The sequence below is a fragment of the Musca domestica genome, unplaced genomic scaffold (genome assembly GCF_030504385.1).
Source record: "Musca domestica strain aabys unplaced genomic scaffold, Musca_domestica.polishedcontigs.V.1.1 4, whole genome shotgun sequence".
NCBI lineage: Eukaryota > Metazoa > Arthropoda > Insecta > Diptera > Muscidae > Musca > Musca domestica.
The window spans coordinates 20285712-20357800 of NW_026712328.1; positions in this window are offsets into that span (position 1 = coordinate 20285712).

The following is a 72089-nucleotide window of genomic DNA, read 5'->3' on the forward strand; positions in this document are numbered from 1 at the left end:
TCTTTAAAAGTATAAATGCGCTTAAATTTTATCAATTTAATTTCATAAATTGACAAGTAATGATAATTTACTCGCCCTTTTTCTTTTCACTATTGACATTGTCAGTATATTTTAATATTCTCTCTACTCTACAGAAGAGAGACATGTCAAGAATTGTTATTGATACAGGCATTCGAAAAATGCATGGCAGAAGAATACAGGTAGATGCATCAACGCTTGGGAGGATTGGTATGTCAAAAAAATTTAAATGTTTTTTCATATATAAGTAGATCTTTAAATGTTTTCTTATACCCCGTCATTCGGAGGTTATTATAATTCGCGTATTTCAACAATTTTTACAAATTTAAATAATTTTTCATTCAACATTTTCAATTCCAAAATTGGTTTGACAGTTCATTGTCCCAGCAGCTGTGTCGACGCGTCTACCTATATTCTTCTACCATGCGAAAATTGTATTAATTTTTGTTTCTAGAATTGTGCGCATTAGTCCTGATTCGTATGGACAATATGCATACCATGGTAGAAAAATGCAGGTAGATGCATCAACGCTTGGGAACATTGATAGCTTAAAATTCTTTAAATGTTTTATCAAAAATGGTTATATTTTTAAATGTTTTCTTATACGACACAAATCGGTGGTAGTTATAATATGAATTTTTCAACAATTTTTACGTTACGTTACGTTACGTTACGTTTATGTTCGCTCAGGAAATATTTTGTGTACAATTAAGTCGTTGTTTCCATAGTTCATGGAGTTCGACCATTAATTAAGAAAAAAGTTCGACCTATCCGTTCCTCAAACCTGATCTTGCGTTGGTAGAGATATGAAGATGTGCGAAATTTGAAGACGAAAGGAATCACATTTTATAATAGTTATTATTTTTCAAATTGTGTTCGGACAAATACTGGAATGTGCAAAGATTGAAAATAATTGGATGCTTATTTCGCATTTTATCAGCGTTTTGGTTATACAAAGTGTTGACCCTTTGTGGGCGAGGTACCAGAAGGAGAGGTCCGCTATATCTAATCTTTACGCAAATTTTTATAATGATAAAAATATTTGTATGCGTGAAATTGGAAGAGAATCCGATGTATATTTCGCATTTTATAAGCGTTTTAGATATTCCAAATTTGTACCCTCTCTGACGGAGGTACTAAAAGGATGAATCCGCTATGTCCCATCTTCACGCCAGGTGTTGTTTCTGCAAAAATATTGTAACGTGTGAAGTTTGGAATAATTCGGATGTTAATTTCTCATTTTATGAGCGTTTTGGTTATTCAAAATTTGCGCCTTTGTGTGGGAGGTACCAGAAGGAGTGGTCAGCTATACTTCATCTTTATACCAGATTTTATAGTGCTAATGGTAATATGTATTTAAAGAGAATTCGATGTATATTTCGCATTTTATTAGCGTTTTAGATATTCAAAATTCGAACCCTTTGTAGGGGAGGTACCAGAAGGAGTAGTCCGGTCTTGTCCATTCTCACACTTGATCTTACAGTAACATATATAAACCGATTTGCAAAGTTTGAACAAAATCAGATAATCCGTTCTCTTTCAATGCGGTGAATTATTTTTTAGAGAGTTATCGTGCCCACCAGCCAGACAGACAGACGGACATCGTTGGATCGACTCAAAATGCCCTGCACTTTTGACCGTATCAAATGATATATACCCTCTCCAGCCATATGGTTATAAAAAATGTTATGGCCTGCATATTGTGTCAGTTGGGTATTTAAATGAACTCCTTGGCTTGATTCGATCATACGTGCAAACTTTCATTTCATTTGGACTAATGTTACACATTAAACCTGAAATCAGAACAAGATATATATGGGAGCTATATCTAAATTCGTACGCGTATAAGTACGCATATAAATCATTGTACAAAAAATCATAGTAGGGTAGTATTGTTTTGTGTCTATGTGTGTATTCATTGCAATTATTGGCCCGTTCCAGAACCTGCAAGAATCTACTAGTTTTGCAATTTTTTCGATATCATAAAGGGAAAATCGGTTATCGTTGAAGTTCAGGAACGGACCATATATTAAAATTTTTTTCCAAACATTCAAGTTCAGTCAAACATTTGCTCCGTCAAATAAATGTTTGACCAAAAAAGAGGAAACTAATTGGTCATATGTGTTCACATATTGGACACACTGGTCAAAGTTTTGTTTCCTGGCAAATAATTTTAAAACAACTCTAGTTTAGTAAAAACTCTTCGATTTTTTCGAAATTTTTTCCAGAGGTAGTTATTTTTACCCTGATTCTGGGAAAATACCTATCCAACAAGTGGTCACATGATGGAGAGTGGAGTGGAGAGTGGTCATGGTTCGGAAGTTATAGTCAAATTATTGATTTTTTTGGACCCGGATTTTTTTTATAAAACCCCCCTTTATGGATGTCAACAAAATTGATGCCAAATTATAGCTGACACTTTTACCTTTCCAATGTGCTACAATTTGTGCTAATATCTTTTTCGGGTCCAGAGATATGGGACTTACCATCCATATAACCCGATTCTAACCAGTTCATTAAAATTATTTTTTCAATAAAAAAATGTTTATTTCGTGTAGCCGTCGTTGGAATTACAAAAGTTTTCTAAATTTGAAACTTTATTTTAATAGCCGGCCTTTGGCCGGGGCTTGAGATTTTCTTCTCTGGGTATGTCCTACACCGGCTAACGCGAAGCAAAGATTTCTAAATTTGACACTTTTTGTAAATAGCCGTGCTTCGGCCGGGGCTTGAGATTTTCTCCTCTGGGTATGTCCCACATCGGCTAACGCGAGCCAAAGTTTTCTAAATTTTATGTTTTCATAATCCAACGCAGCTACGCGAAGTACACCCTTTCTTTGTTATTGAAAACTGTGCACCCAGACCGGGTCTTGAACCCGGACTTTTGAGTCAAATATCTGGGGTCCCAGGTCCGTCCCCCAAGAACAAATAGTTTCCCGGGATCAGGGTAAAAATACCTACCTTTTTTACTAAACTTGAGTTAATCCATAATTTTGTTTCCCAAAATTAGCTTTTTTGTATTTGCCGTCAAATAATATTTGTTGGTCAGATTGTGACAAAGAAAAATATTTAACAGTTTTCGCCAAATATTTACCCAATGTGACCTCACCTTTAAACATACTGTGTTTTGCATTTTTCCAAAACATAAATAAACGAAGGCGAGCCCGTTTAATTTTGACGGCGTCAATTTAACTCAAGACAAAAATTATAAAATATAACATTGTGGTGGCAACCCATATTGCTGTATATTAGGAGGGTGTTCCAGGTACATTGGCCGAAATGATTCGCTATATAAGAGATGACCTCAAACAAATCTTAAGGAACATAAAACGTGATAGAATGTAATTTATTAATTATATTACCCAGATATCGGGTGGTATGTGCTAATTTAATCAAAATTTAATTAAAAATTAGCATTTTTTTATTTTTCCTTACTGTCCCCTGACACATATATATATATATATATATATATATATATATATATATATATATATATATATATATATATATATATATATATATATATATATATATATATATATATATTTGACAAGCATAAAGTTCTATGTTCATTTAGCGAACTCCATCCGGCTATCTACCCCTCGGGGAATATATCTAGCTTCCGAACGAAATCAAGTAGGTTGATAACATTTTACTCAGATGTGTGTTAGTTCTGCGGGACTTTGGGAAGTTTGTAATGGGTACTAACTAACTCCTATGACAGTGAAAATCCTGTAGCTATCTCCACCTGCTAATAGCCCCCCATACAATGATACTTCCCAATATTCGGTATCTTGATGATTTTTGCTAAATTTTTTAACAGAACTATCTCAATCTTGATTTTTGGAGTTTGTAACAGGCACAACCTTCTCTGGCAGATAATTGAATGTAAAGGCCAAAGTTTTCGTATGTCCCATATAACTGTTACACCAAACATTCGGAATTCCATAAAATTTTAGGGGCATTTTTCAAAGGTTCGACCCGGCCGAACTTAACTGCTTTTTTACTTATTTGAATAGATTGAGCAAACTATCGCTATGTGTGGCCATATGACAACAAAAATAAGATAATACTACCCTGTTGAGATACATATTTTATTATTAGTTTCAATGTATGGAAATAACAGAATTCTTCTCAATTCCGCCTTCTACTTCAAACAATAGCTCCGCGTGTAGTGCATAAATATTCATAAATCATAAATCCATATGTAACATTTTTTATTTACATTTCAATTCATTCGACAGGCACACTTATATTTCAAAAATCAATGTTTCAAGTAAAACGTTCGTTGTTGTTTCACCATTGTTTTTGGATCATATGCAAAGCAATTGTGATTGCACAACAAACTCACATGGTGAAATTTGCGTACGCCCGTCTTTGAACATGTTGTCGCACCTTTGTGTTAGAAAACATTATCGTATGTGGTACTTGACGAAAAAATACGGGCCGTGTAATTTTTGTTGTTTTTACATTACTCAACAGAGTTGTTGTCACAATTTGAAGTTGCATCACTCGACAATTCATATTTTTTATGATTTATGACTTTCTTTTCGGAAGAATAATTTTTTGTCTTCAGTATAAATAGGATGAATGAAACGATGCACGTAAGAATTCTTCTGCTTCATATTTTCACATTTGCTCTAATTTTCTCATTGTACGTCACATATGGTGTGTGTACACAATAATCGTGGGTGGTTTCTCCGTGAAATTCCATGTTACCCAAAAAAACTAGGTAGTTTGAACTGTTTTTTCAAAAAATATGAATTACTACGAGATTTACTGAAATAATCGGTAACGCCGATTCGCATTATTTTCATATTAAATATGACGATATCACTTATGTCAATAGTTAAGGTTTATAGGTAACTTGGCTTTTGCCACATTGTTAGCGACCATGTTACAGAGGCATTCAACAGATTCTGCATCATCCAAAGCCATCAAAAAGCAAATGAAAAACCAGTAATCGGCGGGGCCGACTTTATGATACCCTACACCACTTTGCTAATTTAGTAAATTAAAAGTTGTTATGGGAGAATTCAATCATACACGCTATGATTATAATTATAATTTAAATTCGGACATGTATTGCCCATTTGGTGCAAAATTAATTTGTAATCAGATAAAGATATATATGGGAGCTATATCCAAATCTGAACTGATCTCGGTAAAATTTGGCAAAGATATTTCTGAGCTGTATTTGATATATTTCCCTGAATATCGTTATTACGGAGTGCATATTACGGCTCTGGGTAAAAATACAACAAATTGGATGAACAATATATATGGGGGCTATAGCTAGTTCTGAACCGTTCTTCACCAAATTAGGCAAACTAGCTTCTAGACTCAATTCGGTCGTATGTGCCAAATTTCATCCTATTTGGACTAATACTAGACGTTTGGTGCACAATAAAATGTAAATCGGACGAAGTTAAATATGGGAGCTGTATCCAAATTTGAACCGATCTCGATGAAATTTAGCAAAGGTATTTTTGAGCGGCATTTGATATATTTCCCCGAGTTTGCTTTTACAGAGTGCATATTACGGCTGCGGAGCACAAAAATAACAAATCGGATGAACAATATATGTGGGAGCTATAGCTATGAACCGATTTCAATCAAAATTGGCACACTTATGGGATCAGGCCTAATTTGGTTGTATGTGCAAAATTCCGTACTATTCGGGCTTATATTAGATGTTTGGTCCACAATAAAAGCTATATCTACATTTTTACCGATTATCTCCAATTTCAATAGGGTTCGTCCTTCGGCCAATCAAATGTTGTTTGGAAAATTTCATCTCAATCGGATAATAAATGCGACCTGCATTTTGTTCACAAGAATACATGGACAGACGGACACAAATCAACTCAGAAAGTGATTCTATGCTGATCACCAAAAGTAACTATGGGTCTATCTCGCTTCCTTCTCCATGTTACAAACAAATACACAAAGACATAATACCCTTACCACTATGTGGTGTAGGGTATAAAAACATGTTTTTTGTTATCAGGACAAAATTTCCTAGATAATACTTAGGCTTATTTTATGGTTTTGACCCTAGTGTATATGTGGTCGAATTTGTTTATTTTCCCAAAATGTCTGCTGCGAATTCAAAACCCTGGAAAATGGTTCCTTTCTGTATTTCAAAACTTTATTCATCACAAATCTGTCTCGGTGCGATAAAATTCAAATAATGAAGTATGATGATGCAGAATATTAAATTCAATAATAATTGTAGTCGACAGCGTTATTATAGTTACAACATATTAAGGAGGGATCACACCAGATCTGGAGGATAACCATTGCTGTCAACCAATATGATCAATTTAGACCAATTTCGCTTGAGCTCGTCGCTAGTGATGCAGTCATGTGTGTGAACTATGTTATTGTCCGGATATTAGCCCACTTTTGGAATGCAAAAACTGCCATCACGAGTTGTAGCATTCTGTCCTAGGTAATGGCCAAAAGGGTTCAGCATCGATAGAGCAGATTGTCATACTTAATAATAGCGCCGCCATATGCAATTTGGGGTTCTTTCTCAAAATATTAAAAATACCGTCATCGGAAATTGTTGGTGTTATTTCTCAAAACATTAAAAATGCTGTCATCGGAAATTATGAAAATATAATTATCAGAATTCGGATGAGGACTTGATATTACTAAGGAGCGTTGACAGATGAGCTCGGCTTGCTTGGAATCCCATCATTTAACGTTTAATAAGTTTTGTTGTACAATATGTTGTGTTATCAATAAATCAGGGATAAACAAATTAATAGATATCAAAAATTATTGCCATGAAATGTTAAATTTGAATATTAATAACATATGTAATACACAAAGACTGGACTGTAAACAAATTTTAAAACATCCGTATTTTAAACAATTCACATCGGAATTAGAATAAATCCGGATTATTCTTAAAATGAGTGTATACGCGATTTATACACTCATTTTACAAACACATGCTCCACCACAATAATATAAGTTTGAGATATATTGTTTTTTTTAATAGCGCAGGCATTTTTTTTACTTTGGAATACAGTTCATTTAGCAGCACAACACTGCTTATTGTGTTTATTTACCTTGTATTTATTTATTTGGATTCTTGTTGTTTTGTGTTGTTTTAATTTATTTTTAAATGATCGAAATCAAAATATTTCTTAATTTACCCACCATTAAATAGCTAACAAAATAAATAAATGTTAAAGAATATTTTATGGTACACTTAAGTCGACAGGAAATTACCTTTCGAGTTCATAATTGTATTTTTATTTTATAGCTAGGAGGGGCATACATAATACAAAATATGGTATTCAATTAGACGGTATTTATTTTTATTTTATTTTTTTAAGTCTGAAGTCTTTATATAGTTTTATATTAATTAAAATAACATGACGTGCTGTAGAGTACACAAAATGAAATCAACATCTTCATACATCATCGTATTGTCTCAGGTATTTGAGTAGTACGTCGTATTGGAATTTACATACATACTCGTGTTGATTTTGTGTATAGCTATTGAAAATTAGGAATATCACAGCGGGCATGCACCACATATCAACAAACTAGCAGCCCGTTCTCCAATGCATTCATCCAATCATCCTGACTAGAAATGGTTGATATCGTTGGCAGCAGTACCGGTAGCGCTAACATCGGTAACAAAAACAAATCCGACAAACACTTCCAACTGTTTTTGGCCCGCAAGCAGGCAGTTTATGTGGAAGCTGGTATGACAGCCCACAGATGAGTGTTGAAATGAGGTGCGAAATTGTACATCATGAGAAGGCGCTCACTGGCGTTTGTTTATCCGAAGGGGGTCGTCGTAATGGCTACATGGAATACACGAAATAGATCAAGAGTTGCTGTAAAATGGAAGATATTTCGTAGCTATTAGTGTGAAGTTTATTTAAATATAAATAATTCGGTGAATAGTAATGAGGTAAAAATATTTCAGGTAAGTTTTTAACGTTAAAGTACTTCATTTCGTTCGTAAGGTAGAGTGATTTCCACAGACGAACAGACATCTCTAAATCGACATAGAATTTTATGCTGATCATTTTTTGTGGGGTCCAAAATGTATATTTCGAGGTGTTACAAACGGAATGACAAACCTTATATACCCTCCATACTATGGTGGAGGGTATAAAAATATAATTAAGAAAAGGAAATTAAGAAGTAAAACCCTTCACCACGAGGTGGAAAAATTTAAAAAAAATTAATTGGGATTGAATGTTGGGTCCACTTCTATCTCAATTTGTTCGAAAGATATCGTATTTAGTTTTAGTTATTTTAAGTGTTCCCAATAAGCAGATATTGAGATGTATTTAACTATATTTAACTTTTCAATATTGTATAATTTGAAAATACTTTCTTCGACAATCTGTTTCGATTGCCAGTAACAATATCCCAAAAGACGAATAATCCTGCAATATTTGATCTTACAAGCAAATGCATTTTCTACTATAAAGAACTTTTGTTTATCATGCTTAAAAATGAATTGCATATGTAAACAAGATTTTAACATTGTATGTATACAAATACGAATGTTTGTACTGAAGAATCATAGACATATGAGAAACACTGTTTCTCCTTATTTAAAAACCCCTAATGAAAATGAGAACATGCTTTCTAGACATTAAGTCTAACATGAAACTCCTCAAAGAGAAACAACAACATTTCACTTCCTTGTTAAGGATATGTATAATGACAGACATACAACACGAATAAAATGAAACAACCAACAACAATACAAACATTCCATTCAAATTGTAACGATTCTTAAGTGCACTGTGTATATTTGTGTGTACGAAATGAAAGATATGCAACTACATTCCATTGAATGTGAAATGTTACATAAGATCATACATGGAATATGTAAGATTATATATTATATATATATATAATATATGCTCTAAGTCTCCCAACTTCCAAAAACTCTCTTTTCCATGTCAAATATACGAAAATAGGAACTCACTACTACTTCCTGTGCTGAAAAAGAATTTATATTAAGTGAATTTGTGTGTGATTTTTTACCCCAAGTAGAATGTATTAAATAAAATTTATATTGCGGATTTCAATATAATATGGCAAATTTTTTTTTTTTGGTACCAAATTCCGTCACTTTTCCCGAATTTCATTGAAATCGGACATACATATCTCGTTTGGTGCATTAAATATATGAAATTTGCCGAAAATATATAAATGGAGGCTATATCCAAACCTGAACCGATTTCAATGTAATTTGACAACATAATTTTGCTTTAATCTCCGTTACGCACTCCATATTTGAAGACTATATCTGTAATGGCTTAAACATTTTTATATTCTACAACACTATGTGTTGGGGGTATTATAAGTCTGATTGGCCAAAAATTATGTAACACCTCGAAATATTGGTTTCCCACATAGGAAAGTATATATGGATCTTCCTATCTCGCTGAGCTGAGTCGATCTAGCTATGTATGTCCGTCCGTCCGTCTGTCCATGTTAATTTGTAATTACTCTACATGTCGCAATTATGGCCCGATCTTCATTAAATTTAGAATGGAGGTGGGGCTAGGGTCAGAATAGAATTTCTTTTGGAGATGATCGCACAATATTTAGGGGTTGAAATAGACCAAAAACTCCTGATTTTACAGTTGCTCTACAGGTCGCAATTATAGACCAATCAAAGCGGAAGTTAGTATGGGTCTAGAGCCTATGGCTGGGCAGAAGCCTTCCAATTTTGATGGTCATCGGGCAATATTTAGTGATTGAATAACATTTGTGCTAAATAAAAGTGAAATTTTCCATTAAAGCGCGAATATTTTTAGTCCCGGCGAAATCACAAATAGGCGAACAGGTCAATTCTGATCATTACGTAGATGCCGATAGTAAATATATCGGATATATATTGCGAAAATATACAATGTGTATATATAAAGGAAGGGGATGTTAGTTAGAATGCTTATATCTCATGAATGGCTGGACAGATTTTGACAAATTTTGTCAATTCAGAATGCCCTCTTGACATAAAAGCATAAGTTCTAAAAAAAATCGCAAAAAAATATAATAATATAAATATATAAATAATGACGTTAATATAGATTTTGTAGTATTTTGTGACATTTTTTTTATTTTTTTTTTCATATTTTTTATCGCATGCGATTTTTTAATTTGACTTATAATATTTTGTAATATTTTTTCATCTTACAACACATTTTGGGGTTATTATATAAGGATTGTAAATATCGTCCGATCCTCACGAAAATTTTCAAAAGGGGTAGGGTTGGGCTCAGAAGGGTAGGCCTATTGTTTTCAAAGATGTCGGCAATATATTTAGGGGTTGAAATGGACCATCAACTCAAAATGTTCCTGATTTTGCAGCCGTTATAAAGGTCACAAATAGAAACCAAAGGACTCGAAATCTCGCATAAAGTTAGAGTTTAGGACAGCGGGTACAATGGACCACTAATTTTGTGTGAAAAAATACCAGCATTACTTACAGGCGATATCCGAAATACACCAAAGACGAACTTCTGCCTTTTTTATGCTGATTTCGTTGACGAATATAGCCAAATATAGTAAACAAGCAAATCATAGGGGTTCAAATTAACCAAAAACAGACATGTTTTGCTGATCACACAATTGAAGCCAATCGACACGCCTGTGAAAAGAATTTAGGACAGGGACGAATTCTAGCATTTTCCAAAATTTCGGCCGACATCTATCAAATAAATGTAAGTCAATGTTGTCTTCCATTGCGTCAACATATATCCAAGTGTTAAGCGATTATCAACCATTTTAATTGTCTTCTTTCTTCCGCCAACACTATTTGCATAATTTTAAGGAACATGCACAAATCAGCATAAAAAGATCATCAATATTAACTCCAACCATAAGGATTGACAAGATTGAGACACTGATTCTTAATAGGGACCAATGGAATGAAGCCAACCTTCTTTTAAGATCGGTCAGCCAGTATATACAGAAGGCACGGGAGTCAGAGTCAACTGTAAGGAACTCCTACAAGTGGATGGAAAGTGCTGTGTTTTTCAAGCAGATATCTTTATGATCATGAAAGCGGCAGCATTACTAAAACTATGGAGATAAATAACTGTACCGGTGACTATTAATGTAGATAGTAACACAGCTTTTAATGCTAATGAATGTTCCAAAATCAATTCTGATGTAGTCCTAAGGTGTAGAAAAGCTCTAGGAGATCTACACACTACTATGTGGCTTTTTTAGGTACCGGGTCTTGTAATATTGAAAGAAATGAGAGAGCCTATGAATTGGCAAGAATGGGATTTAAGTCAACAGATCTTGTAGTCGCCAACATGTTTAAACCCCTTTGTCTTTGTCATTCCAACAGAGCATTAGAAGGGAGAAAGCCAAAAGGAGCTCGTATAACAAACCACGGTGCAAGGTATATAAACAACTCTGGCCAGATATCTCCTCGCGTAGAACTCAGTCTCTGTTAAGCATATATAAATCAACATTACGAATAATAATAGGGATACTAACAGGCCACTGTAAAATCCGATCCATCCAAATGGGATAACTCTTAAGTCGAATACTGCGCGTTGTGTGAGGATGAGGAAGAGATTTAAACGATCGAACGAGCTGCACCACTCTACGATCATTAAACTCTACACCACATTGTGTTTAGGGTATAATGTCTTTTTGCATTTGTTTGTAGCATAGAGAAGGAAGCGAGTTAGACCCATAGTTCCTTTTTTATGCTCTGCATAGAATCAAATTCTGAGTCGATTTATGTATATCCGTCCGTCCGTCTGTCCTTCCGTCTGTCTGTCCATGGATGTTTGTAAACAAAGAACAGGTCGCATTTATTGCCCGATCAAGATGAACATTTGTTTGGTCTAAGGACGAACCCTATTAAAATTGGAGATAATCGGTCAAAATTTAAATATAGCTCTCATATATATCTTCGCCTGATTTGTATTTTATTGTGCACCAAATGTGTAATGTTAGTCCAAATTGGATGGAATTTGGAATATAACACCAAATTGAGCCTAGAAATAAGAATGTCGTCGGTATATCGGTTCAGATACAGATATAGCTCCCATATATAATTTGACCTTCACAGCCGTAATAAGCCCTTCGTAACAACGATATTTGGAGAAATATATCAAATACAGCTCGGAAATACATTTGCCAAATTTTATCAATATCGATTCCGATAGCTTCCATGTACATCTTTACTCAATTTCAAGTTTATTGCGCACCAAATGGTTAATATAAGTCCGAATTGAATGGATTTTGACACAAACGAACGAATTTAGACTGGAAGAATGTGTACCAAATTTAGTGAAAAGATATAAGCTGTAGGTCCCACATGTATATTTCATCCGATTTTTTAATTTACTCCCTTACACCCGTAAAACACTCTCCACAATAAGGATATTTGGTATCAACTATCGGATATCGCTTAGAAATACATCTGCTTAATTTTATGGAGATCGGTTCTGAATTGGATATAGCTCTGATATATATCTTCATCCGATACCACGTTTTTTGTGCCTAAAAAGTGTAATATCAGCTCAAATAGGATGGATTTTGATGAATACCGGTTCAGACACATATGCCTTAGTAGAATCCGATCAGAGCCTGCCATATTTCAGTTCATTTCGATTTAAAATTATATCTAAATTCCCCAAGAAACGTTTATTTGTTAAATCTACTACTATACTTATATGCACAGTGGCGTAGGGTATCACAAAGTCGGTCCAGCCCGACTTTGGCCTTTCTTTACTGGTTCTTTACTCTCTAACCTAACCTTAATGTGCGTCCTATAATAAAAAATCCTGGAAATGATAACGAGTTTGTGTATTTATATAGGAGTTGTAGTTAAATAATTTCTGGGAAACCAAGGAACCCGACGAGGAGGATTGGTGGGTGTTTCCTCTGAATTCTCCCAGATTTTGTATTACATTAAAATTGCGTATAAGCCGTACTTTTAATTGAATTAAAATAATTTCAAATCATATCTCAAGTCATATCGTTTATTTTTCTAACTTTCAAAAAACGTTATAAATCGTATCTAGGCTATATCTCAAAAAATATTGATAATCATAATCGGCCAACCTTGTTCAAACATTATACTGTTCTAATTCAATAATTTAATGCTGTTATCCAACTTTTCATTGAAAGCACTTGAAGCAAAACAACAGTGTTCGATCAATTGCTTAAATTTGATTTGCTGTCGTTCCCTGCCTTATAGTTGTTCTCCTTGTCTTTTTTGTTGTAGTCAACGTCATTATTATTCAGACATGTGCACTCCATTTGTTGTTTGCTCTGTTTCTATTTCTATTTCCATTCCCAATTGTGATCCAGAAATAAGTCATTGTATTCTATGGAGGAAATGTTGCTGTTGTTTTTTTTTTTCATTCGGTCTGCTTGCATGTCATTCACGCAACACTTCTCAGCCTGGAAAAATGAAAATGTCCGATGACAAAATGGCAGAATGTACTTTCAATTGTGATTCTTAATGGACATACAGTCAGCCAATGCAACATTCAAACTCACATACTTATCATACTAGGGGCGGATCAAATCTAAATTTGTCGTTAGGATGACATGAGATACGATACGGTACCACACAACTGCTACAATAACATCCGATTGTAAATTTTGTTTTCTAGAAATCTGTTTTCTTGAATGCTTATCTTTCGGTTTGGAGGGGTTGAGTGAACGGAAATAATACCATCAAATCTATTTTGAATTGATATTTGAAAACAAATGTTTCTATTCCTTGTTGTATTGACAAACAGACATAAATCGTTCTGAACGTGACTGAGTAGAAATTTTATGTTATGTAAATGACAATAAATCATAAGCAATTATCTGAAGTGATTATATATTGAAATTCGTTCGATTTCGAAGCATTTCCATTACGTTAAAATTTTTTTTGAATTTGTGGATTACTTTATTCTTTGGGGCACGTATGAAGATTTAATACCGTCGAAATATTTTTAATTCAAACTTAAGCAAAAGTAGAAAGAACCAATTCTGTTGAGATAGGGGTATTATTCTTTTTATCATAGGCATTTAACTCTATGTTAAATAAGTCTTTTTTCAGACACTTAAAAGTGGAACTGAACTGCAATATCTAAATTTTTTCAAATACTTTCATATATTCTAAGGCGAACCTTAATTTTATAGTGGGTACATGTCCTAGCATTTTTCAACTGAATAGAATGCAATTCAATATTTAAGATACAATTCAAATTTTGAGTTTTCACATCCCCAATTTGTCTAAAAATTGGTATTTGTTGGTTAAAATGGGTTCTAGCTCGTATGACGAAACATTGTATGTATAGGTCTACGTTTTGGTATAGCCCCCACATAACGGTACCTCACGATATTAGATATTTTGATAAAAATTGGCATTTGCAGATCACAATGGGTTCTATCCCGGTGGCAAAACATTGAATATTTAGTTCCACGTTTTCCTAAAGCGCACATATAACTATACCCACCGATATTCGGTATATTGATAGTCCTAGTCACATTTGCCCACATAAGTGTTTTAAATTTGGTATTTAAGAAGATTTGATAAATGACAATCCTTAAAGTATAAAATTGTCTATAGAGTTTCCCGTTTTGGTATGGTCCCATATAACGGTCTCACTCATTTTATGGTTTTTTAATAAATTTAACTACATTAGGCAAACGGTCTTACTGGTATATGAAGTTTAAAGTGTAATACGCTTGAATTCATATGAATGGAGGGTATTGAAAGTTCGGCCGGGCCGAACTTAATGTTTTTATACCCTCTGCCATACTATATCTTCTCGAAATACTCATGTCAGACCCAATAAAGTATATATACTCTTGATCAGTGTAAAATTCTAAGTCGATTTAGCGATGTCCGTCTATTTTAATCACGCTTTCTTTCGAACGAGTTGAGATAGAAAGATACAATTTTGCACACACGTTTATTTTGCCAGTAGGCAGGTTAAGTTCGTAAGTGGGTCATGTCATGTCCCGATATTCGGTATTTTGGCGATTTTAGCGACATTATTCGCCGGAACTATTTCAAATATGGTATTCTAAGTTCAAAATGGATACGACAGCCTATGACAGAAAATTGTATGTTTACGTACAGGCTCCATATATCAGTACCTCCCTATATTCGGTATTATGACGATTTTAGGTACAATATTCATCGAAATTGTTTGAGATGTCCCCGAAATTGTTTGAAGTTCGTAATGGATGCTGCAGCCTGTGACAGAGAATTGTCTATGCAGATCCAGGCCTTCGTATAGCTCCGATATAACGGTACCTTCCTATAAACGGTACTTTGATGATTTTAGCTACATTATTCACCGTTTATTTCATATATAACTGTAATTATTGAAAAAATTCAATTTTGTGACAGTTTTATTTATAAATAAAATGTTTTAGTGGTCAACGAGATTTGTGATGTCTTTTCGAAAATAAGTGATTTGAACGCCAAATCAACTTTCTTTGAATGGCTTGATTCTTTATAAAATACAACTATTTCATATTTATTAAAAGATTCAACAGCGGCTCTCAAAAAATACCCCACTATGGCAGAAACACTAGAAAAGTTAATTCAGTTTTAATTTCAAATTGAATACAAATAAAAATATATTCTGGGATGCGAAAGTATCATTCTATTTCTAAACTAAAAAATATTTAATCTCAAATATCAATTTAGTAAAAATATATTGTTCGTTATAGTTTAAAAAAGTGGGTTATATTTTACTTACAAAATTAATTTCGCACAAAACCCCAATATTTGAAATAAAGCGTATCCAAAATTCAAGTTTAAATATCGTTAGTCCACTTTCGCCCCTAAGTTTATACATCATATATATTTTCAATAACTAAGTGTTGTCCTGATTCATTTAAGGTTGTCAGTAACCATGTCTGGATCTTTCTAAAGCCCTTTGTAATATAGAAATTGTGGTACCCAGTTGGATTGCTACTGCTTGTTTGGATTTAAATAATTACTTGGCAAAACACTTGGTTATGAAAATAAGTATATGTAATTTGGTAAGAAATTAAGGGTCTGTATCTGTATGACGATGCGAAAGTGAATTCGAAGGAAAACACCATTCCAAATAAGTTCTTTTAGTCGAATTTAAAATTTGAAATAATTCTTTTTGGTTCGCATTCGTCATGCAAAAACGGGCCCTTAATTTCTGACTAAATTATACCTACTTATTTTCATAACCAAGTGTTTTGCCACCTAATTATTTAAATCCAAACAAGCAGTAGCAAAACCATTCATTTTTCAATACAACTGCAATAATCACGTGGTCAATTCTTATTACCTTCAGACAATTGTAGAGCAAGACAAAAATCACTATGCCTTAGCAACAACTCAAGCAACAATCATAAAATGTGTGTGTGGTAACTTCAACAAAAGGATTAAAAGTGTCAAAATGTCATAAAGGCATCATAAATTAGCACTCTTTGAGTTTGGTTAGAAGGAGGGTTCTGTCCTCCTTTTGTGGCATAAGAACAATTCAAACTCCTCACCCCGCAAAACAATGGTGACCGACTTCAAAGTGTCATAATTAAGTCGTTTTATATGCAAAATCACCCACAATATATTTTGAAGTCAACTACCGTTGAGAGAAAAGACAAAACTCCGCAAGTCGGATCAACTCATCCGTTTATTGTGGTGAATATAAAAGATGCGAAGAAAAGGAGTGATGTGATGAGAAAAAATCATTATTACCTGAACAATGCACAACTGAGAAAAAGTAATCAAAAGACCAGAACTAAATTAAATTTCTACCCCTTCTGGTTGTTGTTATATGACTTTCTGTCGCTTGTGTTTTATGAGGAATATAATTGTGAATTTTTAAAATAGACAAGTTGCTTTCTATGCTTTGTTGTGTTGAAATCATATTCCCTCCATAAATTTGGATTTTTTTATGTAAACAGTGATTCGAAACGAGATAAAGTTAAGTTAGCAGGTTAAGTTCGTAAATGGGCCATGTAGGTCCACGTTTTCATATAGCCCCCATATAACGGTACCTCCCGATATTCGGTATTTTGATGATTTTAGCAACATTATTCACCGAAATTGTTTCAAATGTGGTATTTGAAGTTCGAAGTGGATACTAGAGCCTAAGACAGAAAATTATCTGTGCAGGTCCACGTCTTCGTATATCCTCATATAACGGTACCTCCCTATATTCGATATTTTGATGATTTTATCGACATTATTCACCGGAATTGTTTCTAATTTGTTATATGAAGTTCGTAATGGGAACTACAGTCTGTATGCAGGTCCAGGTCGTCGTACAGGCCCCATAAATCAGTATCTCCCTATATTCGGTATTTTGACGAGTTTGTTTGAGATGCCGCATTTGAAGTCCGTAATGGATGCTACAGCCTGTGACCGAAAATTGTCTATGTTGGTCCAGGTCTTCGCACAGCTCCGATATAACGGTACCTCCCTATATACGATATTTTTATAATTTTAGCTATATTATTCTCCGTTTATTTCAAATTTCAAATTTGAATATGGTAATGGCTTATTACAAACAATGCCTATGTAGGTCCACGTCGTATAGACCCCAATATAACGGCTATATTCGGTATTTTTAAAATTTTAAGGATTTTATTTTTTGAAAATTTTCAAATTCGCTCCAAATGGTGGAGGGTATTCAAAGTTCGGCCAGGCCGAACTTACTGCTTTTTAACTTGTTAGTTTTCACTTATTTTGCCGTATTCACTATAGACGAGATTTTTTTGATGTTTTTGTTTTAATTATATAGTTTTAAAAAAGGTTGTTAATTTCGCCAGGGACTGACTTTTAGAAACCTCGCCATGAGATGACGAAAACATTTTGAAATATGCAGGTAGTTTTTGAAATCGGAACATTACTTTAAATTCCACAAAATCTCCAACATCGGGTGACACCATAATACAAACACCTTAATGGAATACTTTGTGTAACAATGTTAAATAACTTTTGAGAATTGCAAACAAATATTTTAAAAATATACTCCTGAAAATGCGTTTCCTCTCGAAAATATTCAAATACATGAATTCATCGGACCAGTTAAATCAGCGCTATTTCAAAGCGTGGACCGATTTCGAAATGTCTAAATTTTGATGATATAGTTGTATAGTCGATACATCTGATTTTCATACCAAAATGGAATGGATGCGCTAATTTGAATATTTTTTTACAAATGTTAGAAATAATAAAAGTTGACCACGCCTGCTTTTACGCTCACTTTTTCGATTGATGTAAGTTCCTTATATTTGCCATAATAATGATGATATGGATTAGAAAATTGACAAACGGGATCCTGTTGACTCTCCTTACAACCATGATCCTACATTTTAATATATATAAGAATACATAAACACCGACAGGACTGATTGCAACATTTCACTACATATTGACAACAAAAACCGAAAATTATCATGTAAAAATACAAATATAAATGTGAATAATTGTGTTACATTTTGTCATTAATTTTTATTTACTGTTTTATACCCTCAGCCATATGGCTAGAGAGGGTATATATCATTTTATACGGGCAAAACGTGCCTAGTAGAAATAACGGGTTTAGACCCTAGGTCTCCTTGGACCAAATCCGTTTCAGGTAATTTGGAGTCGATCTAGCGATGTCCGTCCGTTCGTCTGGCTGGTGCGCACCATAACTCTTGAAGGGAATATCCGATGTGCTCCAAACTTAGTGCATCGTAATATTTTTGTCAACCTTGGATCGAGTTCGGAAATGGGCAATATCGGTCCACTTCTTGTGGTTCCTTTCCTACAAAATGTCGAAATTTTCAAAAAAATATATTTTCTGCACAGAAAGAGAAATGATTTTGCTCCAACTTTACAATATATTTGCGTCAGTGCTAGGTCAGGTAAGACAATCTACAGAGCAATAAATATTTTTGTAATCAATTATCTATTTCCGCTACTGGTCGTCGTAAGCTAGGTCTTTTCACTTCTTTCCTCATTCGGGAATCGATTATTGAAAACTGCAGCATTTGAAACATTCAACTCTTTCAAAATTAAGTCAGCATATTCCTGTCATCTCAGAAGTTTGATGTTCAGAAAATAAAAGTGCAATTTGGTTGTTTAAAAAATCATGACCACGTCTTTGTTGAGTCATACATCGAGATTTTTTCAAAACTTATGATCTGCCTCTCAAACTATTTTTTTTTTTCAGGAATCCATACGTTTCTGTTCCTAAATATTTTTCAATACTTTTTTTGAATTCTGTTTGAATGAGTGAAAATACTCGAATTGGTGCAGAATTCGCTGGTAGTTGTGACAAAGACCTAAAATGTCTCTGGTTGTGACTTCATTTTTAAATCGACCAAAACAGCTGTGTGAAACTCGTATCAGTACGTGTATCTTCATTTCCGTATGGCAAATTTCCTACAATAAGAACACAAAATTCTTAATTGCATCCCACCCGCTCATAAATTGAGAGAAGAGAAGTGCCTCATATAAAGACATTTGGTATATGGAGGCCATATGAAATAGTGAATTTATATGGCCTGACATGCTGAAAGGCGCAAATGCAGATTCGATTGGAAGTTCCCGCTCAAACTCTTGAAATATTTCACGCCGTTATAGGAGGGATATGCATAATAGGACCCCAACATTAGATAATAATTTCCTTAAAAGATTTTACTCAACTGAATATGAATGTGCACAGCTTATCTTAAATATATATATTAAAAAATGCGGCTGGACAGCATGATTAGGTCACTTAAAGCCATCAAAATAGTCCGGTAAAAGAAAAGTGTTGCTGTAGGTGTTTATATCTATTTAGGAATTAATAAACCTTGTAAAAAAACCTTAAACCTTAAACTATACAAAAATACATACTAATGCGAAAACTTTAAACCCGATTGTGGTTAGCAAAAATGTAATGTTTTTTATAACCTCCACCATAGTATGGAGGGTATATTAAGTTTGTCATTCCGTTTTTAAAATGGAAAACCCATCGGTAGTTTGAAATTTGGTATTTGAAGTTAATAATGGGTACTACAGCCTATAACAGAAATTTATCTGCGCAGGTACAGGTTTTGGTATAGACCCCATATAATGGTACCTGCTTGTATTCGGTATTTTGATGATTTTAGCTCATTATTCGCAGATTTTTTTCGAGTTTCGCGTTTGAATATCGTAGTGGCTTATGACATAAGTTGCCTTTGCATGCCTATGTTGTCGTATAGACCTTAATATAACGGCTATATTCGTTATTTTTTTGTATAAATAAATATTTAAATATTTAAAGTTCGTAATGCTCCCAGTAGATTATGAAAGTAGTAGATTGTAAATACAAGGCATATATCGTAAGAGTCAAAACATGTTATGTCAACAATATTATTTAAAATAAATTACAATAGGTTTAGAATGCACTCAAAAACGTTGTAATTCATATAACTTTTAACAAAATTCACCTACTGAACATGACTTTAAAAGAATGACGTCACAAAAAAATATTTCTATAATATGTATTAAGAATTCTTTTTCTTCATTTTTTTTTTTTTCAAAAACGCAAACACATTTTTCCCCTTTTTTCTAGGATTTCGAAATTTTGTGAAGTTGCTGGGTAAAAGAAACATAAAAGTTGCTTCAGGCAGAAAGAAAAAATATTCTACACCAAATTTCACTACGTCTGAAACTTCTTAGACATCACTCGTAGTTGAATTGGAACACTGTTTCTTATGAAAGTTTTATGACGTTGAAATGACACTTAAATAAAGTTGGGCTGGTTTCTTTAGTTCCTGTGTCATAGAATAGTCATAGAAATGTCACATAAATAGTATGACTGTTGCAAAACAAAGTCGGTACAAAATACAACTTCTTTTAATCACAACGAAACTAAAGAGAAACTATAATAAAAATGGGTTACTTTTTGACGACAAACCAGCACAATTGGGATTTTCTCGAATAAACGCAGACCGAGAATTTCGAATGAATGCTGACTGTCTTTCTTCTGTTATTATTTGTTAGCCTTTAGTTCCGTTTTCCGGTGTATCAACTTTGTCGTTTGTCCTTTCGTTCATACTAAAGCTCTTAGAAAACATACAGATGTACTTAACGTATACATATAGATGTGTATGGGTATATGTTTGGCTTCTCTGTTTGTTTTTAATCCTAGTCACCCCTTCAAAGTTAGTCACAATATTTGTTCTTTTTTTTAAGTTTATATAACGTTAGCCTGTTCGTTTGTTTGCCATCTTCAAAGTTCTGCCAAATGTAGTATGTGTTGATGTACATGCGTTGGTTTGTGTGAGTGTGTGTGTTTGTTTTCCCACAATAAGTTCAGTTCAATTACAATTATGGCAAATTACTTTATTACATCCGTAATTGTGTGACCATGGAAGCGTGCACTTCTTTTCTATTTGTTCTCCATCTACACTGTTGTTCCCACTTCTGTTAGAGAAGTAGTTGTTGGTAATGTTGTTATTGTTAGGAGTAGTACTGCTTTTCATGTAGTTAAATTAAATAACGCCACAAGTGGTTTCTGCTCCCCAAATGCCATGAAGCGTCAAGCCAACAACGGAACAACAAAAACACAACAATCCAGCGAAACTTTCCTTGATTACCGGCGGCAATTGTAAATGTTTTATGTAAACTCAAATTGAAGTTTGTTCGGGGTTTCTTCCTAAGGTGCTATAAACGAATTAGAGAAAGACCTTACACATAGTGTTTACAATACACTTACAAACATACACATTTCTGTAGAAGTTTTAATTAATTTTCCATTTTGGTTTAAATGTTTGTTATCTATATACAGATCCTCCAGATTAAAATTCAGATTTAAAGCTAAAATTCATGCGTTATGGGTTGATTTCAGTTTTCTTAAAACTTAAAACATAAACAATGTCATGATACTTTGTATTGAATTTGGAAATATTAAAAAATATTTAGGGGCAAAAACAACAAAAACTTATGGATTCCTGAAAAAAAATAGTCTGAGAGGCAGATTATAGATTTTGAAAAAATCTCCATATATATTTCATCAAAGACGTGGTCATGATTTTTTAAGAAACCAGATTTGCACTTTTATTTTCTGAAAAACATACTTCGCAAGTGAAAGGAATATGCTGACTTAATTTTGAAAGACTTGAAAAACGGCAGAAACTTATAGATTCCTGAAAAAATAGACTGAAAGATGTAGTCATGATTTTTTAAGAAACCAAATTTCACTTTTATTTTCTGAAGATCAATCTTCTGAAATGACAGGAATATGCTGACTTAATTAGCTTATTAATACAAAAATAGCTAATTAATTACAAAAGTGTTTATTGATCTGTGGATTGTCTTATTTTTTATGTCTGTTTCGTTTGTTGCGTCGTTCACTTTTTTATCTAAAATTAAAAAAAAAGTTAGAAAAGTAGCAGTTTAAGAGGAGCTGAGACTAACATACCCTTGCTGTAATATTTTTACCCTGAGAAGAACCTTATTGATATAGATTAAGATGTAGCTAATGCACAAAATCCAAATTCAGCCTACAATGAAGGGTGTGGAAATTGGTTAAAATCGACTCTAATATAGCTATAGCACCGATCCGATTCAATTTTTTAAGATATATTATAAAAAATAAAGTGTATCGAATACTCAGTTTCTTCTAATTATAAAAAGTTGTGCCATATCATATCATATCAATAGGAAATAGATGGCTGTAAATCTTAATTATTGAATTAATTCTATGTCACAAAAACGAAACCGAATATAGTTTTCTTTGGTGTTGTATACAATTCAAAAGTCTGAATGAAAAAAGTCTAATTCTATATGTGTACGTTTTAAAACATCATCGGACCATAACTCACAGGTGTAGAAACTAAATAAATCGTAAAAATTAGTTAAATTAATTCAAAAAAAAAAAAAATATTAATAATTTGAAAATAAAAACCAAAAAATGGACGTATTTATATTTTTTATTTTATTTATAAAAAATAACGACAAAATATAAAAAAAATAGATTCAAAACGGTCATGTCTTCAATTAATTAACAATATACAAGCACCACAAAACTATTCCTGTTTTAATACTTTATGCCACATTATATGCCACTAAACGAAAATATTTTTATCCGACCATATACAATAACGGATTTTTGCTTATATTCAATTTTTCTATTGTTTCAAGTCATTTGGACACAATATTTCAATATTTGGAAAATTTAAATAATTATCTAATTAAAATTTTGCAAAATTAAACAACAGTAAAAGCAATATCCTTTTGAAAATCTATTTTCGTATGTACTCGTATTAGGGCAAATTCATTATTTTTATACCTACCTAATTCTGAAAATTTTGCCGACGGTAAATACCTACTCCAAATAAAACATGTTCACAAATTTTGAGTAATTTATGTGTTTACTGATTGTAATCATCCCAGCTGAACCATGTCGGTGCATTTCTCGCCTCTCTGACACTCGACAAGCAATATGATTATGAGTTACCGCCTATATTGCTTCTACGCTTAAGCAAAGCGAAACGAATCCCAAGACACCTAACACTGACACTCCAAAATGAAGTTACTTCAATGTGGCCGAAGGCTCCAACAAACAAGTTCAATTTCTCTCTACCAGACCACGAGAAATAATCAAGCTTTTTACGCTTTGTCAAAGCTTGTTTTTCACCGTCTGTTCGTTGCAATAACGAGCACCTAAATTTACGCTCAAAACATCTTAGGCATCTTAGGTACAAGCTTGTGGCATGTGATGACTATAAATCAAGTCTCAGCATAAACGCGCCAAAATTTTCCCATTTCATTGTACGCAAACTCAGTCAAATACAAAAGAAATGTTCCAGGCAATATTATTTTACAAAGTGAGTGAGCGTAGACACATTTTCAGTTCATATCTTTCGGCCATATTTATTTACGATGTAAACAAACAATTAAGGAGAAAAATTACGACCTCTGCGGCAGAGCAACACATTTCTGCCGCAGCGCTGCTTCAACGAAATTTATATTGCTGAATTTCACGACGTCGACGACTGTACGGCAGCACTGCCACCAAACTCAAGTTCACTCAACAAATAAATCTCATTTGAACATCCTTGATGTTGTTTATGGGCTATTGTGTACTCTGTCCCACCTTTGTTGGTAAATCAACAGCTGTTGCATTCACACAATGTTTTATGGCTGCCACGAATGCTTTATTGCCCATGTGCGTGCCATAATACATTGTTTGTTTTGTTGTTGTCACACAGTTGTGTTGTTGTACTGTTGAATGCGTGTTGGCTAAGTTTATCTCTCCCTTATATGTATGATTCCACAGATGAGAGCCGCAGACAACGAGTTGTTCTCTTTTCTGGTTTTCTCTTGGTATTATTTTTGAGACAATTTACTATTCACAAACAATGTAGAGAAAAGAGAGAACGGAGCAGCTGTTTTTGGAAGACCATATGTTGGTATATGTGTTGTTGTTATTCGCAATCGTCTGTTTGTCGAAGCAAGAAAAAGGAAAAAAACAACAATTGTTTTACGTAGAGCAGTTGTTTAGCCCACATCCCCTCATACACACAACCAACAGTAGAAAATAAAATAAATACTCGGGGCAAGAGAATTTATGGAGACGTTTAACTCCGCCCCTTCAGTGTTGGTAAACGTAAATTTTTCACCAAGCAATTTTCGTTTTTTTTGTGCGTGTGCAGCTGCTCTTTTGGCTTAGTGCGTGCATGCATTACGTACAAATTTTATTAACTTGTATTTGTGGGGAAGACCTGTTAGAGCTAGAATACTTCAAGCAGTAGCACGTGTTTAGAGAATTTATGATCAAACACTTTATTTAAATTATTTTTTATTTATTTTATAATATATAGGTATACATTTAGGTGATAGAAAACCAAAACAAAGTTGGAGTCTCCAAATTCCTGATTTACATTCTCAGATCAGGTTGTAGCTCTATTTATCAAGTAAAGAGGACCTAAATATTTTTTGGTACGATTGATTTTAGTGTTTAATGTGAGCACAATCAAGCCGACTTTATACCAATCACGATTAGTGGAGGAGCTTCAAAGGTTGACATGTCCCAGTAATTGGCATTTTTTATATTTAAACTCAAATAAACTAGAATTGTTGACTATTTGTGATAATAAGTATATATTAGCTTCCAAAGTGTTGTCCGTTATCTTGGTGTTTAGCATGGATGGGCCGATTGGCAGTTTGTAAGATGTGTGACTGTCAAAAAGTTGTAAACGCCTGAAACCTCATATTCCTGTATATAACGCCGAAAAAGTAGAAATCGCCATAAACTTTTAAATTACTGTAATATCCCAAGTTGGTTGTTTTAAAAACTCACTAATCACAATATTATGATGGGTTCCTTGTCTACATTTCCCAAATAGAGCCACATTTTTTCTCTCTGTGAAATAATTTTTTTCTTTGAAGTTTGTCGCCTTTAAAAGAGTTTTAATTTTAAATATTTATGGAACAAAAAATTAAACCCTTTGCTTTGTCATTGCATAATGATCCCTTTGTTGTTTAAGAAAACAACTTGTATTTATTAGTGGCTGTTCTAGATTAAAAATCTGCAACCAAACTACTGTGGTTAAATCAATTCAGTATCAGAAGGCTGCTGTGCTGCTGTAAAATGTGTGGACCGATTTCTCGGATGATAGACATGCGAGTATTAAAAATCCTTACGATATTCAATCACCGTGTACATGCTTTCTTATTTCTGTCAAAAACTATAGTTATTCGTCGAGGCTTACGATTTTTTTTGCTTGAATGGTGCGCAGTACAATTAAAATCAGATGAAGGTATACATGATAGCACCGATTTCCTTTCTAGGCTATATGATATCGTATACTGAATATCATCGTAATAGAGTGCAAATCACGTCTTTGGAGGACTTAAATATCGAATCGGATATCTGAACCGAATTTCACCTGGAAATATATGTCAAAACTCATTTAGTTTGGTCACATTTTGCATGGGGGTCAGAATTGAAGCTAATTGTTTTTGGAGATAATGGCAAAATAAAATAATTTTAGGCCTAACGGGCTTCCAACATATTGTTGTGTTATAGGGTATCACATGGTCGACCCGGCACTACTATAGCCATTGCTTACTTATTTATTTATTATACCCTACGTCACACTGTGGTATTTGTTTGTAATATACAGAGGGAAACGAAATAGACCTGTAGTTCCTTTTGTTGATCTTCATAGAATCACATTCTGAGTCCATCTATGCATCTCCGTTTTGTCCATGTATTATTGTAAACATACACATTTAATGTCCGATTTAGATGACATTTTCCACAAATCATTTTTTTGTTCCAAAGACGAACCCGTTATTTAATAAGTATTGTGAGTGTAAGTAAGTAGGTGAATTTTAACAGACACGGTTCAGTCCAGAAGTATGTTTGGCAAGTTTGGTGAATATCGGTTCATATTTAGATATAGCTCGGTATTTAAAGTTTATAATGGATTTCACCTTCTGTGGCAGAGCATTGTCTATGTAGGTCCACGTTTCGTATAGCTCCAATATTATTGTACCTCCCCTCTAAAAGCATCTGTGTAAAAATTTATATCTTTAAAATCGTTATTAACAGTTCGCAATAGTCTTTACCTACTGCGGCAGAACATTGTATTTACACTGAAAGAAAAATGCTTCATTGTATCAATGAACCGGTTTCGTTAATTTTTTCATTGATGCAATGAGAAGCTACGTTAATATAATAAATTTTTTGTTCATGCAATGAAAACTTACGTTGCTTTTAAATTCAATGATTTTTTTGTTTATGAAATATATGAAACTGATTTCATTAATGTTACGAAACTACTTACTTTTACAAAATTCAGTAAAAAATGTGAATATAGAAATTATACATAATAGGGCTGTCTTATACAAACAAATACGCAACCAAAGTATTTACAATTAGTGGGGAAATTGTGATATTTGTTATATTTAAATCTGTGCTCTAATTTTATGAAGCAGTCTCATGAAATGGATGAAACGTTACGTAATGGAGTTAGTTCTTAGACCAAACAGATGATACATGGAAAATTATATCAATTGGACAATAAAGGCATAAAAATACAGGGGCTGACGGCCAGACTTACTAACATGCATAAACCGACTCAGAACGTGATTTTATAAAGAACATCCAAAAAGTAGGGGTTAAAAACAAATGCACAACAAATTTCACTGAATCAAGGAAGAATTTTCATTATATTAATGAACAATTTCGTTAATTTTACATTAATGAAACTCAATGAAACTTTTTTCATTTATTCAATGATCCTCTACGTTGGTTCAAAATCAATAACAAATTTCGTTGACGGAACGTAGGATTTCATTTATGGTATAAAGCTTTTTCTTTCAGTGTAGAGTTCATAATTCATTATATTTGCTATAGTAGAATATGATCAATAAAAGTCAATGTTTTCGAATAGGTCATATATAATTATACATCCCGATATTCGAGATTTTGTTTACATGTCACAGTTTGTAGCGGAATATCCTGTATTCTCTATTTTGATTTCTTAAATGGTTTTACTCCTTTAGCAGAACAGTTTTTTATAGGTCAAGTTTTCTATAGCTCCCATCCTCCCAATGGTTTTTAATCACACGCCATAATCTGACAGTTCGAACCACATCGATCCAAGCTATAGATCTCACGAATATATTTCATCCAATTCTATATTCATTCTACAAATCTATAAAAATTATATTTGTTACGGTTGGTCACATATAGCAGTTTTTTGCCCAATATTTAGCAGTTTTTGTGCGGGTTTGACATAGTCGACAAAGACTCCAAATATAAAATAATGTGGTTAGAATACAGACAGATGCATTCAACACTTCTTGGAATATACCTTTATGGATCGATCAATGTGATGTTAGGTTGGGAGAACAATGTTTTGTTTCTAGCCACTCTTATCTCGGTAATCATAATATTTGCCTTCATTCAACATTCTTTTTGAAGACTATATATTGAGAAATAATAGCTCATTTAAATCATATATACCTAACTGTTTTAAAACATTTTATTTGCGTGATTAGGAAAATACAACTTTGGGCATTACAATAATACATTATTTTAGCATTCTATCACTTTCAATAACAATCAATATTGGTGAAGTTCAAAGTTCTTGGAACTCTTATCGATCAATAACAATATTGTTCAAATTTTATTTTTTAATATATATATTTTCCGTACCCTTAAAATAAGTAGTTCAGAAAACGGTGTCATATTTCACTTATCTACACAAAGGATGCCCTTATTCATTGGTCAATAACAGTTCTACCTTTCCGTACCCTAATAATGAGCCTGGAGCGAGTTGTTTGTAGGTAATGGTAATTTTCGTACTCAGCTCGTTTTCAAAATCTGAAAGTTATAGCTACGACAATTCGCTCAAAAATAATGGTATAAAATTTTCCTATCTTGGTAGTTTTTGTAGCCTCCATGAATAAAGTTAAAGTATTATTCACCAAAAGCGACCACCATGCAAAATTCCCATCATTAAGCTTTTTCAAATCGTTAATAACGGTGTTGTGTCATTTATTAATTTTCGTACCTTCTTCTCTTTGCTCCCTACACCAAAAAAAAAAAAAAAATAAATAAATAAATAAATAAATAAATAAAGTACTCTTTAATTACGAGTTTACAAAAATCCCACATTATTTGGCACTAAAATCGTATGAATTTGATTTAATAATAATGACAACAAATAAATAATAAAATAAGAATTGTGCTATATTAGGAAAGCTTGCAGTTTTTCTGAACAAGAATCGGATATAAGTAAAATAGAAAATGAAAAATAAAAATATCAATTCCTTGTCTTTGGATAAACATATCTATAATGTCGAAATATTGCATATTGTGACGCTTTTATTATGGTTAAAAAAATAATAAATAAATAAATAAAAGACGATAACGAAATACTAGACACGAAATCTTTCTCAAAACTGTTTCTCATTCGATTCAACTTCCAATGCGTTATCTCAAAAATTGGTTTCAATAACATCAAACAGAGAAATCGTGTTAATTAATTAAAATCGGCTGGAAACATTTTCTTTAGCCCAATGACAAACGTTATGGAAATTGATGCCATCAGTAACACTCATTCCAAATTTCAAAGCTCTAGCTTAAAGCGTTTCGCCTGATCATTAATATTAATAATTAGTGAGTCAATCACTTACTGTTTCATTAATACAGATTAATTCAAATTTGCACCATTATTAGCTGTATTTTGAAAATGTTACACATACTTCTTAAGCTCAACATTAACCAAAATTCAGTGACACGATTTTCGCATAGCAACTCTTTTAATAAATGATTTCCTTTTAAGTACATGTACCCACATTGTCCCAAAGGATTTGAAATCAACAACATTTATACAAAATTTAATCAGAAAGTTCTTCATTTTAAGTAGGTTTCATTTCATTTTTGGAAACATGTAAAATTACTTTAGCACACCCAAGAAGAGGAGGCCGAAAGCAATGCTCACTCATAGCAGCCAAATGAAATGATAGCCGTAGCAACGGCACAGCGAAACCACCAAAAGTCAGGTCAACAAAATTAATTACACACTCGTACCGGTATTCATGTAGGAAAACACCGTCAGAAGTAACACATACGTATTAGTACGAGTTTAGGCAAACACATCACTAGAGCATTAAATTAAAAAACTACAGCGTCAGGTTAATGGATTATGACATCTGTTAGTTGAATTTATGTAATTTGAATAATATAATTTAATATTTGAAGATTATTTCATGCGTATGTTGACCGTAACTGCGCCTCTGGTGATCCATCTGTTTAGTCCGGTCAGTATTTCACGAGGAAATAATTCAATGTGGTTTTACATAGGGTCAATTGAACCAAGCTCGTCTGTATTGATATGAGCTTCAACAAAGCCCAACCAAAATAGTCTGAAATTGACGCCCGCAGACATAAGACTGGTTTGTGAAAAATTTTAGCATATCTTAATTTATTTTGACTTTGGCGTGATTATCACAGACGGACAGGACTAAATCGTTTTAGAATTTTATGCTGATCTTATTATATTATTATTAGTATATTCTCACTATGTTGGGTCTACAATTATTATTTCGATGAGTTATAAACGGAATTACTTTCAGTTCGTAATTACCTAATTAATACTACGTATGGTGGAGGATATAACAAGTTGGATATAATCTCACGGTAGAACGCAATATTCATAGTTACGTTGCGATTCGCTGCATATTTGAAGAAGTACGACCCAATGATGTCACAAGCCGATATATGGTACCAAACTGTTACTTTTTCTGGATACAGTGGCATTCACTCCAAAGTCGTTACTTGAGCCAATTTTGGAACTTTGGAACTTTTCAGCATAGCATAAAGTAATCATATTTCAACAAAGCTGAATCAAAATGTTTCTGAACTTTCATTACATCTAAAATATCTTGATTCTATCCGATCCGAGGATAAGGAATGTCCCTGCTGCTCGCTATAGTTAAACGTGACACCACTCCCCAATTGTTAGTTCGTCTTCTCTCAACCATAGACTAGATTTGCCGAAATTGGAAGTATTAAAGATTTTGGAAGAGCTTCTGTGAATTTTTGTCTGATTTGTGTTTAATAATAGTTTTGTTTCATTCTATTTCTTATCATGAGATTATTCATTCGGCAGGGAGCCACAACGTATTAGGTAAAGGTGATCGAACTATAAAAACTATTTTTAAACCAGTAATTTCTAAATAGGCAGTTTAAGTTTGTAAATGGGCCAAGTTTTCCCTCGTTTTCGTGTAGCCCCCATGTAACAGTATTTTCCGATATTTGTTATTTCGACGATTTAAGCTTCATTTTCTATCGGTTTTATCTCTATGGTATATCGGTGTATACATAGGTCCTTGTTTCCTTACATCCCCCATTGAACAGTACCTCATGATATTTGGTGACTTTAGCCACATTTTCTAATGTAATAGTTTGAAATTTGGCACATTGAGTTCATAACGACAGGCGACTGGAACATGCCCATTATCTCCTACTTGATGAACATTAACTCCACCAGTCAAGTATGTGTGTTGAAGTAAGTGTGTTGAAATTAGGTACAAATTCAACGCTGGTGTACTAGAAATAGGACGACTGCTTTCTTGGTGGCAGTTTAGTGCGTATTTATTTCGTATGATATGTGCAAGTTAAGAAAGATTACGATGATGTTTTGTAAGTAGCTTCTGTTGCTTGTATAGAATAAACCCATTATTTGGTAATGTTATTTGTCTCTGCGAAAATCTTTTCAATGCCAACATACTCGTACATGCAACGCCGTTGTATACATAAAATGCGATTATAACAGCCATAACTATGCAACGGCCGACCATCATCAAAACATCTAGGCATTTGCAGCAAAATATTCATGAATACGAACAACACACATTTGAAATTCGATCATGAAAAATGATGCAAGCTCATAAGACAAGAAGAAACAACCGCAAATAACACCTATCCGTAGAGTATCAAGCAACAACTACGACGCTGCAATGGACCCCAAAAAAAACCCAACCACCACCAACAACAATAAAGTAATAAAGTAGACTCCAACAGTGTTTCAGAGCATATCAATCTTCCGAATAAAAATGGTTGCATTGGTATGAGTTTAAGCTTACTACACAGCTTATTGAAATGAAAATCCCCTCCAAAGAAAAAAAGAAATACAACAAATAAGTGAGCTGCAGGCCAGAGAAGGGTGTGATAATTTTCAAGCTAAACAACAGCAACAACATGTAGAGAAACACAACACATCTTCAACACAGCCAAAAACAATAATAACAACAAATGACATACAGTCAGTCACTCGTACAATATAAATTACATAAATTCACAACATGAAACATACGCATCAAGTTGCCCGCACAATGTGGCCCTGAGAAAAGAAGAATGGCGACCAGCAAAAGCTTTTAGTCTTGCACCAGTAGTAGTAGCCTTTCCCTGGTCCATTCATTCGTCTGTCCATTCGCATTTTGTCCGTCTGTTTGTTTAAATGCTTGTGTGGGCATTAAAGATGAAGTTTTTGGCCATAACCAGTAGAATGTCGACCAAACCGCAAGTAAGAAATTGTTAAGGAGCAAAGTTTTCAAGCCACACACATGTTGAGGTTTCCGTCTTTCATTTTGAAAGGATAACAGCAACTGTTTTCCTTTTTAGAAATTACAATGCGATGCAAAAGAGCGATTATAGAGTTTTGCACTCTTCAAAACTGAATAATGTGAAGAAATATTGTGTAATTTGTAATTCTGTAGATTATAGGAATATATAATATTTATATCATATTAATATTTTGTAAATAACGATCTCGGGACTTAAAACCAGGAGAGGGTGTCAGTATTAGTTTTTAAAGAAATATAAATGAGCCATAACATCCCAGTGAAAGCACTCATTACACACATATTACTATTTGTCGACTAATTTTTGACGAGAAATTATTTATTTCGAGCGGTATGTTTGAATAAAGGATTAGTAATACGATTTGGATCCCAAAGTGGGATGATCATCGCCCTACAAAATAAAATCCAATTGAAATTTGTCGAAAAGGAGTAGAAGTGTCAGAAAGAAATATATAGTCTCCACATGTTACATACAGACGGAGATCAGAGAGTTTTCGAAACTACCTTAATTTAAGTCGTTCGGTCCAAATTATAGACAGGGACGATTTGCAGGCCTTCGATGGGCCAGTCTTTACAGAGATAGTTTTTGTACAGAAAAGGTCTCTTTTGGAGACATAGAATGGTGAGTTGGCCATCCATAATTCATTCCCTAGTTCATTCCAAATTTTGGATCTGAACCCCATTTTCACTTAACGTGGAGATCACTCCCTGCCTTCCTTCTCGGTGCAAAGCTTTTTCAGCACGATTGTTATTTACATTCAGAAATGAGTGTCTGCGGATCCGAATTGTCCCACCATAGTATATTTTCCTGAAATGTGGGGCATTCCGATATATATTTCAAAATTTTTGTTTGTCTGGATGTAGCAGCCATTCGATCAGGACTAATGGATGCGTCTTACGATGACTTCTTTCTTCTTCCCGGAATGGTTTTCCATGCCCAAATGTTCTTAAAATCACTAACCTGCTCGACCTCCTCCTCCACATATTTGGTGATCCTGATCGACGACTTCTCTGTATCCACAACCTCGACAAAATTGTAGAAGCCATTTTTCGCTGATTCGAAAACTACAGGTATAAAAATGACGACCAATTCGAAGATCTATGGCAATATTAAAAGAATGACCGATTTTGCCTCCTGAGATCGAATTCAAAGATCTATGGCAAGATCAAACGAATGACCGATCTTGCCTCCTGAGATCATGTCAATCTCCTCGCAGAAGCCACTGGTGCATGTAGGTCTAGGATTATGGGCGGACAAAGTGCAAGGTAGTTTTCGGCATTTTCGATGGAATTGTTTCAAACTTGGTATTTGTAGTTTGTAATGGATTGTAGTTGCGGCAGGAAAACAATTTGTATTTAGGGCCGCCTTTTGTTGTTATATGTTTTTATAATTTAGGCACATTCCTTAATGAAATATTTTTGAATTTGGTTTTTGGAGTTTGTAATGAATTCTACCTCCAGTAACATAAAATTCTCTTTAAAGGTCCAGGTTTTCCCCATATAATAATGCTTCCTGATATTCGGTATTTTTGAGATTTAGGACACATTTTCTATCGGTTTCTTTAAAATTCGGTATTTGTCGTTCATAATGGGTTCTAAAATCGGTGTCAAAATATTGTCCATATTGGTCCACAATTGAATGCAGATACATATATTCAAAAATGCTTTTTTAGCTAAGGGGGGTTCGATGCGGTCGAAGTTAAAGTTTTTTTACTTGCTTACCAACTCCTCCCTGCATTTACCGTATGTTGCGTACTTGCTGAGTTACCCTCTAGTATAGTTGTTAAGGTACCCATTACGACGATACATGATCCCCAAAAGTATGTTTGCCAATAAGTTAATTCAAATTTAGAATTTAAAACAGAGAAATTTGACCTTCCCTCTATCACCTACCTGGGCACAGCTTTTTCTGCAAGATTGTTATTTACATTCAGAAATGAGTGTCTGCGGATCCGAATTGTCCCGATATATATTTCAAAATTTTTGTTCGATGTTTGTTTATTCTTTGAAAACAACATTACCACTAAATCAGATAGGGTCAGGTTTCTAATATTCTTTATCTGATGTTAGACTATGTACTAAATTATAGCAACCGCATATGAAAAACGTATCCTGTGCAACAATATTTGAAGAACTTTTGGCAATCACTTCGATGCAACTCACTGTACTCATTTCTAGACGGTTATTTAAGTTTAAATTCATAAAAAAAAATTAGTAAATACAAATTTCTACCAACACCATTCTCTCTACTCACAGCCGGCTTCAAATTGCTGAAAACGCACACCTTCAATGGACAGGAGCAAAATTTCAGATTCACGTTTGTTAGCGTTTGTTTTGGCCTGTGTGACAAACTATCTTAATGGTTTTTCTCAGCTTGGTGGCTGTTAAATGTGATATTAATTAATTGGACACTTAAGTTAACGACATTTCTACTATGTCTGATAGCTCCCCTCACGGCCAAACAGTGATGGCAAGCTCCACCATCAGCTCTGTTCACTGGTTGCGCTAACACACATTTGCCTTAGAAGAGTATTGGTGTTGTTACTGCCGTTGCAGTCACTGGCTCCCTGTGCACTCTGTGGCAATTTTGATTAATTGTCAAAATGGAGGTGGTAAGTTGAACCTTCTGTGTACTGAGCGGGTGATTAATGTACTATGCATTGTAAGAGTGGAGAGCAGTATAAAAACCAACTTTTTTAAGACACATATTGACTTTAAATGGTATTGTGCTGATGCTGCAAAACCACCATGTCTGGTGAACTGTATTTTTTGAGATTGGTAAGATAGGGGGAAATACGCCTTTGAAAGTATTTTTTATACCCCATATGAGTTGCTAAGTGAAATATTATATAATTGGTTCTTAGAAATGTGCAACAGCTGCATAGTTCAATTTGTTTCAAAATGATATGTATACCCTCTGTAGCCATATGGGTGAGGTTATAATTATTACAATATAAAATATATGTTTTCTTAAGTCATAATATTTATGTACTAATTTGTGACACGCCGCATATATATGTTCGAACACAGTGCGCTTCGATATCCCTTTAGAATTTCCACAAAAAAGTGGACCTGTGTATTTCATTTTCACACTTCGGTCGAAGAATGCAGTTAAAGTCTTCAAAATACCATAGGGTGTGTGGTACCGTTACATCGGGAGGTACCTATGTATGAGTCTATCGAAAGGACCTAAATCTACAATGCTTGTCACCCGAAGTGGAAACCCTACAAAGTATATACAATTTTAAAAAGCATAAAATTCTATGTCGATTTAGCGATATCCATCCGTCTGTGGAAATCACTCTAGCTTCCGTACGAAATTAAGTAGATTGATTAAAGTTTACTCAAATGTATATTATGTCTGCAGGATTTTTGGTATTAAAATGACCCATGTAGGTCCACGTTTTGGTGTAGCCCCCATATAATGGTACCTTCCTTTTTTCGGTATTTTGGTGATTTCAGCGACATTATTCAACGGAAATGTTTCAAATTTGGTATTTAAAGTTCGTAATGAATACTACAGCCTAAGACAAAAGATTGTCTGCGCAGGTCCACGTCTTCGTGAAATGGTTCGAAAAGTAAAGAAGCGACTTGATCGAAACCCGGGGTAAAGCCATTGAAATTCCAAAAAGTGCAATAACTTACACCGCAACAGAAAGAAAATAGACTCTAAAGAGCTAAAGAGTTTCTTCGCTTGGCCGAAAGTTGTGAACTACCAAATATGGTTTTCTCCTATGAGAAAACATTCGTTTTCCAGCAGTTTGTAAACAAAATGAGGTTCCTCGCTTCATTTACAGCGCACAATGGCCAACAAAATCTCTGGATACCAATCCGTTGGACTATTGTGTCTGGAGTATTTTGGAAATCAAGGTTGGCACTAAAGAATATCAAAGTGTCGATCACCTCAAGCAAGCGCTTCGACGGGAATGGGCCAAAATACCGCACAGCAACATTAGGGCAGCATGTGACGTTTTCATTGCCCGTTTGAAGGCATAATTCGTGCCAAAGGTGACCAATTTGAACAAATCTAAACTTAGTCGAAAATTTGATGCTATTTCCAACATTTTTTGCTTTCACACAATAAAATTAAATAAAAATTTAAAAATTATGGTATTTGACTTTCTGAGACCACCATAGGAAACCTAATTGCCAAATTTCGGTCTACATTCGCTCTTTTGGATGCCAAGTCCCCGAAATGAGAAGAGTGCATACAGAAGAAAATATTGATGTCGTTGAGGCGAGCATCGAAGAAAATGGAAATATATATATTCTATGATTTTTTATTACCAAAATTTCATGACATGGATTTCATCAGGATGGTGCCACTTTTCATACAGCGGCTGAAACAATGGACATATTGAAAGAACATTTCAACGACAACATTACATATTTCCAGAAATGGACCGGAGAATGAATCTCCGCGTTCGTGTAAGTAAACGACTTTCGATTAATTTTTGTGGGAATACCTGAAGTCAGTGGCTTACGTTGGGAATTCAAAGTGCCACTTTTCATACAGCGGCTGAAACAATGGACATATTGAAAGAACATTTCAACGACAACATTACATATTTCGAGAAATGGACCGGAGAATGAATCTCCGAGTTCGTGTAAGTAAACGACATTCGATTAATTTTTGTGGGAATACCTGAAGTCAGTGGCTTACGTTGGGAATTCAAAGTGTCATTGCTGAAATTGAACCTCCAGAATGATATTTATGGAAAATAGTCGTTGTGGCAGCACGCTCTTACAAAAATTGGACGGGAAGACAACTAGCTTGATAAGTTCAAAAACCCGTGTCATTTTTAGGGAGTTTATATTACGGATATGGGGGACTTAAATATGAAATCGGATGAAACACATATATATGGAATTAATAGCTTTATCAAACCGATTTTACTCGATTTCATTAAGTTACTTCTAGGCTATATTCGATTGCACTTGCCAAAATCCATCCTTTTTAGGCTGCCATTAAACCATTGATGCAAAATCAAATTGAAATCAGACGAAGATATATATGAAAGCTATGTTTGAATTTGGACCGATTGTAGCAAACATCAATTGGACCTGTCCTTGTGGCAAACCAATGATTTGTGCAAAATTTCATCTCGATTGGAGTGCGACATTTTTTTGCTCCCAAAATTACATGGACAGATGGATGGACATGCATAATGAATGTGATTGTATTGATGAACTAGTTTCCTTATGCATGTTACAAACAACTACACAAAGACATACCCGATATTATAGTAAGGTGTAAAGATGGTTAGGGCCAAGAGTTATGCTGAAATTTTTCATCGCCAAAATTCATTTGGGATCTACAATGCACAATTTTGATCGAGGAAAGGTGATCAGGGCTTTCAATTCATTTAAGATATGTCGTTTCCAATTACAAATGAGAACTCTAAATTAAAGTTAACAACGCGCTTAAGTCATACCGATGACTTAACGATGATCTTTGAACTTTTATATATCTAATTTCTTTTAAGAAATGAAATATTTCTAATAGAATCTCGTGTTATTGGAACTATCTCACAAGCCTCACAAATTAAAACATCAAAATCAAACTTACCCTATTTGATTTGACTTGAAAAACAGAAATACTTCCAGAATTCTATGCAATTACGTAAAATATTCAAAGAAGTCAACTGTATTGAAGTGGTAATGTTTTTTGAAAATCCATTCTTTTTGGGACACCCACTCATTGAATCTGCTCCAGACACATAGAATATTCTTTGCCAGTCTCCATTTCGGTTGTCTTGTGGAGCGTTCAAGAAACTCTTTGTTGTTTATTTTGTGGCAATAGTAACTAAAGTAGCGTGAGTTGTTGAAATCTCACACATAGATATAGTTTATTTAGTTACTTTTGGGAGTTCATATAAATTCATTTAATTAGTTTGCGTATTTTTTTCTATGCACTTCGCAAGCTGTATTTTCCCTTCCTTATGGATTTTTCTTTTCTTTGTAATTGGATAGCGATACTTTTATTTCTATCCTTTTTCTTTTGCCTAAGTTTTTTTTTAGAAAAAGAGTTTATAATTAAAATAAATTTTAGGTTCTCTGCCGCAACAATGCCAGTGAATAATTGTATCTTTCTTTTACCATTGTGAGAGGGAGATCTAATAAATAATGGCGAGACTTCTTTTGTAATTTTATTTTGTAATGGAGTTCAAATATACATACACACAAATACAAATATCAATTTTTGTACAGTTAGTATACATATGTATATTGGAGTGATTTTGTGAAGATAATCTCAATTCATACAGATTTACGCACTGGTTTTATAAATGAGAAGAGAATTTTCAGTTTTTTGTTTGAAATAGAAACGGTCCCTCCAGAAAAATAACCATTTCGGAGAGGACCTCCTCCACGATGCATCTATTTTACCTCTAATATTAATTCAAATATGAAGACTTCCTCTATAAAGTTGTTGTGGAATCTATATACGAGGGCGGTTCGGAAACTTCTTATCCAATCCATGAAATAGAATAGTTTGTGTCTCAAAAATATTTTTATTTTTATATATAATCTCCTGAAACTTTAATATAATTATCCCAACGTATTTTAAAATAGAGGTTTACAACTGTAATTGCATCTTCATTTGAGGTAAAACGCTTGCAAACAATTTTTTTTTTTTTGGATTTGGAAACAAGTAAAAGTCGCTGGGGCTGAAAAATTATTTTTTGTGTTGTAAGCCAGGACGTTTTTTTTTTTATACCCTTCACCTTGGAAAGGAGGGTATATTAACTTTGTCATTCCGTTTGTAACATCCTTAAATATTCGTCGTAGACCCCATAAAGTATATATATTCATAATCAGCATACAATTCTAAGTCGATTTAACGATGTCTGTCTGTCTGTCTGTCTGTCTGTCTGTCTGTCCGTCTGTCTGCTGTCTGTCTGTTGAAATCACGATACAGCCCACATTATCTGACGTAGAGCGCCAAACTTTAGCAGAGCAATTTGTATTGTGTCTAGGATGGTTGGTATTGAAAATGAGATATATCGGTCCACGTTCTGGTATAGTCCCCATATAACGGTACCTCCCGATATTCGGTATTTTGATTATTTATGCCACATTTTTGCACGGATTTGTCTGAGAATTGGTATTTTTTGGTCATAATGGGTTCCAGCTCCGGTTGCGAAACATTGCATGTATGGGTCCATGATTTGGTATAGCCCCCATATAACGGTACCTCCCGATATTCGGTATTTTGATGGTTTTTGCCACATTTTTTCACTGAATTGTCTAAAAATTGGTATTTGTGAGTCATAATGGGTCCTAGTTCGTGTGGCGAAACATTGTATGTATAGGTCCACGTTTTGATATAGTCCCCATATAACGGTACCTCCCAATATCCGGTATTTTTATGATTTTTGACACATTTTTTCAAGAATTTCTCTGAGAATTGATAGTTGTAGATCATAATGGGTCCCAGTTCGTGTGGCAAGTCATTGTAATTATAGGTCCACGTTTTGGTATAGGCCACATATAACGGTACCTCCCGATATTCGGTAATTTTATGATTTTTGCCACATTTTTCACGGATTTGTCTGAAAATTGGTATTTGTAGGTCATAATGGGTTCTAGCTCCTTTGGCGAAACATTGCATATGTAGGTCCACGATTTGGTATAGCCCCCACATGACGATCCCTCCCGATATTCGGCATTTTAATGTTTTTTGTCACATTTCTTCTAATGTTTCCTTTACCCTAAGGTGGAGGGTATTAAAAGTTTGGCCAGGCCGAACTTTATGTTTTTTATTTGTTTTTTTTTTTTTTTTTTTTTTTTTTTGAATTTGTACATTTAATTGACCCAGTTTTACCCTTTTGCAGATAGTCATAGATAGTAAAATACCTTAACCTTACCAGCCGATTAAATTGTTTTTGCCATCTTTGGGGCACTTCATTCAGCTTAAGTCCATTGTTTGAATTGTTCTTTTGTCTCTGGGGTATAGTGGTGGATCCATGTCTCATCAACAGTTGTGAAACGACCAAACAAGCTTGAGAAATGTTCATTCTCATGCGTTAACAAATGCGGCACCCATCTTGCAGAAAGCTTTTTCATCTGTAGTTCTTCATGCAAAATTAAATGGACTCGATTGAATTGATTAGAAATTTCACCCACTTTTATTCGTCGATCATTTAATACTATATCATTCACTTTGACCACAATTTCTGTTGTTGTTGCTGTTTTTGGACGTCCACTACGTGGTTCATCTTCAATGCTTGTACGACCACGTTTAAATTCAGCAACCCTATTTTATACCCTCCACCATACTATGGAGGGTATATTAACTTTGTCATTCCGTTTGTAACTCCTCGAAATACTGATGTCAGACCCGACAAAGTATAAATATTCTTGATCAGCGTTAAATTCTAAGACGATTTAGCCATGTCCGTCTGTCTATCTGTCAGTTGTAATCACGCCATCTTTCGAATGAATTGAGATAGATGGCTAAAATTTTGCACACATGTTTAGTTTTCCAGTAGGCAGGTTAAGTTCGTAAATGGGCCATGTAGGTCCACGTTTTCATATAGCCTCCATATAACGGTACCTCCCGATATTCGGTATTTTAATGAATTTAGCGACATTATTCACCGGAATTGTTTCAAATTTTGTATTTAAAGTTCGAATTGGATACTACACCCTAAGACAGAAAATTGTCTGTGCAAGTCCACGTCTTCGAATAGCCCCCGTATAACGTTCCCCCTTATATTCGGTATTTTGATAATTTTAGCGTTATTATTCACCGGAATTGTTTCAAATTTGGTATTTGAAGTTCGAATTGGATACTACACCCTAAGACAGAAAATTGTCTATGCTGGTTCAGGTCTTCGTATAGGCCCCATATATCAGTACATCCCTATATTTGGTATTTTGACGATTTTTGGTACAATACCCACAGAAATTATTTGAGATGTGGTATTTAAAGTTCGTAATGGATGCTACAGCCTGTGACAGAAAATTGTCTATGCAGATCCAGGTCTTCGCACAGCTCCGATATAACGGTACCTCCCTATATACGATATTTTGATGATTTTAGCAACATTATTCACCGTTTATTTCAAGTTTCGAATTTGAATATGGTAATGGCTTATGACAAACAATGCCTATGTAGGCCCACATCATATACACCTCAATATAACGGCTATATTTGGTATTTTTAAAATTTTAACAGAATGTTTTAATGATTTTTTTATTTTTTTTTTTTATTTTTCAATTATACTTACAAATAGGCATTACAAGTATAATATAACTAGCTATGGCTACAATGGCCTTAAGCTATTTAATGATTTTATTTTCTGAAAATTTCCAAATTCGTTCCAAATGGTGGAGGGTATTCAAAGTTTGGCCCGGCCGAACTTACTACTTTTTAACTTGTTTACTGTTTGCATATGGAGGAGCACTTTCATTTAACACATTCACCATATCATTATGAATTTCTTGTCCCGATAAACCGTTTTTATGTACAAATTTAGCCGATGCATCTGTTTCTATAAGAGGGAGTTGCCAGATCGAAACATAATTTAACATGTGTTCATAACAGAGATGGAAGTTTCCAAAACACTTAACTTTTTATACCCTCCAGCATACTATGGAGGGTATATTAACTTTGTCATTCCGTTCGGTATTTGAAGTTCGTAATGGGTACTACATCCTATGACAAAAATTTTTGTATGCAGGTCCAAGCCTTCGTATAGCCCCCATATAGCGGTACCTCCCGATATTCGGTATTTTGCTATTTAAGCAACTTTATTCACCGGAATCGTTTCAAATGTCATACTGGAAGATCCTAATGGGTACTAAAACCTATGGCAAAAAATTTCGTATGCAGGCCAACGTCTTCGTACAGCCCTCATATAACGGTGCCTCCCGATATTCGGTATTTTCATGATTTTAGCGACATTATATGCCGGAATTATTTTGAATTTCGTATTTGAAGTTCGTAATGGGTACCACAGCCTATGACAAAAATGTTTGTATGCAGGCCAACGTCTTCTTATAGCTCCCATACAACGGTTCCTCCCGATATTCGGTATTTTGATGATTTTAGCGACATTATTATACCCACCGGAATTGTTTCAAATTTGGTATTTGAAGTTCGTAATGGCTACTACAGTCTACGACAAAAATTTTTGCATGCAGATGCAAATCTTCGTATAGCCCCCATATAACGGTACCTCCCGATATTCGGTATTTTAGATTTCAGCAACTTTATTCACCGCAATTATTTCAAATTTCGTACTGGAAGATCCTAATTGGTACTATAACCTATGGCAAAAAATTCCGTATGCAGGCCAACGTCTTCGTACAGCCCCCATATAACGGTGCCTCCCGATATTCGATATTTTCATGATTTTAGCGACATTATTTTCCGAAATTATTTTGAATTTCGTATTTGAAGTTCGTAATGGGTACTACAGCCTATGACAAAAATGTTTGTATGCAGGCCAACGTCTTCGTATAGCCCCTATGTAACGGTACCTCCCGATATTCGTATTTTCATGACTTTAGCGACATTATTTACTGAAATTATTTCGAATTTCGTGTTTGAAGTTCGTTATGGGTACTACAGCCAATTACAAAAAGTTTTGTATGCAGGTCCACGTCTTCGTATAACCCCCATATTTTTGCCTATTTTACACTTAACATGGCAACCCTAAAACCCAATGCGGTTTTCATTCAAGTGGTTTATATATTCTTTTAATTTTGATTGACTCATATTGAAATAGTTATTCATTTATATATAACCAATTGAAAAAAATTGGTATTTTTAATGCAAGCAAACTGCTTATCTAACCCTTTCCACATATATTTAAAATAAATCTTTTTAACCCATAAACTCTTTGTTATCAAATAATTGCTGGCACTTGAAATTATACAATTAACAAAGGCCAAATTTAATACGAAAAAAAAAACATAAACGATAACTCCTGCAATCACACACACATAAATTGTATCATGTCGTGACACCGTAGGGTTATATGTCCAAAGTGCGGTTACATTTATTATCCACTCCTTTTTCCGCAAGTTTCCTTTAATTTCTCATTCATCCCGAAAAATATAAAACTGCACGAAGTGGAATATGTGTCTGAAATCATATTTAGCGTTGGATGCGCTAACCTTCGGCCAAAAGTGTTTGCGTTGGACACCAACGAAACACCAGAGAGATGCTGTTTTATGACAGAAGGAAAACTATCCTTTCACCTTTTTATTTAAACGCCGCCACATATGTTCACAGTTCGCGTGTTATCTTTATGGTAGCGTTTAGTAAGTTCGAAAGAATTATTGCACGGTTATTAATGTTAAATAAATTTTAAACCTATTCTTCATAGGTTAAGCAGTGGATAGCAACGTTATTTCATTAAGAACATGGAGGGTAAAGAGGAGTTAGGAAAAATGTTAGCAACAACTGTATACCCTGAGTTGACCGATTTAAAGACTGACATTATAGAGAATTTACTAATCGAATCTACAAAATATGGGATGGGAAGTTGTCATTCGACCGACCTTTTTTCGATCTTCTCATACCACTACAGACCATAGTACCTTTAAAATTGTGTTCGGTGAATCCTAAACTGGAGACAAATGTCAAAAGTGGCACATTTTTCCTTTTAGTAATGTTTTAATTTCATTTTCATTTGGCAAAGATATTTCTGAGCTGTATTTGATAAATTTCCCCAAATATTGTCATTACAGAGTGCATATTACGGCTGCGGAGGACAAAAATAACAAATCGGATGAACAATATATATGCCTATATCTAAATTTTGACCGATTATCTCCAATTTCAATAGGGTTCCTTGGGCCAAACAAATGACTTGTGCAAAATTTCATATATATAGGCCAATAAATGCGAACTGTACTTTGTTTACAAAAATACATGGACAGACGGACGGACGGACATGCATAAATGCACACAGAATGTGATTCTATGCAGATCATCAAAAGGAACTATGGGTCTATCTCGTTTCCTTTTGCCTGTTACAAACACAAAGACATAATACCCTGACCACCTTGTGGTGTAGGGCCAATGTGCCAAATAATGACTATAATGACAATCTCGATTCTGATTATTTGAAGTGCGGTTTTTAGGTTGGAAATGAAAGATTCGCACTTTTACATCCTCCCAATTTTGTAACTCTCTGATTATGTTGTTATACCCTACAACACAATGTGTTGGGAGTATCATAAGTTTGATTGGGCAAAAAACTATGTAACACCTCGAAATATTGGTTTCCCATCTTCCTATCTCGCCGAGATGAGTCGATCTAGCTATGTATGTCCGTCCGTCCGTCTGTCCATGTTAATTTGTAATCAAGCTACAGGTCGCAATTATGAACCGATCCTCACGAAATTGAAAATGGAGGTGGGGTTATGGTCAGAATAGTATTGTTTTTGTTTGTGATTGTTTTTGGAGATGATCGCACGATATTTAGGGGTTGAAATGGACCAAAAACAGAAAAATTCCCTGATTTTGCGGTTGCTCTATAGGCCACAAATATGAACAAATCGACAATTTACATGGAGTTAGAGTTAAGGAGTGGGAAGAAACCTACCAATTTGGGCGGCCATCGGACAATAATTAGCGGGTAAAATAGACCTAACTTTTATGTTAGAAAATAGGAAAATTTTCACTAGACCGTGAATATTTTAAATCCCCGCCAAATCACAAATACATTAAAAGATCCTTCTGACCATTAAAGTGATGCTAATAGCCAAGAAATTGGATATATAGCAAAATAGGTGCAATATATATGTAAAAGAATTGATCTTATTTATTCTGCTTATAAATCAAGAACCGCTGGGCCGATTTTCACAATTCTCATAAATTCGGAATAGTCTCTTGCCAGAAAATGATATAATCTAAAAAAATCGCGGAACAATGTACCAATAAAAAAGTGAATATCTTTTGTTAATTTTTTTTTAATTTTTGTCATATTTGTTATCGCATGCGATTTTTTCCCTTTGACTAAACTTAACACTTTGTTGCTAAAATCATCAAAATACCGTATGTATGGGGTGGCTAAACGGAGACGAGGACCTGCATAGGCAATTTTCTGTCACGAAATTTGAAACATTTCCTGTGAGGAATGGCACTTAAATCTTAAAAATGCCGATTGCAGGGAGGTACCGTTAAATCGAACCTATACAAAGACATGGACCTGCATGAGCTATTTTTTGCCATAGGTAGTACCCAGGAATTCAATTTCTAACTTTGAAACATTTCCGGTAAAAAGTGTGACACAAATCATCAAAATATCGAACATCTGGATGTACAGTTGTATACCAAAAGTATGCTTCTTACATAATGGGAATATATCCTGCCAATTTGCAGCATGAACATGGCTCATTTTCAATACCAAAAAAATATTGCAGACCTAACACATATCTAAGTAAAATTCTATCAACCTATCATTTTGTTCGGAGCTAGAGTGATTTCCACAGACGGTCAGAAAGACGGACGGTCATCGTTAAAAGTTAAAGTTAAAAATGTTTAACATGACACATCTATTTTGGCGGGGCATCAAGCTATTTCGTTGGAAATTTTTTCGAAAATAATTCAAATGCCTAATATTGCGATACCGTCACTGAGGAAAATTAATTGTATTAACTCCACGCCATATTATATTGGGTGATGTCGCTTGTATTTTATACAAATTGGTTGCAAAAAAATCATCCTGCATGATCTTGACTTTTTTTTTAATTTTTTTTGGTGAACTAACAAATCTTAAGTCAGAAATATCAGTTCTTAAAAAAATATGAATGTCACACAGTCAAATTGAACTGATACCCATGTAAGTCTGTTTTGATAAGAATTAAAAAAACCAAATACACCTTTAAAGTCTTTAATAAGAGAAGCCAAAAATTTCTTTCGAAAAGAAAAACACATAAGAAGAGACATCGATCATCGAACGTGTGTCCATTTTGTGCAAAAAAAAAAAAAAAAAAAAAAGATAAAGCTTCATTCAGATACCGCAGATCACAAGCCAAATTTATTCTCCCATATCCAGCCGCTTTTGGCAAGTGCATCATTGCCATCCAATACGTATTCATGCATGTAGTAGAATGCTCTGTTATTTCGGCCAGTCCAACTGTCGACTTTGTCATTTTTCAAAAATAAACTCATTTATCTGCAAACTAACCTGGAATGTTGCAATTCCTTAACTACGCAACACCAATGTCATCGAATCCGACACTTTTCCAACGAATACTCCAGCAAGTCTTATTCTCCATATCCAAACAGAGCTTTTGCTTTTTGGCGTAAAGTCGCACCTCTGGTTATGCCACACAGCCAGTGGTTTCGCCAAAATTTTTACCTTAAATTTGTCAGCAATTAATCATGATTCTGGGAAACACAAGCATATGCAGATGAGATGGAGGCTTGGTTTTAAGATGTTTTATTTTAAAGAAATAACGCAGAAAAAAACCAAAATAAGCGTTCTTTTAATATGTTAATGTTTTCATATGCATTAGTATATCAAAACCCACAAAATATTTAATGACAAAGATGAAGTTCAATCATGAGTCCACACTACATCTTTTTTGGCTAAGAAGTTACAATTTTTACAAAAGTGTTGTACGGTTAGGAAACATTCTGTCTGTCATTATTTTAAGCTATAGGAAATGGATTCCATTAAACATTTTTTCCTGATATAATATTGTTATAACTCGTTTTAGGGTTGTAATTTCAAAAAAATAATTTCAAATCGGAATAATAATTCATTATTTTAAAGAGTAAGCAAAGGTTACAGTCGGGTGGACCGATCTTTGAACAGCCTCTACCATTTGGAACGATTTTGGCAATTTTCATAATAAATAAAATCCGATAAAAATTCTGTTAAAAACGCCGAATGTATATTAGGATCTATACGACGACGCGGAGCTGCATAGCAACTTTTGTCAAAACCATTGCAATACACAAATGCGAAACTTGAATAAAAATTCGGTGAACAATGTAGCTAAAATCTTCAAAATACCGAATATTGGGAGGTACCGTTATATTGGGGCTATACAAAGACGTGGACCGGCATGGACGTACATGACCCATCTTCAATATAAAATGTCCTGCAGACATAATACACATTGAAGTAACAATTTATCAACCTACTTCAATTCGTTCGGAAGCTAGAGTGATTTCCACAGACGAACAGACGGATAGACGGACGGACATGGCTAAATCCACATTTTATGCGGATCAAGAATATGTATACTTTGTGGGGTCTAAAATGTATATTTCGAGCTGTTATTAACGGAATGACAAACTTGATATACCCTCCATACTATGGTGGAGGGTATAAAAATATTCGTGGTTGAATGCATCGTACCCCGCCCTAACGTTTGTCCCCACACAAAGCGTTATCCATAGATCTACTGCGAAATCAGGAAAATATTGGTTTTAGTCCATTTCATCCTCTTATCGCGATCAACTCCTCGAATAATAGACTGCTCAAACCCCATGCTAAATTCGTTGAGGGTGGGGCCGTAAATGGGGCCTGCAGCTTTATTACAAATTACCATGGGTAGACAGATGGACGAATATACATGCCTACCCCGATATATAACATTGTGGGTGTAGTTGTGTAGTAGTTGTTGTGCCATATAATATAATGCGTACAAGTGCAATAATAATATATGTATATATATATATATATATATATATATATATATATATATATATATATATATATATATATATATATATATATATATATATAATATATGTATATACTAGCTGGCCCGGTCCGCGTTGCCGGCCCGTAGTTTTTGTCTATTATGCATATTTGTCAAAGCATAATTATTCACAGATATGACTGATATAAGTGTTCCCGTACTGGTCGATTAAAAGTGTTTTAAAATACCTGTACCCATATTTAAGCCGTGGGCTTCAAAGGTGTGGATGTGCTATACAAATCTATTAAAAAGTATATATCAATCTTATCCCCATGTAAGGGATCAAATTAATTTTTAGTATGGTAAAAATCGTAGCAAAATCTTTCAGTGAAATGAGCAGTAATTTGGAATTTACTGTATTTTGTACACCTCATAATTGAGCGCTGAATGAATTAAGAATAGCCAAAGTTAATTACTTTTTTAAGCCATTAGCACCTCAGATTGTCCATTAGCGTTCTTATAAGTTTCCCTAACCATGTCGGTCTGTTTGTCCGCCAAAAAGTGGACTTGAGGGGGTACTATTATATGGAAAAAATTCTAAAATTTGTAGATATGTTCATATTTTTGTGTAAGTTTTCACCCCCCAAATACACATTTTTAGCCAAATCCTTTGAAATATGGTAAAATCATGAGATACTTTTATATGGGCACTACTCCGAGACATCGACCTACATTGAAAACATTCTTCTAGCCCTTATAATCCAATATGACAAATAGAGACCAAATCAAAAATTTAACAGAACAACATAGCATGTCAAACTGAAAAACATTCCGCGTGATTTAAATGAGTAAAAATAGTTTTATCCACCATATTATCATATAGATGTATTTCCCAAATCTACGTTTCCAACCAATATTCTCTTGAGAGTTACAAATTCAATAGAATACAAAATTTTCTTTTCTGACCACACATTATATGTGAAAGTGGACTTGGGGATACTCCAATGTGGGGACTTTACTTAAATAAATTCCTATGTGGCAATTATCTGTATGATGGTTCCCTAACCCCTTAGAGACAAAGATGCCAAATAAGGGCCAAAATATGAAAAAAGTGGCCAAGACCCCAAAAATAGCTTAAATCGATATCATGACCTGCAAAAGTGATTTAAGGTATCTTGAATGTTTGGGAAGAATTCCTGGAAGGATAGAAATCCTTTTCTTACTGAAAGTCCCATTCGCTCTATTATTTTGCACCCTTTAAATTTGGTATTTTACTGATTGTACTTCCAAAGAATTTTGCATTTTGAGCTCTCATTGGACGGATTATTGTCACATGAAAGAAGTAGGTCCACGCTTTGAAATGAGCTCCATTAGGCATTTTCTGTCATTTTTGGTTGTTTAAATGTGTTCGCAAATACAAATTAAAAACCAGTAAAGAAAGTCTTAAAGTCGGGCGGGACCGACTTAATGATACCCTACACCACTTTGCTAATTTAGTAGAGCTACACATAACAATTAAAAGTTTTTATGGGAGTATGATTGAATACACCCTATGATTATAATTATAACTTAAAGTTCAAAGGACTAAATATGCCGAAGCATTTGTATCCTTAAAATTGGGAATTGTATTGCCCATTTGGATAAAGATATATATATCCAAATCTGAACCGATCTCGATAAAATTTGGCAAAGATATTTCTGAGCTGTATTTGATATATTTCCCTGAATATCGTTGTTGCAGAGTGCATATTACGGCGGCGGTGGACAAAAATAACAAATCGGATGAACAATATATATGGGAGCTATAGCTATATCTGAACCGATTTCGATCAAATTTGGCATACATATTTTCAGGCCTAATTTGGGTGTATATGCAAAATTCCATACATTCCGGGCTGATATTACACGTTTGGTGCGCAATAGAAGGCAAATCGGACGAAGATATATATGGGAGCTATATCTAAATTTTGACCGATTATTTCCAATTTCAATAGGGTTCGTCCTTGGGCCAAACAAATGATCTGTGCAAAATTTCATCTGGATCGGGCAATAAATGCGACCTGTTCTTTGTTTACAAAAATACATGGACAGACGGACGGACGGACGGACAGACGGACGGACGGACATGCATAAATCGACTCAGAGTGTGATTCTATGCAGATCATCAAAAGGAACTATGGGTCTATCTCGTTTCCTTCTGCCTGTTACAAACAAATGCACAAAGACATAATACCCTGACCACCTTGTGGTGTAGGGTATAAAAATGACAAAAGAAGAATAACAAATTGAAAAAATCTTCAACTTGTTCGCTGATTTATTACAGCAAATTTTTAAAGACCCTTACTATTATTTTAAAATCTCTTTTTCGTGATTTTTTAGCGAATTTGAAAAAGTAATTATCTTTTATTTAATAATTATCTTTCTTTTGGTGTGACCGCGTTAAATTATTTCGATATCATCTATTCCGTTTCGCCACCATATAATTCGGTATTACACTTCCATGTAAGCCGCCATCAATTTCAGTTCTCAAGAAATCAAGTCAATTAAATAAACTGGTTTTAATATTCGAATTCAAAAATAAAATATAAAAAACACTACAAATGTACATTAGAAAAAAGCCAGTCAAAATAGAAAAAAATCATGCAAAATAAAACATTACTATTGTACATTTGAAAAGTCAAAATGAAAATGTTAATATATCACATTTTTACGCGATTTTTTGGATATTATCCTTTTCGGAGAGGAGACAACTCCGAATTTGTGTGGATCGTTAAAATCAGTCCAGCGGTTCTTAAGTTATAAGCCTAGTAACTAACACAACTTAAATTTATACATATAGATATATATATATATATATATATATATATATATATATATATATATATATATATATATATATATATATATATATATATATATATATATATATATATATATATATATATATATATATATATATATATCAATAAAGTTCTAATCTAATTTAGCCATGTTCGCCCTATATTCCGTATTCTAATAGCTTTCTCCAATTTGTTCAACGGAATTTTCTGTAATTTTGTACTTACAGTTTCTAATGGCTGTCTAACTGCCTTACAAACATTTGTTGATAAAGGTCCCAATTTGACTTGATACATATATTTACAACTTTTTTACTTGCTTCTAGTAGCCTTTAGTAGTAGCTGTTGTAGCATTTATTCTTTGTAATGCATATTTTGACAACAAGAGTTCAAACAAAAAAAGTAGTTAATTTCCATCACTAAGGAAAGAGGCCAGTTTTGTAGACACAGTTTCCGACAGTTTCATTAAATATGTGGATATATCCATTAAAAATACTGAATATTGTGTACCTATTATTGGAAATAATACCATTATTTCCAATGATATTATTTCCAGTTAAAATATGTATTGATCGAATTCCGGACAGTCCATTAGAAAAATGTCGGTTATTGGAAATCACTCCAGCTTTCGAAAGGAATGGAGTAGAGGGACAAAATTGTACTCAATTTTATTTGTACGGTACGATGCGGAAGTTTTGGATTTTGTCATATTTTTTTACCCTCCACTATGGTGTGGACCCTACAAAGTATATATTCCTTATCAGCGTAAATTCCAAAATCGATTTAGAGATGTTTGTCCGTCTCTTGTCATCACGCTATCTAACGAACGAAGTAGACAAAAGGCTAAAATTTTGCACATATGTGTATTTTATCAGTAGGCAGGTTACACTTGTAAATGGGGCATGTTTTTTTTTTTCATAAAGCCCCCATATAATTGTGCTTTCCGATATTCGGTATTTAGATGTTTTTTGTCACATTTTCTAACAGATTTTTTTTTAAATTTCGGTATTTAGAGTTTGTAATGCGTTCCATTTCCTGTGGCAGAGCACTGCCTATATAGGTCCACGATTTCCTATAGCCACCATATTTCGCTAACTCCAAATATTCGGTATTGCGGTGATTTTCTATTTCAAAGTTTATATTTAAAACTCGCAATATATAACAACCACACGTCATTTATAAGAAGTATACAGCATTGGAATTTTACAGAAAGAGAAAACGTTTTGGAAATGTTGCAATGCTCACAGTGAAATATCCACCAGAAAAACAAATGTAGTTTTTGGCAAATTTAATATACCTGTATTGAGCAATAACGTGTTATTGGAATACTTGTTGAATATCTCATCGATATATTCAAATTAAGATTTTGTTAATATTTCATTGATCAATCGGTGCGATTGATTTTATTAAGACATTAATTGAAATTCTTATCAGTGTTTAACAATAACTTTGGTTCATCATGTTCAATCCACTTTCGATTTGACAGCGCGACGACAGACAAGTGACATTTTATAAATTATGACTTCACGACGTATCCTCAAGCATGCCGACTTATCAAAACCGTCCAACAGTCGTCCCGCTTACCAAAAAATCCACAATGAGATTCACAACGTTAAGGTCTTTGTTAAGACTGTCTTTCTCGTTGTAGTTATTTTCGTCTTTTGTAAATCGTGAGTGATTGTGTGTCGCATTGTTATTTTGTCACATGAATTATAGACCGTAATCCTTTGGACATCCATTTCGTAATGCGGCGCGTAAGAAACATTCTCAGGGCAGTGAATTGAAATAGGTTTTAGAATTTCGTATTGAAAAACTTGTATTACATAATCTAATTTTTAGTACTAAAACTTGAATGAATGTAGACTATTTATGTGGTTCCAAGATTGGAGATAATATAAACATGTTTTTTTTAAAGTTTAACAAGTTTAATATAATTAAGACTGTATCCGAAGCGTTCCTAATTCATGGACCTTTTGATACATGCGCTATTGCAGACAAATCATGACAAGCGTTGGATTGGTACAATACTCTGGACATGGTTCCTCTGCAATTGATCCCAAGTCTAAACAATTTACGATCACTCCATCCATGTTGCTAGCTGGCTGACTGACTGAATGCAGGCTATTGCGCATGCTCAACACGAAATCCGCATATGTTAAATCACTGACTAATACCACCGCCACCGCCAACATCACCAACACTACACCACCATCACATTTTGCAAAGAAAAATGCATTCTGGACATTTCTGTTTTGCCAATAAGTTTTCGACCGTTAAATTATGCACCTTGTTGCATTGTCACACACAAATAAACGACAACAGTTACCAAAAAACGACAACAGCAAACACACAATAAAGAAATGCTGAAAAAGGAGCAAACAAATCAGTTTGCCAGTTACTACGAGTACTCCAATCTTTACTTTGCATAAGACTAGTGGCAGTAGCGGATTTTGCACTGGAATATCTTGAATTGTTTTATTTTTGTCGATATTTTCGATGTGGGCTGTGTCGCATGTTGTTGTTGTTGTTTGTTGGCCGGTGTTGGTCGTCGTATGTTTTATTGCTTATTTGCGATGTCGAGACTCCGTTGAGGTGCAATTGTTTCGGTCGTTTTGGACATTTCTACAACATAATTGATGTTATTGCTTTTTAATTCGTTCATTTAACGTGGCGTGAATAAGAATTATGCTTGGATACTTGTACGAATTTTTCTGTGTTCGAGATAACAATGACGGTGTGTAAAGTACTTAAAATTTGTTAAATTGCCACTGTCATATTGAACTATTTTCGATATATCTTGTATATAAGAAAATGGAAAATCTAATCATACACAATTTTAAAAGTTCAATGAGTTTGCATTTGCAATACTTTGAAAATTATTTCAGATATGTCATAATTTGATATATTCACCATATAACAGTATAGGTGACTTTTGGTTTGGTTCGACACCGAGCACAAACTGATTTTTCCAAGTCTAATATGCACGGAATTTGGTGGAATGATTTGCATCTTCATGCATACAAAGTATAATTGACTCAGGAACTGAAGCCAGCTGACCATGTACAGCGAAGGGATTTCGTTATTGGGGTATTGGAGAGATAACATGAAAATGTTGATTTTGCCATCTTGATAGCTTCGACAGTACGCAGAATTGTATCATTTGGAATAAGGAAATCCTCGAGCAATTGCACAAATCATTCATTTGGCTCAAGGACGAACCTTTTTAAAGAAGTTATACATCGGTCAAAAATTTAATATTGTCTTCTACCTCCGCCTTCTATTGCGTATCGATATCGGCTCAGGTTTGGATGTAGCTCACATGTATATCTTATCGGATGTTAAGCCGAATTGTGGACCAAATGGTTAATATAAGCCAGAATTGAAAGAATTTTGGTACAAAATATCTAACTCTGCCTGAAAGATAGTGTATCGAATTTCGGACAACCGAAAGAAAATTTTAGTCAAATCGGGTTACTTTACCTTTTTGCACCATTGAATAAAATTTTAATTTTGTATATATAGCTATTATTTATTACATTATATTATTTATTAAAATAATACGCAATGGTTTTACACATCTCTTTAATACTGTCTATAATATTTCTTATAATATTCTTGCAAAGATAAAACGCGGTGGTTATTTATATTTTAAAAAATTTGATTAATCAGAGAACAAACTTGAAAAATGGTATGTACACGAAGGAGAATCAAATTCGAAGTAAATTAAAATATTTTCTACAAAACAAAAAAAAAAAAAAAAAAAAAAAATTAACAAACAATGCAAACGTAAAATTACGTAGTTATTTCAAAAGTGTCACAGCATCCCCTCTCAATCCCTAAATTTCAATTGTAGTTCATCTCTAAACTTTATGAATTTGCTTGTATCCAATGATTTTGTGAACATGTATGCTACTTGCGACTCTCTTGATAGACGTTGAAGCTTTATGATTCCTTTGGCTATGTAATTTCGTATACAGTGATACTTCACATCAATATGATTTGATCTTTTGCAGTCAGAAGTTTACTCTGTGCCAATACATCATATACTCATAAATTGTAACAGGTTTATACTCATTAAGAACGTTCAAATCTATAAAAATTCGTTAAATCCAAAGAGCTTCCGAAACTAGTAGGACTGCACTCTTTCATTGAGAACTTTTCAAGAATCTTTTCAATGTGATTTTTCTGATTCAGCTTCAATGTGCCTTTAGTTCTATAATATTCAATCTTCGTTCCCAAGTAATATTGTAGGAGTCCACAATCGGACATTTTGAATGATGTACGTAGATCTGATTTTACCTTCTTTATTGCTTTCAAACCATTTCTCGCAATCAATACATGGTCCACATATAGTAGCAAGTACAAAACCGAATTTCGTTGAAACATTGTATAAAAACACAGGTCATGTAAAGATTTCTTAAAACCAAGCTGGAGGAAGAAATCGTTAAATTTTTGTTCCATCTAACTTGCATACTTGGTTTTTAGGAGCGTTTAATCCGTCAGAAACTTCCAAATAAATATCTTCTTTTAAATCCACGCAAAGAAATCCAGCTCTTACATCAAGCTGGTGCAAATTTAAATGTCTCTTAATGCTCACCGCTAATATTATCCGAATTGTACTAAGTTTCGCCACCGATGAAGGAAGCCTTTCGCTACTAGTCGGGCTTTGTATCGGACTGGATGACCATTTGCATCCTCTTTGAGGCAAAATGCCCATTTTGACTTCAATACTTAATGATTGACAGGGTGTGGAATCAAATCCCAAACACGAGTCACATCACGTGTTTCTATAGAGTAAAGCTCTTCCTTCTAAGCTGGCATCCAATTATCTTTAAAGGATGTTTTAGGGAAATGGGAAATTGCAAAATTGGCAATTCCTGTTATATAAACTATTAATTTCGTCCTGAATCGTTCGCTTCTTCTTAGCTCCAATGAAACAGCTTCAGAGTTTGATGGTTCAGATTGCGTAGCCGTGGCTTCATTTTTGTTAATAGTTTGCAGAAACCAATTCATAATCTGAATTACTTTTATCATTACTGAAATGTTCAGCAGGAACGAGATTCTCCACACATTTATGTGATTAAAACAATATTAAAATTACTGACTTATTTAAAAAAAAATTAAAATAATGTCTTAAAAACATAGCAGTCTCATACAATAAACCTAAATCTATATATATTTTATTGATCTATCAATTAATTATTCATCTTAAAACATTAGATTGTAGTTACATCATATTAATGAGTTCATTTTAACATTTAAAATTTTTGAAACAAAATATCATTTTTTGACACATATAAACTGTTACGGTAACTGTGGGACCAATCATATTATGAAAATAAGTCCTGTGTAGAATGGAACGGAAAATACAAAGGGAGCTGTGGAACATTGTTTTTTATAGAGAGAGCAACAAAATAAATATGGTATCTCAACTAATAAATGCCAACACTGTTTTACTTACGACAAAATTTTAATAGCGGACAAATTAATTCATATTTATTATTTCAATTAATATCGGACTACACTTAAAATTGGCTCATAATAAAATATCAGAAGAAATCGCTGTAAAGACCTACATTCAATGTTTGTGGCGCATCTTCTTGTGCGATTTTTTTAGATTTTATACTTTTATGCCAAGAGGGCATTCTGAATTGACAACATTTGTCAAAATCGGTCCAGTCATTCTTGAGATATAAGCATTCTAGCTTAAATCCCTTTCCTTTGTATATACATATTGTATACATTTCGCTATATATATCCGATATATTTACTATCGGCATCTACGTAACCGTCAGAATTGACCTGTTCGTCTATTTGAGATTTCGCCGGAATATACGCGGTTAAATAGAAAATTTTACTTTTGTTTATCACAAATGTTATGATCTATTTCACCCACTAAATATTACCCGATGACCATCAAAAGGCTTCTGCCCAGCCATAAACTCTAGCCCCATGCTAACTTGGCGTCGATTGGTCTATAATTGCGTCCTGTAGAGCATCTGCAAAATCTGGAAATTTTTCAGTTTTAGGTCCATTTCAACCTAAATATTATGTGATTATCTCCAAAAGCAATAGGGTTCTATTCTGGCTCTAGCCCCACCTTCACTCTAAATTTCGTAAAGATTGGACCATAATTGCGACCTGTAGAGTGATTACAAATTAACATGGACAGACGGACATACATAGATAGATCGACTCAGCTCGGCGAGATAGGAAGATCCATATATACTTTCCTTTGTGGGAAACCAATATTTCGAGGTGTTACATAATTTTTGGCCCAATCAAACTTATAATACCCCCAACACAAAGTTTTGTGGGGTATAATGACCTAAGGAGATGGCATTGATAATTGGAATCTCGCGAAGTCCCGTGCGTTAACCAGTTTGTGACGGGGTTCGCCGTGATTAAGCGGCTCATCAGGCATATTAGAGGCTGTTTTAATGGCTAGACAAATAACGATTATAAGTTTTTATACCCTCCACCATAAAAGGTAGGGTATATTAACTTTGTCATTCCGTTTGTAACAACGATGTCCGTTTGTCTATCTGTCCGCCTGTCTGTACCTCCCGATATTCGGTACTTTGATGATTATAGCGACATTATTTACCGGAGTTGTTTCAAATTTGGTATTTAAAGTTCGTAATGGACACTACAGCCAAAGACAGAAAATTGTCCGTGCAGGTATACATCTACGTATAGCCCCTATATAACGGTACCTCCCGATAATCGGTATTTTGATGATTTTAGCTACATTACAAACAGATTTTTTTCAAGTTTCGCATTTGAATATTGTAATAGCTTATGACGAAAATTGCCTATGCGGGTCCACGTCGTCGTGTAGACCCTAATATACGGCTACATTCAGTATTTTTAAGATTTTAACAGGGTTTTTAACGGATTTTATTATTTTGAAAATAGCAAAATTTTTACCAAATGGTGGAGGTGGAGAGCAGCGGTTCTTGAGTTATAAGCGAAGTAACTAACACAACTTTCTTTTATATATAGATTGTTTTGTTTCAGTTTTTGGACATATATCTCTGATACTAGTATTATGTATGTGGTTGTTGTAACTTGTATTAGTCCATTTAGAAAAAAATCTAAGGCCACTTTATAGCCTGTAAAATATTTCCTCTTCTTGGATGACCAGTAGTTTTAATATCATTATGTACCGAAATCTATCAATCATTAAATACCTTGTGTTATTAACAAATAAATTCGTCTATTAAGTGCACTTTTTAAAGTAAAAATCTACACACGTTTTGGTGCCCAAACAAGTACTTGAGACTTTGCATACATACACAAACATACCCTCTGTTTCGCACATTCTACCAACAATAACAATACCATACCCGCACGTACCTAATTTTTTTCTTCTATAGCAACGAAGATGCCAAACTGTAGAAACCTCAAAGGAAAATAGGAGAAAAATCTAAAAATATACGAAAGAAGCAAAAACAATATGTCAGATTATACGTACATCGGGTATATGTGACATTTCTAGTACGCTATTGGAGGATAAATTACTATGAAATCACTTTTATATAATCGAAAGTTTATTTAAAAAATACTACGGTTGTCTCAATGAATCAATATTTATGTGGCCAAGTATTTTAAGAAAATTGTTCTGTTTACAAGATGCATACCTTTATTGAAATTTAAACCTATCCAGGACAATTATATCTTGAATATAACAAAGGTTCACCTGCTTTCCTGCTTAGAAAATCATCCGAACTTGAGGGTTCCGTAAAGTCTAATTCCTTGTACACATTTCAAAGACCTTGAATCACTAAACATACCTAATACTTCATTGTGGATGGATTGCACACAAAAAAGAGAAGAACCATAAGACCGTCGGCAACGATGATAGCATGAGGGATTACAGCCGGTGATTTATATGGGATTGCGAAGAAATATGGCCAGAATGTGTCGGCAATTTTTATTGGACATTTTAAAAAGCAACTAAGATGTTTTATTTCGCATTTTGCTCTCGTTTTTCTTTCTGCTTCTTTTCGTTAGTCTCGTTTCTCCCTAGCCAAGACATGAGAAATGCCAATGTTGTAAGTTTTTGAAAATCATGTTAGAAACACTGCGCCACCACTGCCACAACGAACATTTCTGCCTGCAAAGGAGGATGAGGAATCCCAGGGAATTGGAAGGTTGTTATGATGCCATGAGTTTCGTTGAGGGCAAAGATGTATTGCCCAGAATACGAATAATATGTATGTTTGTGTATGTATGCCTGTGTGTATGATGAGGGAGTTCTTTTTCGATTGTTACAATATTTAGTATAAAAATCGCGTTTGTATTTTTTCATGCTGTTGTTACAGCTAATACTCAGTTTCCCCATTTGGTTAGTATAAGTACCAAAGAAGATGGTGTTGCGAATATTTATTATAAGATTTGTTAAAAGCAAAAAAAAAAAATGAAAAAAATCCCCACCATTTTGGCTATCTTCGATGGTTTCGACCATTAATTTAAATTTTAAATGCAAATGAGCCAATTTCAATCATGGCTAAGATCGTGTGAACATTTTCAAAGTACTTAATCAATATGCTGGAGATATGCTGTGTGAAGACAAGACATTACCTAACACACAAAACCTATTGTCCAGTTGATGTACTGTTAATTTAGAATTACGTTACGAAAAAGATGATGATGGCAAAGTTTATTAGGCCCATAAGTATTTATACCCTACAACACTATGTGTTAGGGGTATTACAAGTTTGATTGCGCCAACAATTATGTAACACCGCGAAATATTTTACCTGCACATAGGATGATATACAGGGTGAGATAAAAAACTGTAAAAAAGTCAAAAACCATAATTTTTACATTTTTTTTTAATTTTATTGAATGGGAGCAAAATATTTCGGAAATGGCATCAAATTTAAGAATAAGTTTGAATTTCTTCGAATTGATCACCTTTAGCACGAATGGTCAATGAAACTGTCACACGCTGCCCGAATGTTGGTCTGGGGGTATTTTGGCCCATACCCGGCAAAGCACTTGCTTGAGGTGATCGACACTTTGGTATTTTTATACCCTCCACAATAGTATGGAGGGTATATTAAGTTTGTCATTCCATTCCACACCTCGAAATATACATTTTAGACCCCACAATGTATATATATTCTTGATCAGCATAAGATTCTATGTCGATTTATCAATGTCCGTCCGTCTGTCCGTCTATCCGTCTGTGGAAATCACTCTAGCTTCCGAACGAAATGAAATAGGTCGATAAAATTTTACTCAAATGTGTATTATGTCTGCAGGACTTTTGGTATTGAAAATGGGCCACGTCTTCGTACCCCCCATATGTTGATGATTTTAGCGACATTATTTACCGGAATTGTTTCAAATTTGGTATTTGAAGTTCGTAATAGACACTACAGCATAAAACAGAAAATGGGCCACATAGGTCCACTTTTATTTAGCCCCCATATAACTGTACCCCCGGTATTCGGCATTCTGATGATTTTAGCGACATTATTTACCGGAAGTGTTTCAAATTTGATATTTGAAGTTCGTAATAGATACTACAGAAACAGAAAATTTCGCATTTGAAGTTCGTAATGGACACTACAGCCTATGACAAAAAATTGTCTGTGCAAGTCTACGTTTTACAATTCCCATGGTTCCTCCCAATATTCGTAATTTTGATGATTTTAGCTACATTATAAACAGAGTTTTTTTTTTCAAGTTTTGCATTTGAATATTGATATAGCTTGTGCCAAAAGTTGCCTATGCAGGTCCACGTCGTCGTACAGACCCTAAAATACGGCTAGATTCGCTATTTTTAAAATTTTAACAGAATTTTTAATGGATTTTATTTTTTTGAAAATTGCCAAATTTTTACCAAATGGTGGAGGGTATTCAAAGTTCGGCCCCGCCGAACTTACATCTTTTTTATTTGTTTAGTGCCAACCTTGCTTTCCAAAATACTCCAGACTCAATAGTCCAACGGATTAGTATCTGGAGATTTTTGTGGCCATTGTGCGCTGGTAACGAAGCGAAGAAACTCATTTTGTAACCATTCTTGGGTGGCGCATGCTGAGTGCGATAATGCTGAGTACTATTGGAATGTCCATGGTCTGCGGCCAAAATGTTTGCTTGCCAAGGCTTTAATACACCCTTCAGAATAGTTTCGCGATAATTCGGCATTTATTCTGATGCCACAGTCAATTAATACGAGCAGAGAGAGACCATCGGCTGTTATGGCGGCCCACGCCATAACCGAATGGAATATTGTGATATGTCCAGCACACGAGTCATTTTTCGGCCACTGCGACACTGAAGTTTGTTGCAGTTTTTTCATCTCACCCTGTATACATTGATTTTTGTCTCCTTATAAAATGGCACAGCAAGCCACTAAATACCAGTGTCAATTTTTCAGCAAACTTATACACTCATAGCTGTAAATGTTCTATTTTATACCATTTGGTAACTCTTGAAATTTATCTGTCAAAGGTGAAATATTTTTATTCAGTTGGAGCATAAATAATAATCCTTTCCCAGTAAAATGTACTTATAAGATGACCACTTTTGTATCAATATTAAATAGTATTGTTCTTCAAATTATGTCGTATTTGAAATCGTTTTTTTTCGTGACATGTCATGGAAATAACTTGGTGTTGAAACATGAGGAATGATTATATGATTTTTGAGGGAGAAAAACTCAAAGTTATTCGAATGAAAGCTTTCAGATATACGCTGCAGCATTATGTGTTAAATTTTGCATGGGATTAAAGTTGATAGTATACACTATGAATGGTCATTGCATAATATTTCCCGTGTGAATATTTGTGTGAAAAATACCAACATTTTCACGTGGACGTTTTTGATTCTGAAGGACACATCAAACCAAAATCACAAACACTTGAAAATTTAATGTCTAACCTTATCGGAGATTTAAAAAAAAAAAAATATATATATATACAGGAATTTGTAAATCAAATATGTGCTTTTAAATTGGAAACTAAAGACATTACTAATCGAAAGATTAGCTAATTCGAATGATATTTTCAGTAGTCCGAATCTCTCAAGATGTTGGTTTCTATCTTTCGTTCTATTCCCAGATTTTTTAAATAAGGTTATAAAGTTCTATTTTTTTCTAAAATGCTTTTTTTCAATTAACCGAATTTTTGAGCGCTTAATGTTTACCCTTGAATATCATTTGTCCCCAATAAATTGTGTCATTCTACCAAGACTCATTTATTTCGGAAATGTCGTCAAATGTGATTTACATTCAGCATTTTTTTCTGACACTGAAAGTGCAATAATTGTTTAAAAGCTGCTGTTCGTACAGTTTAGTCATTTTTTATGTATTTTTAAATATGTAAACACTTGGAGCCATCATCATTAACTCCATATGGGGTGTTTGTTTGGCCCAAAAGAATAATGGATGGCCTGCATTGCTGCGCAGTGAGTACTTCAAACAGACCAACAGATTAATGACTCCTATGTATATGGGCAGTCATGGCGGCGAAAAACAACAGCAACAACACAGTCCTGACTGCAATCAGTCGTCGTCAGTCTTAATGTCGACATCGACTCGATTTTCTCCTGATGTCAACAAATCGTTAAGAGTCACATATTTGTAACTCACAGCACGTTATAGTGAAAATTAATTAACACCAGGCTCCTTGGAATAATCGCTGCCCTTGGAGTATTCTGCGTTTTTGGAAATATTTCTCAACAATTGCACAAAAGCATCAGGAGCAGCAGCATCGAGTGACGACAGGGCAAATAAAACTCAAGTTCACTGAAGGCAACCACCGCCGCCTTGGTAATGGTTTCATTATTTCACTTTTAATTTAGTAGGTGTCGTCTTCTCGCCTGGCATATTAATTTCGCCCAGAGTTTTTAATTTATGATACTAATTTGTTTATATTGTTACTAAATAACAAACAAGATGAGAATAATCATTAAATTATTACTCAAATGGGCGAAGAAACACATGTTCTTTTTTGTGTGAGACGAAAAAAGCATGGTAGGCATTTTGTCAATGAATTTTTACAACGGACTATTGTGTAATAAATCGTTCAGAAGGTATTTAAATTTGCTAGTTTAGGAAAATTACTTATGAACAAAGCAAGTTGGAAATGACTGTAGCCGGACTATGTCAACCATGATATATCCTACATCCCTAATCGTGGACATAAATATACAATGTTCTGCTACAGGATATAGAATCTAATATGATCTCTAAATCTAATCTAATCTAAATCTAATTTTAAGCTATTCCAAATAGTAGAACATGTTATGATCTCTAAATACCGAATTTTAAACTGTTCCGTTAGAAAGTGTGAATAAAATCATCAAAACATTGAATATCGACAGATACCTTAATATAGGGGCTATAGGAAAACGTGGAGCTATATAAACTGTATTATATCACAGCAGGTAGATCCCAAAACAAACTCTAAATACCAAATAATCCCATTTGAAAATGTAGCTTTAATCTTCAAAATTCCGAAAATCGGGAGGTACATTTCTGAGGGCACAGTAGGAAAAAGTGGTTCTATTAAGACGTAGGTAGACCCTAATATAAACTCTAAATACCGGATTTTAAACTATTACGTTAGGAAAATATTCAAAATTTCGAATATGGGAGGGTTAAAATTATAAGGGGGACTTACAAGACAGTTGACCGATATAGCTTGACTGAACTTGACCTGACTGTAGGCAAAAGACAACTCCATGCTACATTTTAGCTTCCTATCACATAACTTTGTTCTTCGCTAGAGATCTCCGGTGTTAAAACGGGTAAATACTCTGGGTGTGAACTATTTTAGGGTAGCTAACCCGGTCGGCGTTTCTGGCCCTTAGTTTGTGGGGGTAGATTTTTGAACCTATTTCTATTTTGAACGATTCAGACAAATTCGGAATTGTCTCTTGGCAGAAAATTTCGTTTGGTATGATTTTTATACCCTACACCGTCTGTCCGTCTGTTTATGTATTTTTGTAAACAAAATACAGGTCGCATTTATTATCCGAATGAGATGAAATTTTCTAAATAATATTTCTTTGGCTCAACACGAACCTTATTGAAATTGGTGAAAATCGGTCCAAATTTAGATATAGCTCCCATATATATCTCCATCCGATTTTAAGTTTATTGTGCCCCAAATGGCTAATATCAGTAAAAATGGTGTGAATTTTGCTACCTCCGACCGAATTCAGCCTACAAGCATGTGCTTCAAATTTGGTGAAAATCGGTTAAGATATAGCTATAGCTTCCATATATATTTTTCAACCGATTTTTATGTTTAAGTCCCTTATATTCCTTATATGCACTCCACAAGACTGATAATTACCAGACATCAGACACAGCTTGGCAATTCATAGATCAAATTTTATCAATTTCGGTTTACCTTTGGATATAGCTGCCATATATATCTACATCCGATTTTAGGTTTCTTTTGCATCAAATGGCTACTATTTGTTGTGAATTAGTATAGAAGTACTTTAAATTTGTTGGAAATCGGTTCATAAATAGCTATAGCTCTCATATATATGTTTCATTTGATTTGATGTTTAAATCTTCAACTTTCGGAATATGCACTCTACAATAATCATATTTTGTACCAGATATCTCTTGAGCTCAGAAATGCCGAATATAAACCTTTCTTTTCTACTAAATATGCATAGTGGAGTAGGGTATCACATAGTCGGCACCGCTCGACTTTTGAGCTTTCCTTACTGGTTATGAACTAATTTCATACTAGGTAATTTGAAAAGAAACCATCCTTACAAAAATTATCACTTTTTGGTATAACCATTATATTATTTAAGCTATTTTTTGGGGTCTTCTTTTTTTGGCCTTCTTTAGCATCTTTGTTTCTAAAGTGGTAGAAAACCTCTTCTCAACAAATTTTCAATTTTCGGAGTAGAGACCATGTTGGTCTTGACATGAAATAATCTCCGAAATGACAAACTGAGACTCATTCAGTCGGAAATTGTGGCAGTAATATAAAAATAAAATACGAATATTAGAAAGTAGCACGGGACCGAACATTTGTTTAATCGTCATTGAATTATACCATGATGAAAAATATGGACTTTATGGGGTCTCCAATGCTTAATTGAAATGACAAAAAAATGAATTCCCATCTTACTGTAATGAGTGTAAAAGAGTAAATATCTTTGACTGTTCTGAAATAATTCTGCCCTAAATTATGAGGTGGACAAGCTATAGCTGAAAAAAAAATCAGGCTATACAAAATATCTAAAACCGAACAAGTAGGTGATTATAATTTTGGTCATGAATATTTATTTCTATTTTGAGATTATTATGGAGTCATTGCTTATAATAAAAACTGAGCTGCATACATAAGTCTTTAAAAACTAGAAGTACGGACCGGCAACGTGGACCGGGCCAGCTAGTATGATAAACAAGTCAGTTAAAATAATATCATGTAATATAACAAAATGACGACAAACATACAAAAAAAATATCATAAAATTTAAAAAAAAAATTGTTCACACTTTTATTGACATGTTTTTATGCGATCTTTTTATGAGTTTATCCAAATTTTCTGTATTAATCCAGTCTCTCTTGAGTTATTGCTAATAAAATAAATCTATTTAGGACCCCAATATAGCAGTATCTATTGATTTCGGATATTTTGGGTTCATAGGATGAAAAATTTCCATACGAAAATAGTTAGTCAACGTTTTGATACAACCCTATTTAGATGTGTTGGTCGATTTAGGAACAGAGTCACAACTACATTCATGTTAAACACTAATTGGATTTTTTACTCTCAATCATAACTAAAGGCGATTTTTAAGATTTTATTCTTTTTTGTCGAAAGGTCATTCCGAATTGGTATGAATTGTCATAATCAGTCCAGCCGCTCTCGAGTTATAAACGTAGTAATCCACATTACTTTTATATATAGATTTTTCTAATTTATTGCTCACTAATAATAAAAAATGTATATTCTAATGGAAAACAAAAAATGGATTGCCCAACGTTGAATTACATTTGAAACTATTAGATGCCCGTTAAAATAATATGGTGATGATATATCTGTGTAAAAGCGCACTGAAACTTTTACTTTGTTTGTTTTATTTTGTTCCGAATATTATAAGGTATTTTAAGTTTCTTTCTTACTTTAGAATTTTTAAAGTCTTATTGTTGTGACGTGACACATCCTGGGAGATAGCTCCATTAATTCTATCCGATATAAGTATGTTTTCATTCCAATGACAATAATAATACATTTATATGGCGATAGTTGTAATGCATTGTTCAATAAAGAATCGTTTTTAGAAACCCCACTTTCTAACCTTTTTTACACTTTAAGAAAAAATCGTCAAGCTTTTGTTTGTTTTTAAGTAAAATCTAACGTTTCCTAAGTATTTAAATTGTTTGTCCCTATTATTACTTCTCGAATATTTCTACTAACTTTTTCTGTTACATTTCTTCCCATCTCCAGAAAAAATATGATTTTCCTTCATATCTTAAAGCATATCTCCCTTACCACAGTGACTTTACAAATCTTCTAAATCACATATATTTCTATTTGTTTGTGGGCATTCACATACACACGTTTATATACATAAACGTATATTAACATTAACACAATTTTAAATGAAAGAGGGTGATAGTACTGAAATCGATATCAAAAACGAAATTCACGTTTACAGTTCTCCCATACGATGTAACATGGCTACATTGAAACACTAACTCTAGAATGCGTATCTTCTGTGAACATTCGTTGGTTTCGTTGTGTGTTTTAATTCGATATGCAGGAGTTTGGTTTCGGAAAGAGATAAAGGATTTCACCTTTTGTCTGGCGAATTGAGAGGGAAAACGAAATAAAACAACAAATTAGAGGATTGAAAATAATTTATGACCTTAAAATGTTGACTTATGTTACAGCGGATGGATGTCTTTTACCTTTTTATGTGTAGTAGAAAAGGTACATACATATCTTGCATATAAGATAGGCCAATAGCATTACAGTGAGAGAAAATAAAATAGCAAAATGAAAGTAAGGAGAAAAATTAGAAGAGGCATTAAAACCAAAATATGAAAATCAGACGAAATATGGGAAGACCCAAGTTTTAAAATGCACGCCATGTTCTGCCTTTTTCCATGATACCAGCCAAAATAGTTTTAGCCAAATAATACAAGTGGTTAAAAATTAAAATATTTGTGATATGAATAATTATAATTAAAACAAGTAAAAAAAGGTAGTTCGGCCGAACTTTGAATACCCTCCACCATTTGGTATAAATTTGGCAATTTTCAAAAAATTAAAATCCATTAAAAATTTTGTTAAAATCTTAAAATACCGAATGAAGCCGTATATTTGGGTCTATGCGACGATGTGGACCTGCATACGCAACTTTTGTCATACGTCTGCACAGACAATTTTCTGGCATAGGCTGTAATATCCATTACGAACTTCAAATACAAAATTTGGAATAATTCCGGCAAAGTCCTGCAGACATAATACACATTTGAGTAAATTTTTATCAACTTACTTCATTTCATTCGGAAGACGGACAGACGGAGGGACAACGCTAAATCGATATAGAATTTTATGCTGATCAAGAATATTTTACTTTGTGGGGTCTAAAATGTATATTTCTAGGTGTTACAAACGGAATGACAAATTTAATATGCCCTTTCACACTGTGGTGGAGGGTATAAAAAACATTATAAACACCGTGTATTTGAAAAAAATGCTATTTTTATGAACAGCTATGTTATTAAATAAAAACAGTAAGGAGGGTGGTTTTACAAAAAGTTGCATAGCTGAATGTACATGTATGAGTGCACGCATGTGATGTAAAATGAAAATAATCGGACGAAAATACTCCAATTCGGGTTTATTTCTAAAAACAAAATGGCATTTTTCATCCATACTGAGATCTTTCACGTACTGAAACATTGGAGATTTTTTAAATACAATAAATGAAACTACATTATTTGTATAATTATTCACAGATATGACTGATATCTGTTCACGTACTGGTCGATTAAAAGTGTTTTAAAATACCTATACCCATATTTAAGCCGTGGACTTTAGCCAAATCTTTTGAAATGTGGTAAAATCAGGAGGTACCTTTACATGGGCACTACTCCGAAATATCGGCCTACATTGAAAACTTTCTTCTACCGCTTATAATCCAATATGACAAACAGAGACCAAATCAAAAATATAGCAATTTTACACCCATGGGAATTAATTTCATTTGCCATTTAAATTGTAAGTTGGTTGTCAATTGTAAGTTGTAAGTCCATATTTTTATCATAGTATAATTCAACGACGATTCAACAAATATTCTGTCCCGTGCTACTTTCTTATATTTGTAATTTGTCCATGTTTTCATAATTTATTTCATATAGATGTGCATCCCAAATCTATGTTAACAAGAAATATTCTCTTGGGGGTTACAAATTCAATAGAATACAAAATTTTCTTTTCTGAACACACATTAGATGTGGAAGTGGACTTGGGGATACTCCAATGTGGGGGCTTTACTTAAATAAATTCCTAGGTGACAATTATCTGTATGATGGTTCCATACACCAGGGTAGCGTATATACAATTTTTTAGCCAAATCAATTGATAAATGTGGTCAAGACCAATATGGGCCCTACTCTGAAAATTTCAAATTTTGCCAAATAAGGCCAAAAATGAAAAAAGTGGGCATGACCCCAAAAATAGCTTAAATCATACGATGGATATATAAATATGAAATCGGTTTGTACCCTTATCCGTGAGTTATGATCGATATCATGACCTGCAAAAGCGATTTAAGTTATTTTGAATGTTTGGGACGAATTTCTGGAAGGATAGAAATCATTATTTTGTTCACAAAAAATCCACTGAATTCAATATGATAATACAAATTGAAAAAAATTGACAAAAGAAGAGTAACAAATTGAAAAAATCTTCAACTTGTTTTCTGATTTTTTACAGCAAATGTTTAAAGATCCTCCTTAAGTTTGTCAATAGAATGTACTATTATTTTAAAATTCGATTCCATAGAATTTTTTTTCGATTTGTTCCCGATTTGAGAGTTTTTGCAATAAGATCTCTTTTTCTTGATTTTTTAGCGATTTTGAAAAATAATTTATCTTTTAACTTTGGCGTGACCGCGTTAAATTATTTCGATATTGTCTATTCCGTTACGCCACCACATAATTCGGTACTACACTTCCATGTAACCCGCCATCAATTTCAGTTCTCAAGAAATCAAGTCAATTAAATAAATTGGTATTAATATTCGAATTCAAAAATAAAATACAAAAAACACTACAAATGTACATTAGAAAAAAGTAAGTCAAAATGGAAAAAATCATGCAAAATAAAACATTAATATTGTACATTTCAAAAGTCAAAATGAAAATGTTAATATATCACATTTTTACGCGATTTTTTTGTATATTATCCTTTTCGGACAGGAGACAATTCCGAATTTGTATGAATCGTTAGAATCAGTCCAGTGGTTCTTAAGTTATAAGCGTAGTAACTAACACACTATATATATATATATACTAGCTGACCCTGTCCGCGTTGCCGGCCCGTAGTTTTAGTCTATTATGCATATTTGTCAAAGCATAATTATTCAAAGATATGACTGTTATAAGTGTTCATGTACTGGTCGATTAATTTTTAGTTTTTAGTCAAATGAGCAGTAATTTGGAATTTACTGTATTTTGTACACCTCATAATTGAGGGCTGAATGATTTAAGAATAGCCAAAGTTAATTACTTTTTTAAACCCATTAACACCTCAGATTGTACATTAGAGTCCTCATAAGTCCGCCAAAAGGTGGTCTTGAGGGGGTACTATTACATGGAGAAAATTCTAAAATTTGTAGATATGTTGAAATTTTTGTGTACGATTTTCACCCCCCCCCCCCCCCAAATACACATTTTTAGCCAAATCCTTTGAAATAAGGTAAAATCAGGAAGTACCTTCATATGGGCACTACTGCGAAACATCGAACTACATTGAAAACTTTCTTCACCCCTTATAATCCAAGATGACAAATAGAGGCCAAATCGAAAATATAGCAGAACAACATAGCATGTCAAACTGAAAAAAATTCACGTGATTTAAATAAGTAAAAATAATTTTATTCATCTCATAATTGAGGGCAGACTGATTTCAGGATAGTCAAATATAATTAATATTTTACTCCAATTACCGTAAGATGGGAACTAATTTTATTTGTCATTTAAATTGTAAATTGGAGACCCCATAAAGTCCATATTTTTCATCATAGTATAATTCAATGACGATTCAACAAATATTCGGTCCCGTGCTACTTTCTTATATTTGTAATTTGTTCATGTTTTCACAATTTATTTGATATAGATGTACATCCCAAATCTACGTTCCCAACCAATATTCTCTTGGGGGTTACAAATTCAATAGAATACAAATTTTTCTTTTCTGACCACACATTAGATGTGAAAGTGGACTTGGGGATACTCCAATGTGGGGACTTTACATGAATAAATTTCTATGTGGCAATTATCTGTTCGATGGTTCCTTACCCCAGGGTAGCATAAATACAATTTTTTAGTGGTCAAGACCAATATGGACCCTACTCCGAGAATTTTCTACTCCCTTAGAAACAAAGATGCCAAATAAGGGCCAAAAATAGAAGAAAATGACGAAGACTCTTAAAATAGCTTAAATCATACAATGGTTATTTATGATCGATATCATATATCATATTGCAGGTCATGCAAAAGCGATTTAAGGTATCTTAAATGTTCGGGAAGAATTTTTGGAAGGATAGAAATCCTTTTCTTACTAAAAGTCCCATTCGCTCTACTATTTTGCACCCTTTATATTTGGTACTTTACTCATTGTAGTCCCAAAAAATTTTGCATTTTGAGCTCTCATTGGACGGATTATTGTCACATGAAAGAAGTAGGTCCACGCTTTGAAATGAGCCCCATTAGTCTTTTTCGGTCATTTTTGTTTGTTTAAATGTCTGCGCATCTTCCAGCTGAAGCACGATGTAGGCCCTGGAGTTGAAAGGTAGATGTCAGTTACAATCGTATTTCGCACTTATTTCATTTTTTGGTGAAAAATTGTATATAGTGAAAAATTATTCTTTATTTCGTTCACAAAAAATCCACTGAATTCAATATGATAATACAAATTGAAAAAAAATGACAAAAGAATAATAACAAATTGAAAAAATCTTCAACTTGTTCGATGATTTTTTACAGCAACTGTTTAAAGATCCTTACAAAGTTTGTCAATAGAATGTACTTTTATTTTAAAATTCAATTCCATTGGAAAATTTTTTCGATATTTTCCCGTTTTGAGAATTTTTGTAATGAGATCTCATTTTTCGTAATTTTTTTTAGCGATTTTGAAAAGGTTATTATCTTCTAACTTTGGTGTGACCCCGTTAAATTATTTCGATATCATCTATTCCGTTTCGCCACCACATAATTCGGTACTACACTTCCACGTAACCCGTCATAAATTTCAGTTCTCAAGAAATCAAGTCAATTAAATAAATTGATATTAATATTCGAATTCAAAAATAAAATATAAAAAACACTACAAATGTACATTAGAAAAAAGTAAGTCAAAATGGAAAAAATCATGCAAAATAAAACATTACTATTGTACATTTCAAAAGTCAAAATTAAAATGTTAATATATCACATTTTTACGCGATTTTTTTGGATATTATCCTATTCGGATAAGAGACAATTCCGAATTTGTATGAATCATTAAAATCAGTTCAGCGGTTCTTAAGTTATAAGCGTAGTATAACTATATATATATATATATATATATATATATATATATATATATATATATATATATATATATATATATATATATATATATATATATATATATATATCTATATATCTGAACCTATTTCAATATAATTCGACAAGTTTATTTTTTGACAAAATCCAGTCACACGTTTCAAATTTCCTTGAAATCGAAAATACATATCGTGTTTGGTGCATCAAATAAACGAAATCAGTCAAAAAAAGTTATGGGAGCTATATCTTAATTTGAACCGATTTCAATATAACTTAGCAAATGTACGTTCGTTTTAAAATCCAAATTTAAATTAGAGATACATAGCGTTTTAGATGCATAAAATACATTAAATCCGCCGAAAATGTATATGGGAGCTATATCCAAATCTGAAACGATTTCAATATAATTTTGCAAATTTATTTTTGTTTCAAATTCCGTTATGCATTCCAATCGATCAATAGATATGTGCATATAAAATCTAAATTATTGGGTGGTACGACGTGTCTTTAATAACGAAAACATGTAAGAAGCCTGAAAAATATAGTTATTTAATACTGAGAGAGAAATTTTTTGAAAGAATTTGCTACTTAAAAATTAGAGAATTTTTGTCTAAAATGTATGCCATTTAGTAGCCTTCCTTCTTTTAGGCATTTCATAGTCGTAGTACCACCATTATTTCCATATTGCATCATTCAAAATACTCTTACTGTGAGTCTACAGAGCTGCTGAAATAAGCATATCGTCTAATTTGTT